Source organism: Triturus cristatus, chromosome 7, assembly GCF_964204655.1.
Source record: "Triturus cristatus chromosome 7, aTriCri1.1, whole genome shotgun sequence".
In the NCBI taxonomy this organism is placed as follows: domain Eukaryota; kingdom Metazoa; phylum Chordata; class Amphibia; order Caudata; family Salamandridae; genus Triturus; species Triturus cristatus.
In genome coordinates, this window is record NC_140590.1 from 1,104,394,591 (window position 1) to 1,104,466,679 (window position 72,089).

A 72,089-nucleotide genomic window follows, 5' to 3' on the forward strand; every position below is an offset into this window, starting at 1 on the left:
AGTTTCCATAGGAAATCTCAAAATTCTATTTTGAATAACTTTGGCGCCAGTTGACGAATCCTCGCGAAACTTTCAAAACTAATGGGGCGCTCCGTTCAGCTCCTACCCTGAAAGTCTCGGGGTGATTCGTCAAGCGGGGGCCGAGAAAAAGGGGGGGTCCCAAAACACATTTCCCCATGCATTTTTCCATAGGACCTTTAGTCGCAGCTACAGCCCGAACGGCTGTACAGAATTACGTGAAATGTGGCAGAGAGGTAGCCATAAGGTCAAGGAAGTGCCTTTTGCAGGTCTGGTGTAAATCTGTTCAGTATTTCCTGAGAAAATAGCATTTAAAAGCATATCAATATCTATACGCGCGCACCGTGCGCGCATTGTGCGTGCACCCTGCCGAGCGCGAGTGCAATTCTGATTGGTTGTTAGATGTCGGTAAACATTCGAATCGGTCAAAATCAGGAAGTGTCGGCCGCCATTTTGTCTCTCGCAGTCTGAGGGTGTTAAAAAAAAAGGTGGAGAACGTGAAAAGGGGGCAGAGTGGACAGTTCCTGACCCCCTAGCCTTGGTCGGGGGGTCACAGAAGGACCCTCAAGGGCGAAAAAAACAATTTTTATTTTTTTAAATCGCGAGGTGCGCGCATGTTGCGCGCACGCCGTACCGTGGGTGCTCGGTGCGCGCAGGGTGAAAAACCTGAAAAAAATTAAATAAAATAAATACATAACTTAGCATTTAAAAAACCGTACAAATTCACTGAAAAAACCATAGGTTTCACACACGTTATAGTTACGAATTAGCATTTAAAAAACCTTGCAAATTCACTTAAAAAACCATAGGTTTCACACATGTTATAGTTAGCTGGACATTTCACTCGTAAAAAACCAATGAAATTCCCCCGTTATGATTAGTGCAGGCAACTATAACTCACGCGATCGCAATCCTCTGCTGATGACGTCAGATATTACATCACTGATGACATATGTGTCTTTATAAAAAATAAATATTTGTAATATATGTATAGCTAAAGATTAATGGAAGAAGACATGGGTAAATAAGTGTCTAAATACAGTGATGTAATATCTGACGTCATCAGCAGAGGACTGTGGTCGCGTGAGTTATAGTTGCCTGCACTAACTATAACGGGGGTATTCCATTGTTTTTTTACGAGTGAAATGTCCAGCTAACTATGACATGTCTGAAACCTATGGTTTTTTAAGTGAATTTGCAAGGTTTTTTAAATACTAATTCGTAACTATAACGTGTGTGAAACCTATGGTTTTTTCAGTGAATATATATATATATATATATATATATATATATATATATTACCTACTGGCAGTCGCCAGTAGGTAGTTATAGTTAGGACCTATTTTCCATAGGAAATCCGCAACATTCTATTTGGAATAACGTTGGTGCCGATTGACAAATCTTTGCGAAAGTATCCAAACTTTTGGCCAGCTCCGGTCTGCTCCTATCCTGAAAATTTCACGGTGAATCATTAAGCGGGGGCCGAGAAAAAAGAGGGGTCCCAAAACGCGTTTTCCCCATGTATTTTCCCATAGGACCTGTTGACGCAGCTACAGCCCGAACAGCTGAACGGAATTACACCAAATTTGGCAAAGAGGTAGTCCTCAGTTCAGACTCGTGCCTTTTGCTTAAATGGTGTAAATCCGTTCAGTAGTTCCTGAGAAAATTAGAGTTAAACAGATAGATTATATCTGGGCGGAGCCTAACCACACATCTTATCGTGAGATCTGATTGGCTGTCAGTACTTCATCCAAGAAGTGTTGGCAGCCATCTTGGGACCAATATACATGATAGCACCTCATTAAAAAGCATTGCAGTTAATAGAAGGTTTTAAGACATTAGTTACATTATAAATCATTTGTTGATGGTACCATACTCATTTTAGTAATTGTGGTGTGTTCTAAGGTGATTTTACCATGTGAAAAAGCCTTCTGCTGTGATATCATGAATCATGTTTGAGAGAAAACAATTTTCTCATGCTTTTCCCACAGAGGTTTGGAAGGTGATCTATGAGCTAAACTGAGAGCATATTTTCTGTAAATTCACATAATCTTTCTCAGTCATGTGAGAATGAAGTCTGACATTCTCAGTAAAACATGTACATCCAACAAGGGCAGAGACTGTCAGTTGATTCCTTTGTGTTCTACTGCAGCTTCCCAGAGTGTTCTAAAGAACAACTAGAGCGCTAACAGTCCTACTTATGACAAACGTATTGCACACCTGAAGCCATCTTGATTGGAATAAAGTGGTAACTCTTAAAACATTTAATTTAAAAAGGAACAAAATGAGGGGGTTAATTTTGCCATAGAAAGTATGGTTAGTGCTGCAGAAAGAAAAATTAGGGCACATTTTGAGTGACTTCTCAAATCCTCTTCTATTTCATTAAAAAATTCTGACATGCAGAGTGAAACATGCACTTTCAATACCAGCAGCAGACTTCCCTGGTGAGCAGTAGCTTTACTACAGTGATCTAATGAGCAACTAGAGTGCTAACATCCTGAATTTCTGGCAAATGTGTGACACATCTGAATGCCTTCTTGATGGAATCAAAGTAAAAAACTGATAAAAGAGCCCAAATGTAGCACAAGTATCACCCAGATGTAGCCAAAGTACAGCCCAATGACAGAATGTCCCAGAGTGTTCTAACGAACAACTAGAGCGCTAACAGTCTTACTTATGACAAAAGTATGGCACACCTGAAGCCATCTTGGTTGGAATAAAGTGGTAATTCTTAAAACATTTAATTTACAAAGGAACAAAATGAGGGGGTTCATTTTGCCATAGAAAATATGATTAGTGCTGCAGAAAGAAAAATTAGGGCACATTTTGACTTCTCAAATCCTTTTCTATTTCATAAAAAAATTCTGACATGCAGACTGAAACACGCACTTTGAATACCAGCAGCAGACTTCCCTGGTGAGCAGTAGCTTTACTACAGTGATCTAATGAGCAACTAGAGTGCTAACATTCTGAATTTATGGAGAATGTGTGACACATCTGAATGCCTTCTTGATGGAACCAAAGTAAAAAACTGATAGGATTTCCTACTGAGGAGACTGCAGTAAATGAGGAAATTAGGAAACTTCATAACAAACAAATCTCCCAAGATGGCCACCAGAGACAAAAGAGCCCAAATGTAGCCCAAATATCACCCAGATGTAGCCCAATTATAGCCCTATGACAGAATGTCCCAGAGTGCTCAAACGAACAACTAGAGCGCTAACAGTCTTACTTATGACAAAAGTATGGCACACCTGAAGCCATCTTGATTGGAATAAAGTGGTAACACTTAAAACATTTAATTTACAAAGGCAGCACAAATGTCACCCAGATGTAGCCCACATGTAGCCCAATGACAGAAGTGTGCAAAACACTTATTTTTGTGTATTTGCAGTTTTATATAGTGCAGACTTGTCAGGTATTGGAGTGCTTTACATGAGCATTGGTTACATCACACAAGATCAAATTCATTTTGGTTGTAGACATGGGGAGATTAAGTGATTTGACCAGAATCACAGAATGTTGAGCTGAAGCAGAAACTCCAACCTGGTTCTCCAGTTGCAAAGTCTGCTGCTCTGGAAGTAACATCACATCCTCTCCCCTAGCTGCAACATTTAATCAAGTGGTCAACTGAATAAAAAAACATAAAGATTACAAATAATTTAAAAGTTCTTTGTCGCTATTTGAAAACTCAGAAAATATGTCCTCATTTTAATTTTTTAGAGCACTAACCATAATTTTGATGCAAATAAGACCCTCTCATATATGTAGTTTCTAAAGGAAATGCTCTAGGTATTACAGTTTTGATTACATCAAGATGATGTCAGGCGTTCCACACTTTGTAATAAATATAGAATGTTAGCAATCTAGTTGTTCATTTATTTATTTATTTATTTATTTATGGGTTTCTATAGCGCTGGAATCGACTCCAACCGGAGTATCTCTGCACTGTGATACCAAATAGAGTCTAAATAAATATGCAGATGAGGGGCAGGGTCTAGATTTTATCAGTAAACAGCAGAGTTTTCAGTTGCTTCCTGAATTTTAAATGGTCTGTGCAGAGCCTGAGGGCCAGAGGCAGTTTGTTCCACAGTGTGGGCCCTGCAACAGATAAAGCTTTCCCTCCATGTCTGGTTTTTTTTGCACGAGGTACTGCCAACAGAAAATTCTCACTAGATCTCAACGATCTGGAGGGAGTGTAGGGGATAAATTTCTGCTCCAGGTATGTAGGGCCATTTCCGTTTAAGCATTTATGGATAATGCAACATATCTTAAACTTGGCTCTTTGTCAAATGCTCAACCAGTGTAGTTTCTGTAATAGAGGTTTTGATGCTGTTCTGGGGGGAGCATTTAGGACAAGGCGAGCTGCCGTATTCTGGACCACCTGGAGCCTATCCAGAACTCCTTCATTAGCAGAAAGGAGCAGTCCGTTACAGTAGTCAATACGACTCAATATAAGGGCTTGCACCAAAGTTTTTCTGAAGGAATCCGGTAGCAGTGGAAATATTCTGCGCATCATGCTGATGGTGTGGAAGCATGAGCCAGCTACCATGTTACTGTGCTGTTTGAGGGAAAGGTCGTGATCAAGGCGTATCCCCAGATTTTTGACAATCTGTTTGGGCTCCGGAACAGTGCCAAGATCAGATGGCCACCAGTCAGGAGTCCACAGTAATTTGGCATCTCCAAACAGCATTACTTCCGTCTTGTTGACATTGCACTGTAGGAAGTTGGTGGACATCCACTGTGCGACGGCTTTCATGCCAGCGGAGAAGGAGTTTCTTATTTCTGTGGTGAGATTTTGAAAGGGAAAGAGGAGCTGCGTGTCATCCGCATATGACACGGGGATGAAACCAAATTTGCGCATCACTCTTGCCAGGGGTGCCACGTAGATGTTAAAGAGTGTTGGGCTCAAACAGGAGCCCTGTGGCACCCCTTTCGTAATCTCTACCTCAGTTGATCTGTATTCACCCATGGTGACAGTCTGGGTCCGATCCGTAAGAAAACTCCTTAGCCAAGCAAGGGCCTTGTTCTTGACCCCTACGTTCGACAACCGGTCAATGAGGATGTTATGTGACACGGTGTCGAACGCGGCTGAAAGGTCTAATAACACCAAAATTACCGAGTAGCCTTTGTCCTGAAACATATGCAGATCGTCAGTGACAGACAGGAGGGTGGACTCTGTACTGTGTTTCGGCCTAAACCCAGATTGAGAGTAGTCTAGGCCGCCAGCTTTCTCAATGTAGCTGGATAACTGACGATTAACATACTTCTCAGTGAGCTTTCCCAAAAATGGCAGCAACGAAATAGGTCTGAGATTTGACAAATCAGTCCATGGAGTTGTGGTGTTCTTCCTGATTGGCCTGACTAAGGCCTGTTTCCACTGCTTGGGGACAGAACCTGTACAGAGGGATAAGTTAACAAGTTTTTCGATGGTGGGAGATAGGATTCCGAGCAAGGTGGGCATGAGTCTTGCCGGGATGATATCATCAGGACTTCCACTTTTAATCTGCGTCATGAGCAAGGACACCTCTTTAGGAGTGATAGGGGGGAAGAGGTCTAAAGTATGAGGGCCACTATCAAGTTCTGAATCCTGAAAGATAGGGACTGTATTTGTAGTCAAATTGTTGTTAGAGTTGACTATTTTAGCATAGATGAGATCGATTTTGTTGCAGAAAAATTGCGATATATTGTCGCAAAGTAGTTGTGACGAAGTGTCTGCACTCTCACATGCTGTAGGATTGGTGAAAGAGTGAAGGACCTGGTATAATACTCTGGGGGAGTTGTCTGCAGCCGTGATAAGAGTGGTAATATGGGTTTTTCGTGCCGTTCTGATAGCTTTATGATATACACTTAGAGCGTCCCAATAATGTTTCCTATCTGTTACCAGATGGGTAGATCTCCAAATCTTTTCTAATTTCCTGGCTGTTTTCTTGAGTTTTCTGAGCTCTTCAGAGAACCAGATCTCTTGTTTTTTGGCTGGTCGGGGTCTAAATTGTTTTAATGGAGCTATCTTATCTATGGCTGTTTTAATGTCTTTGCTAAACATATCAATAGCTTTATTGATATCATCAGGAATCACATGGTAGGGTTGGACAAATTTCTCAGCAAAGGAGGCCTCATTAACTTTATGCCATTGCCGCCGTATTTCAGGGATATTGGTGGTTTTGAGGGTAGTGGTTGCAGGATAGGGAGTATAAAACTCAAGGATAAAATGGTCAGTCCAGCTGACCTGTGTAGGGGGAAGGCATGTGACACTAGGGAAATTGGTTATAATCAGGTCTAGAGTGTGTCCGGCCACGTGAGTTGGGCCCACATTGTGTGGTTGGAGACCTAGCAATGAGAGATCGTTAAGAAAAGCCTGTGCTTCTTTACAATTTATAAGTTCACTGTGAAGGTTGAAGTCACCTATTAGCAAGAATTCTTTGTCTTTTTGAACATATGGCGCAAGATTTTCCAGTAATATGTTGACAAAGTTGGAGCTAGGTCCAGGGGGACGATAAACCAGGGCTCCTAATCTGGTTTGTTTGGTGGAATGAGTTGTTTTAAAAATCAGCAATTCAATGTCCGGAGTGCAGAGTTCTGCCAAAACAGAGCAATTGATGTGATTTTTATGAGCAATAGCAATCCCTCCACCTATTTTCTTAGGTCTGTCTAACCTAATCATTTTGTATCCTGAAGGAATGGCCAATGTAATGGAGGGAGTGGAATGGGGTTTAAGCCACGTTTCAGTCATGAAGCAGTAGTCAGGCTCATTTGTAGAGATTAGGTCCCATACTTCAGAGGTATGCTTAGGTAAAGAGCGTACATTGCAAAGAATGTTTTTATGACCAGCAATTTTAGGTGTTTTATAAGATGGTATATGGCTGTTCACACATCTATCAGGGCTTTCTCCCTTCAGAGTAGTGAACTGGGATTTACAATGTAAGCATGTAAAAGGCCCTTCTACAATAAGTTTAAGGTCTTCATGACAATCAACAATCTGTAGATCCTTAAGTACCTGGGCTGAGTAGGTAATCCTGGCAGGAAGCGGGACAAGCGGGGAGATAGGTGAGACCGCCATGGCCCCTGGCACCGTCCTGGCGCGGACGGGCGCAGACGGGCAGGTCTTTGGCTTGTCTTCGGCGCGTCTAGAGGCGCCTCCCTGCGCGCAATCGCTGCGCGCTTGATCCCGACGAGTGGCTAAATAGCCCCAGTAACAGCAAGGCTAGAGCGCTACCCGCTCAGTGCTGCAGCGGGAAAGCGGAAGTGTGTCACCCAGGCTCGTACCTGTCCCGCCCTCCGCTCAACGGTATTGAATACCGAGTCGGACCAGGGCGGGCAGGCTGTAACACAGAGCGCTGAGTGTACACGTAAGTTTTTAACCCCTGTCAATGCCTAAGATAAGCGTCTAAGCCCTGAATGAGAATATTGTGGCACAGTTTAAAATATACAATTCTGTCAACTTTAAAATCAAGCTTTCTAAAATGTCGCTATAGGGCTTTGCGTTTCAGCAATACAGCATCAGCAGAGAATTCACACTGTACCTGGCATCAAGCGGGGTCGGCCGACACTGCCACTGTCAGCCTTACCGGGCTGACAGTGGCAGTGTCGGCAGTGGCAGGGATACTGTTGAGAGGCAAAGGCCAGGGGCACGGACTCTGAAAATTGAAGGCAGGTAGGAGAAGGAGAATGCAGAGGCAACAATTTGACCACACTGGGCAGGCAGGAAGGGCAGTGGCAGCACAACAGACTATGGAGGGCAGTGGAAAGGGGGGCAGGGGCAACAAACCAAGAATACAGGACAGGCAAGAGAGGCTGTGGCAAAATAATAGACCATTGTGGGCAGAAGGAAGAGGCAGTGGTAGTACAACCATACATGCCAACAGACCCGTTTCAGCCAGGAAACTTCCAATGTTTTTAAGCTCAAATGGGCTTTATTTGATCTGTCTCCTGTCTACAATCTCCTCTTTTTCAATGTAACTCAAAGGGGAAAATCAATACCCCAGTTTGTTTTTCAAAATCTCCCTCTTATCAAGTTCAAAATGTTCAAAAGTATGGTACATTGGATCATGGTAAGCAGGAGGAATTGGTGTAGGGACATGGACTCGGATAACAGAGGACAGGAGGGACATGGAGAGGTGCACCAAACTGACCCTAAAGGGCAGGCATCAGGGTTTGCAGCAGCACAATACACCACACAGGGCATGTGGGACGGGAGTGCAGCACAACAATCCATAGAAAGCAATAGGGAGGGTACAGGACCATGCACATGGACAACAGAGAACAGAGGGGAAAGAGGCAATGGTAGCTAGCTGACCACAATGGACAGCCAGGAGAGAAAGCTGCAGCATAACAGACCATAAAGGGCAGGAGTGACGGATGAGGGGCATTACAATGGAACAGACAAGCCAGGAGGGAGGGAATAGGGGTATGCACATGCAAACCGAGGGCTGGGGGCAAGGGGGCAGGGCAGGAGCAGCAAGATGGCCATGGAGGTCAGGCAGGATGGGCACTAGAAACAAGACACACCATGGGGAGCAACAGTGAGACTATGATGGTATACACACAGACAATGGAGGGAAGGTGGGAGGGGGTCAGGGGCAGCTAGCTGACCACACAGGGAAGGTGGGAGGGGCCATGGAAGCACAGAAGACCATGTATGACATGCAGTAGTGTTAGTGGCAGCACAATGGCTATGATAGGCAAGAAGGAGGGTGCAGGGGCATGCACAAACGACCATGGAGGATAGAAGGGAGGGTCAGGACCTGGGCAGGGACAAGAGTGTTCAGGGGAACGGGCCTCACAAGAGACCGCACGGGGCAGGCAGGAGGAGCAGTTGCAGCACAACAGACCAGGGAGGGCAGAAGGGTGTGGCAGTAAAATGGACCATGGAGGACAGGAGAAAGGGGATAGGGGTATGGCATGTGGACAGGCAGGGTGGAGGTGGCAGGGACAGGTTGCAGTCATCTGAAAATGCTAGGCAGGTGGGAGGGGAGTGGCAGCTCAACAGAACACTCAGAGTAGATAGGAGTGGCAGGTCCATGGAACATGGTGGGCAAAAAAGTTGGAGCAGGGGCATGCACAAATACATCGGAGGGCAGGGGGAAGGAGAATAGGGGCAGCAAGCTAAGCACAGAGGCTAAGCAGGAGGTCAATGATGGGCCATAGAATTGGGCAATGGAGGGCAGGAGGAGTGGACTGGTACATCATGCTAAATGGAGGGCAGTGGCAGCACATCAGACCATGCATGGCAGGAGGGAGGAGGCTAGTCCATGGATTCAGACAACAGAGGAAAGGGAGGAGGTGGATGGGGCAGCAAGCTAACTGTTCAGAGAAGGTGGCTATTAGGAACTTTATTGTTTTTAAAATGTGTGTCTGTGCGAACTACTTAAAATATGAACAAGTGTGCAGCATAATCTCACTTTTATTCAGGAAGAAGAGGACGTTTGTGACTGTGATTCCGGGCTCACTTGGCAGAAACACCTCCTGACCCTCCACCCCCATCGCAAATTGTAATGCCCATAAAATGGGTAGGTGGACGCAGTGTTATATAGAACATAGTCCTGAGAGCACGATTGAAAATGAAAACTAGATATAGTATATGGTATAAACTATGCACCAAAAAGTGTGATATAAGATGAACCGGGGTGTGAAATATAATATGCAATACATTGTGCGCAATGACAGAATCATTGGAGAGCGCAAGATAGCACAGGCACTAGCGCGTGCTAAGCGATATGCGCCTTGGAGTGTGATATGCACAGGGCAGTGTTGTGTAACCTAACTAGTCTCTAAAGTTGTAATATAAAATATGTGCTGGGGAGTGTAACATTGCATATGCACTGTGACAAAGATATGGATCCCAGATTGTAATATGTATGGCATAGCGCTGTGCATTATAACATAGGCATCGAGGAAGGCACGTTAGATGGGGCAATATAACCCGTGCGAAGGCAAGTGTGGCATGACATATTCACGGGGTGGTGTTATAGTGCACATGGGCTAGAGAGTGTCATAGCATACGCACTAGCTGGTGGAATACAACACAGAGGTGTGTGGCACTCGGCGGGCACTGGTGGGTGTAACAAAGCATTGGGCTCAGCCAGGAGCACACAGTGACTCTCAAGTAAGGTTTGTCACCTTTCCATAGAGTAAAATAAAATGTATTACACATCCGGCGGTGGATGTGTGTTTTATTAACCGTGAGGGTTTTTTTTGCATAGTTTGGTCAATTTTCTGTCGAATATCCTTTGAATGGCTTGGTGTGCATGTGTATTAAATGTTCCCGTCAATAGCTACCCATGTTTGTATAAATAAACAACAAGGGTGTCTACTTGGAGAGTACCCACCGGCGGGGTGCCTGGATTAGGCATGGTAGGGCGTCAGACACATCAGAGCTTCACTAGCAGTGTAAATACATTCCATGTGGATTCATTGTATGCATAGTCGCCTTTTAATGAATATCATGCAAATCGTCATGGTGATAGGTACATATGGTTTGTCCAGCATGTCCTAGGTGTTTCTATAAATATATTAAAAATAATAATATTAAAAAACATAGGCCGGCCCCGGGGGATGGGGTCCCAGGGGCCATAAGTGGCCTGAGGAGGAGGGCAACGCAGCCCCCTCCTAAAGAATAAAAAAAAAAGGCCATGACCCAGGGGTTGGGGTCCCCGGGGCCGATTAAGGCCTTGGGAGGGCCAAATTTATTTTTTTCAACCAAAAAAATTAGGGTGCAGGCCCTGGGGGATGGGATCCCCAGGGCCAATAAATTAGAAAAAGAAGGGGGGCCACAAATAAAATAAATAAAAGGCCACGCCCCCTCCTTGCAGCACTCTGCAAACACACCCCCTGGCCAGTTGTACATTGGGGAATTAATTTCCCTTCAATACTGAGGGTCCCTGAGGGCCAACTAGCCTAACAGGTATCTCCAGTATGCGCCAGGTAGCTGCGTTGCAGACAGGTGTTCTGAGGCCACACCCTTTTTACACCTCAATGCAACGCAGCTCTGTGGTGCTCACTGGAGGTACCTAGTGGGCTAGTTTGACCCTAGGGACCCTTAGGATTCATGGGGACTTAATCTCTCAACTTAGAATGGCCACAGGGCGCGTTTACACAGTGGTGAAGGGAGGGGACGGGGCCTGAGGTGACATGTGCAAACACGCCCTGTGGCGTGTTTTAAGTTGAGGAAATAATTTCCTTTCAATCCTGAGGGACCCTGGGGCCAACTAGCCCACCAGGTGCTTCCAGTAAGCGCCACTGCTCTACGTTGCAGAGAGGTGATGCAGGCCGTGCCCCTTTTTACACCTCTCTGCAATGGCGCTTACTGGATGTACCTAGTGGGCTATTTTGCCCCTAGGGACCCTCAGGATTCAAGGGGACTTAATCTCCCAACTTAAAAAACGGCCACAGGGCGTGTTTACACAGTGGGGAAGGGAGGGGACGGGGCCTGAGGTGACGTGTGCAAACACACCCTACGGTGCGTTTTAAGTTGGGGAAATAATTCCCCTTCAATCCTGAGGGCCCCTGGTGGCTAACTAGGCCACCAGGTGCTTACAGTATGCGCCACTGAGCTGCATTGCAGAGAGGTGGTCCAGGCCGTGCCACTTTTTACACCTCTCTGCAACGCAGCTCTGTGGCGCCTACTGGAGGTACCTAGTGGGCTAGTTGGACCCTAGGGACCCTCAGGATTCAAGGGGACTTAATCTCCCATTACCTTACCTTAACCTTACTTATAAATTCTTGGCCTCCGTTGTGTTCTCAAAGCTCTTTACCTCTAAGGCAACTAACAAGATTCACAACTGGATAAATGGTGAGACTAGCCCAGTGCTCTAGCAAGTATTAAGGTGAACAAGGGGATACCTGAGGAGTAAAGGATGTGGAGGGATGAGGGAAGAAGGCTGATTGATAGGAACTAAGGTGAGAACAAGGGGGTAGGATGAGAAGTGATCGGTGAGTAATCAGAAGTGAGAGCTGACAACTAATGAGTGTGGGATAAGAAATGAAGAAAGAAGAATGAGGAGTAAAGAATGAGTAGAGAGAAATTAAAAATGAGGAGTGGGTGCTGTGTAATGCAGAATAAGAAATGAGAGATGAAAAATGAGATATATGACATGATGTAAGAATACTGTGCGATGAGCAAGTAATTCATGGATGATAAATTAGTACATTAGGAGTGGGGGATGATGAGTACATGATTGGAGTGGTGGATGATAAGTGAAGAATGAGGAGTGAGGGACAAGGAATGTTTAGTAAGTCATAAGTAATAAGAGATGAAGCTTGTGGGGTGAACAATGAGAAATGAAGAGCAAATGATGAGGAGAAAAAGATGATGGATGAGAAAGTTAGGCTGAAGGGTAGGAAATGACAAATAAGAGATGTAGAATAAGACATCCAGCCTCACTAGTTCCAAGAAGATAGACCCTGCTACACTCCCAAATCGGTGGCCTGACCTCGATGAGGAGCACTGGTGATGGCGGAGTAGCGACTGTGATATCAGTTGGTGTGACCTGCCCCGGCCTGGCTTCTGGACAGGATTCCATGTAAAAAAGGCAGTTTGGCCCCACTTTGTCACCTGTGTAGTGGTGGCAAGCAACAATCTGTAAAGCAGGCACTGAGGAGAAAATATAACTGGCCCATGGAGACAGGTGAGTGCCCTGGGGTCAGAGAGGGGCCTGTTGAGCTTCCCAGTATTGGGGATATGGTGGGAAGGCAAAGCTCCCTTTGAAAGTTCGGACCACTGGTGACACTGTACTGTAGAGCTCCTGATGGGCATGCCTTATCCAAGCCTGTTGCTGATGCTCACCACAGAGGGCCATACATCCTGTTGAAGTCTGAGTTACCCTTGTGCTATGTACAGGCTATATAGCACAGATGGGCCATACTGCAAATGCTTGGCCTAGGATGGGCTCCTGCATGATATTTGGTCCCCCATGGAACACTATGGCAAATAAATTGGCTACTGTGCTGCCCTATTGGGACTAACCTTGGGGGCAGGCTGCTGGATTTCCAGTGCCAGGAGCAAAAATGGACATGAATACCAATGCCTTCATTGTATACCATTCTGCTGGGTGTCCAGTTCCTCGCCCTAGCTATGTGGTGGTGATATTGGGAGAGGATGTAGCCTTACAGCTAGAGCAGTCGACCCCGAAGCTGGGAAACTGGGTTCAAGTCTCAGCAACAATGACAAGATCTTGTGATTCTGAGCAAATCAATTAATCTCCCGCTTCAAAACTGGTGCTCATGTAAAGTGCTCTTATACCTGATATCTTTGGCTGTAGTTCGTGCTATATAAAACTCTAAAAAAAAAATATGGAGGGGAGTGGACTGAATTGAGAACGTTGATATGTGCAGCATATGTACTGTAGGGCATGCGTCCACTACCCATAGCTGAGATCCCCAGCAGCCACAGCATCCTCCAATGATCATACATCCTAACCCTACGGTCAATCAAGAGGCTACAGGCACTGGCCAACTGCCTACACCCTTGTGTGCATGATAGGAAACTGTGACAACATGTAAGCTAAATTGCACTTTGTAGCCAAGAAGTCAGACATAGGTTACTCATCGATACAATCATTATCTTCTCAGGGAGCCACAGCAGAAACAGATGTCAACAACAGTAATTCACACTTAGTGCTTAGCGATTAAAGCCTGACTTCTATAGATAACAAGATTGAAATGCTTAAATCCAGAGTGGACAAGGTAACCACTGCTCTCAGCAAGCAAGAAAAAAACGGATTACTACAGCTGAAAGTCAAATTCCTACTCTTGAGGACAACACAGCTGGGTATAATGAAAAAATAGCAAACATCAGTAAAGTACTAATTGCCATAAAAGTGAAGAGTGAGTACTTTGAGTCAGATCATTATGCAACAATATGTGAATCATAGGTATGCCTGAGACAAAAAACACAGGCAATATGGCCTCTCAAATTACTTTTTGCAGCTGACAGGTTTTTGCATTTTTTGATGTGGAAAGGGCTTAAAAATCACTGGGCCCTACACTCTCACCTGGGGCCTGATTATCTCTAGAATGCTCAACTATAGGGATTGGAATTTGGCCATGTACCTGTCCTTAGCAATGCAGACAGTGACATTTTGGTGCACAAGACCTCCCCTCTCTTTCACGCTAACAGTCCCAAAGGGCCAGTGTGGTTATTTGACATCAAGTGAAAACTATGCCAAACCGCAATACACAATGCAATGCTGTATCTGGTGCACCTTAGGACAATGCATTGCAACAGGCCATACCTGTTCCTTACTCCTCAAAGTTCTGTGCCTTTTATGCATAAATATATCAAAACCTCAAAGGCTGTCTGTGTCACCACATGGGTTTCTTATCCTAGAGGAGGGTTTGAGTTATGGAGACTCAGCTAACCAATATTTGCCCTATGAGCTTACAAGTTTAAAATACATTCTCTACGTGAAATCCTATGAAATCTCTGATTGAGGCAGCCACTTGACAATTGCACCCGATGGCCTCCAGCCTTGTTTGCTAAGGACTACTGATATTTTGATAGAAGCTCTCCAGCCAGATCCGAGGCTTGAGGGATGGGGAGCCCCACTCTAGGCCATGCAGCATGGGAATTTTTGAGACTGCAGCTCCTTATTTTCCTCCTTTACTACTACTAATGCTCAGTCAACTAAGTTGTAACTTGTGGATGATCTTTTTTCTGGACAGATGCAGTAATCCAGAAAAAATAAATTGTTATTGGTATACTCCTGATACTTACACATAGACAGGAAGATAGAGATCCCCTGATGAAAGCCAAAATACTCATATGGGCAGAATGTTTTGTCTGAGAACATGCCCGCAATATAGGATGTTGAAATCATTGTTTTTTTCACTGAACATTCAAATGTTTGATTTTTAATCATAGTATGGGTGCACAGTAAAAGAAGCAGATATTTTGTCACAAAATGTGATAGTGTCTTTCTATGCTGATGAGATCACTCTATACCTATTCAACCCAAAACAAAACATCAGCCCAGACACCTAAGATTCCTCCCTATTTAAAGCACTATTGAGTATTACAATCAATTGGAATAAATGCATAATTCTCCATTAACACAGGTAACTCATCGACAAGAATACGATTTCCTTTTCTTTTGGAGTACAACCTCTATCAAATAATTGGTGCGTGGATCAACAAAGATGATCATGGATAACTGTAGGACAGCTATAACACACTTTAAAGAGTTGGTATGCCTTTGGATGAAACTCTTGCTGTCGATGTTAGGCAGAATTGCCTTTATTAAGATGGTCATCTTACTCCAAATACTACCTTTTAACAATGTTCCTGTAATATTAAATCAATAGATTTTTTAAAACACTCAAATCACATATGATCAACCTGGCCTGGGCAGGCAAGCACATTCATGTTCGATGGGACACTCTGACTTTATCTTTCAAACAGGGTGTACTGGCATTGCTGGATTTAATTACCATTACCATTACATTCCAGTACATTTAGCACTGAGGTGTGCATTGCTGTGTTGCCTCTGTCATTTTAGAAGCAAGCCCTACCTTGCAGGCTGCTTTTAAATTAAAATTATGCCCAATATCGGCTCTGGGATTAAATGTACTTCCAAAGTTTTAAACTACCTTATCTTATCATACAAGTCACTCCTAAGTTCTATAATAGGTGACCCAGGGGCTGGGTGCCAAGTAATAATAAGAAAGGCCAAGTTAAAAGGTTTTTTATATGCCCTGGTGAGGAAATGACTGCAAATTTTGTTTTTTCCCATTATAGTACATGAGCTCTATAGGCTAACTTTGTAAGATTTTCTTAAACTTTAATAAAGTCGAACTATTGACAGGAGTGAGTTAAAAATATATTTCAAAGCATGATAATGAAAGTATAAAGTCAATACATTGCCATGGTTATATTTAATATTACTTTCCCAAAAAATAAGTTATATTACTTGTTTTTCTGATGTGCCAGAATCCAGCCTTCTAGCAGCCTGTACTGAGTCACCAGCGTTCGACAGGCTGAGCAAAACTGGTCTGATGAGGTGTTAAATGGCCTACATTGAAACAAAGGGACAACTGGTGGGAGGAGATCTGTGGCTGCAGACCAAAAGGCGGTGAGAAGGACAGGCATCCAAACCGGACTTCAAAGAGAAGGACAGTAAATACAGAAACCAGGCTCACCTCTAATTCCTGTACTTCCAGGTGCACAGGAGCCCCAGTAATTGAATTAGCAGAGGGTCTGGAAGGGGCATGTTAGGGAAAGTTAGTAACAATGGTACGCAGGATTATCCAGAGCTGAACAACTAATTTTAGATTTTGGTAATCAGTGCTTAAAGAAACAGAAATATGGCACACTTTTAAGGAATTTGTCATACCTGAGGTTTTCACCCTGTATCGTAATGGTCAGGGTAGCCCAACTACTTGTCATACCAGAAGAATATGGGTGATCTGCCCAGTATCTCAGATCCCTGCCTGAAGAAACAAAAAGAAAAAGGACTGCCCGGCCGGACCCCTGGCCTACACTAAGATGACTACACTCTGAATGACTGCACCTGCTGCACAGTATGGGGCTACACCAATAGAAGGACTTTGCCTTGTATTAAAAGTTTAAGGAGTAGACACCCTGAAAGCAACAGACTAAAAGAGTTCCACCTGCATCATCTCCACCAAGAAGAAGCTAGCAGACCACCTTCAACTGGACTTTAAAGGATTTTACCAGGTGCATTGTGGGTGTCGTAGTCCTAATATCCCAAGGAGCAACTCAGAGTATCTGGAACCTTGGATTATTGATGTGGACACTTTGAACCCCCAAAAGGACCTTCTGGAAGAAGTTCAAGTAGTTTGAGATCATTTAGAGCTTTTTTTTCACAGAGCTCTATAACTTGACCGACCTGTCATTGAGAGCCAAGCTGGTGATGTAGAACTGTGACTAGTACTGAAATCCAGATTTGTTCCGCTGAAAATCCGGAGCTTTGTGCCATCAACAAGACCTCCAGAAGTTCACGAAAGTGTGCTGCTGGACTAAGCCGCTGTCGTCGACTCTAAACCAAGCCTGTTGAAGAGACCGGCTCGATGTTGAGAGAAAACGAACCAAAAAAGTGACTAAGTCCAAAGGTAAAATTTTACTGGCTCAAAACCCCATGTGCATCTAACTAGCTCTACATTGCAGTCAGCCTGAAACTTTGACTTATTCCCAGTCTGGTGCATCCAGATAGCTGTGGTTGGCACTTTTAACTTTTTGGCATTTTTTGGCTCTAGAAGGTACACTTTTATATTTAATCTCTGGTTCCCTACTTTTTTTTTTTTGTCATTTTGCCATCATTTTAATCATAAAAATATTTCCTATTTTTATAAATAGATGTCACATTTTTGTGAGTGTTGTGTCTTACCTATTTAATTTATTTGTGTTTCCAAATGCTTCACACACCTTTCTCCTAAGTTAAACCTGCCTGCTTTAAGGCAGCTACCAAGGGTTAAGCAGGGTAATAACTTATTGATACCTTGCCTTGCCCTTATTTTTTTACTGTGATGTTGATACTAGCTGGAGGTAGCCACCTGCACCTACCTCCAAAAGTTTCTTACCATGATAGCACACCCCAATCCATTGGGGGCCCAGCTGTCCAGGCCTTGCGCTGCAGTCAAGGAATGGAATGAGATCTGTAGATGGCTGTGTTGTCCCCTGAACAATACTTTTTTTTTTTAAACTTTATTTATGAAATTTGAGCGACCATACATCATAAGCAAGTTACTTCAATGGGTTCATATGGCAGTGGGAAGCAGTACAGAGGTGACAAGGAGCATCACAGCAAGCATCAATAACACAAGATATCAATAAATCAAGATCGCATTTGAAATCCATATTAACTGTGCAGTGCGTTTCAAATCAGACTCCCCCTGGTGAAGCCGCAATTCCACTCTCTCACGTCTCAGCACTGGGCAAATGGAAGACACTCTCCACGAGCCTAAGGGCCGCTGCACTTAACGGCCAGCCAGTCGCATCTGCACTGGAGCACACCATTCATCGCAGGCGTTACACATGTCATGAGGGATAGTCCCGTATGTGGCTATGGGATCGCCTCATCCCCCCCAGCAGTCTCCCCCTCCAGCAAGTAGCAAGTCAGTGGTGCCCAAATGTCAGTTGGCCTGGAAGCAGGTGGTAATAGTTCAGAGTACGTGTTAATTTGTTCCTGGCAATAAACAATATCCCGCATCCAATCCTTAAATTTGGGGGCCCTGCCTCTGCCCCACTTGCATGCAACTCGTCTTTTAGCAAGCAGGAAGGCTAATGCAATGAATTTGCGGTGCGCGGCTTGTATGGGCTCCACATACCCCAAGAGGGCGAGGACAGGGGAAGGCTCTATCTCCGAATTGATCATTTTGGATACCGCTGTAAAGATCTGACGCCAGTAACGTTGCACCGCCTCACACGCCCACGCCAAGTGGAGGAAGTCTGCCCCAGGAGCATGACACCGTTCGCACCTATCATCCTCCCGGAGTCGGTATTTGTGCAGCTTTACAGGAGTGTAATACAACCTGTGAATATATTTATAATGTATTATTCTGAATCTGCTACTAGAAGAAATACGCTCCGTTTGTTGAAGGCAGAACTCCCACTGTTTGTCCGTCAGGGGGATCTGCAGTTCCCGATCCCACTTCTCCCGAGCAGCAAGAGGCGGCGCGTCCATCAGCGATCGCACCGACCCGTAGATCTTGGAGACCAACTTGGCAGGGGTCTCGTCCCGAAGGGCACGCTGTAACGGTGTCACCTCTGGCGGTTCCCGTGGGAAATCGGGCGTGAGTGCCTTAAGCCCCTGCCGGAGCCGAATATACAAAAACACCTCAAGGGGAGAAGGCTGGATGCCCCCATAGAGGTGTTCCATAGAGCGAAACGTGCCATCATGATATAAGTCTCCCCATGTCTTAACGTGGATAGCCTGGGCCAATTTCTGAAACCCTGCCTCCTGCAGCAGGGGCATGGCAGGGTGGTAGACAAGCGGCAAGAGCGGCGCGTATACCATATTCAGGCCCAGCTTAGCAGTTATTCGCTTCCAGGCCGTCACCGTACCTGCCACTGTCGTGGGCGGTGCATCTGCCCCCGCTACCGGAGTGTACAATGCGCCCTCTATGGGGATCGGATGCGCCAGCCAGTGTTCGGCCGCAAGCTGGGGCATGTATCGGGGCTGCCGTATCCAGAAATAGGCGTAGTGCGCCTGCGCCGCTTGAAAGTACAGCTCGAAGTCCGGGACGCCAAACCCGCCCTGCACAAATGGCCTAGTGAGGACCTCCCATTTGAGTCGAGGAGACTTCCCGCCCCAAACCAAGCGAATAAGCTCCGAGCGCAGGGTCCGGAAGAAGAAACTGCCCGGGTAAAAGGGGATGTTCAGGAAGAGATACAGCAACTGTGGCAGTATTACCATTTTAACCAGCGACACCCGACCCGCCATAGAAAGGGGGAGTGTAATCCATCGAGTTATGCAGTCTGAAATACGAGTCATCTTCGTGCCATAATTGGCCCTCAGCAGTTCCTCCCTGTTTTTCTCGATGTGTATACCTAGATAGGTGAAATCCCCCTCGCACCAAGCTAGAGGGTACTCCAGCGTAAACCTGCTAGTAGATGACGTAAGCGGGAAAACCCGAGACTTGCTCCAATTGATCTGAATTCCCGAGAGCCTGCCAAACCTGATGAACTCCCTAAGAATCGGGTGAAGGTTATCACAGGGATCACGAATATACAGGGTAATGTCGTCCGCATACATAGAAATCAATATCTGTCTTTGGAAACACCGCATCGCCTTATCTTTATGATGCTGCCTGAGCCGCGCCGCGAGCGGCTCCATGGCGATAGCGAACAACAGGGGCGACAGGGGGCAACCCTGTCTAGTGCCCCTGGTGATATGAAACGCCTCCGACAGTTTCCCGTTCACCAGCACTCGGGCCCTGGGGGATACGTACAAGAGCCTAATCCAAGAAATAAAGATGAGGGGAAACCCCATCAATTCCAGAACTCGAAATACATAATCCCACTCAAGCGAGTCGAAAGCTTTCGAGGCATCAAGGAAGACGGCAGCCATCGGGAGATCGTCATGTACGGCATTCAGAATCGAGAAAAAAGTACGCAGATTATGGGATGTGGCCCTTCCGGGCACGAACCCCGCCTGGTCAGGGAGGACCAGGTTAGGAAAGAGCAAGTTAATGCGGGTAGCTATCAGTTTAGCAAGTATTTTTACATCGCAATTGAGCAGTGAGAGGGGTCGGTATGAATCACATTGGTCAGCAGCTTTACCAGGCTTGAGGAGCGAAGTAATGAGGGCCATACGCATCGAAGGGGGGAGATGGCCCACCTCCAGTGCATCTTCATACACTTCGCGGAGGACCGGCGCCATAAAATCAATGTAAGTCTTATAGAATTCGATTGGGATCCCATCAAGGCCTGTGGCCTTGCCCGATTGCATGTGCATAATAGCCTCCCGCACCTCATCCAATTCAAAAGGGGAGCTTAAAAACGCCTGTTGTGTATCGCTAAGCCATCCCAAGGAGACATCCCCCAAATAGTCCTGCAGGTGCAGATCCCCAGCCCTGGTCGATGTATATAAGTGGTGATAATGCTCAACAAATGCGTTGAGAATGAGCGTGGTGTCTCTGTACACGGCACCGCTACTGCTTTCAATTCCCATTATAGTATTTGGCGGGCGCGTCAGTCGCATCGTCGCTGCCAGGGCTTTCCCTGGCCGTTCGCCTTCGCCATAGCGGCGAGCTATCCAGTGTTTGCCCCTAAATTTCACTTCCCGATCGGCTTCAGTCATATATTCCGCTATCTTTTCACGAATACGAGCGAGCGTGGCATCTTCAGGGTTGTCGGCCAGCGACACCTCAAGCGCCTCAAGTTCACTCTCCAGAGTACGCAGGCGGGCTAATATGGTTTTGAGAATGCCTGACCCCTTAGCGATGCACACTCCCCGTATGGTAACTTTAAAAGCGTCCCATATGGTTCCGACCTCAGTCACGGAATCTTTATTGCGCTCAAAGAACTCCAAACATTCCTCCCGTAATTCCTCCTGAAATACCGGATCTAGCAGCATCATGGGCTGCAGGCGCCAAGAAGTCACAGGGGGGCCCAGGTCCGCCGCTCGCAACGTGACACGGGTCGGCGAATGATCAGAGAACGTGCGTGGGAGATGGTGTGCATGTTCAAGCGCCGCATGAAAATGAGGGGAGATAAAAACATAGTCAAGCCGTGCCCATGATTTTGCTTGCGCCGTGAAGTGTGTACCTTCACGTGCGTCCGCATGTAGGTGCCGCCACGTGTCAATTAAGTTATGATTAGCCAATGCGTCCAACAGGTTCGCACGCGCCTTAGTGTAATGGTGCGGGGCCGGGTGGGATCTATCCCTAGACGGGTCCAGTGAAGTGTTGAAGTCCCCCCCCCAAATAAGCTGTCTCGGGCCCACGCCCACAATTGCTGCATTGAGGTCTGTAAAGAAATGCGGATCATCTATGTTGGGGCCATAACAACAGACCAGGGTAACCGCCACATGTCCCAGCCTACCCCACATTAGACAGTACCGCCCCTGAGCATCACTTTTAGTGCCCTCCATACTGAAGGGCGTTCCCTTCTTTATCAATATCGCCACACCCCTAGAGTACGAAGAGTAGGAGGAGAAGGCAGCAAATGCAGCCCACCTGCCAGCAAAGGGGTGGCTGGCTTGCTCTCTGAAGTGGGTCTCTTGGAGAAAGGCAATATGTATAACATGGCGGTCTAGATAGGAGAGTATCTGTCTCCGCTTTCGCGGGTCTCCCAGACCCCTAACATTCCACGTCAGGATATTTAAGGCCGAATCTACTCGTGTCATGGGGACAGTAAAAGAATATGATAGTGCTGCGACAGGGGAGGGCCCCCCACGCAACCATAAATACACATGTTTAACCGCAGTGTCACCCCAGCATCAGAGCCGCGCCACCACCTGTGTCCCCTATGCCTGCAGTTACCTCCGCCAGACCCCACGTGAATAAATGTGGGAGGAGTCGGCGCCAAGAGGGGACCCCCCAGCATGCCACCCGCAGGAGCACTGATAATCTTCAAAAAAAACCTCACATTGATGTTGGTCGCGTACAATAGTGCAATAACATATTCAAACATTCCCATCCCCCCACCCCACATCTTGAACATTTCCAACAGAATTCCCGTAACCATCTGAAGAACATGGTCTACCGGCAACGTATCTAAGACAATCTCATACTGCACCGGAAAGCGCATCTCCCCGCCCCACCCAGTGTCAGCTGCCTTGCATAGCCACCATTCCCAAGCAGTTTGATCTAAAGGTTGGGCCAGGGTCGTCACACACAATCGTTCTGTCCCAGTCGTCCAGCAGCTATCTACAAGAAATTCCTCAGTATTCCGAGCATGCCAACTCCTACCACATTCCCCAGGCGCGGGCATAGCAGGGCGGCCCGGGCTAGTAAGCTCCAGGGCCCTCGCTCCAATCCCCCCCCTTCACCCCCCGAATGTAGGACAGATAGCCCCGTACACCCCATGCTCCATGACCCATCAATGAGCGTCCCTACCTGATCGTTGCCGCAGGCCATAGTCACAAACAATGTGTGCAGCAGGGGTCTCCGCCAGCGCCAATCCCTCCGCCCGGGCAAAGTTGCTCCGGTAGAATCGAGGGCAGCGGGAGAGACCAGGGCCGTCACGCGCATCCCTACCCCACCCCCAACCCACTGAAGCAACCCCAACTTGCCAGAATCCCCTCCCCTCCCCCCACCCATAATTCCCCGCCGAAAGCTCAACAGGAGCAACACAGTCAGTGTTAGCAATGGGGTACACCCCATGGGGTCCGTCCAGAGTGCGCCCATATCCACCCCCAGCGGCCCGTCCCCTCTCACAACAGGGGAAGGCACGGGGAGGTGGCGCCTGGAATACGTTACCAACCGCTGTCCCACATCCGACCAAAGAAGTTCCAAACAGTCACAGCGTCTTCATGCTTGCATGTCCCTTGGGCTCGCATCTGTATTAAGCATATGACAATAGTTCCTGAGTTCGCAGATCCATCTAGCACAAAAACACACCCTCATAGCTAGTGTTCATCTTCACGATCTTCCTCGCCACCAGCAGACCTCTCTGTACGCCCATTCTTCAGAGCCTTAAGAAATTCCTCTACCTGCTGCGGGTTTGTAAAGAAGTGCTGCCGTTCTTGGTGGGTAATTCTCAATTTAGCCGGGTAGAGTAGTGCATAATCAATTTGTTGGGCCCTCAGTTTCTTTTTAACATCGAGAAATTTACGCCGCTGTTCTTGCACGATAGGCGTGAAGTCTGGGTAAACGGTAAAGTTGACCCCATCACACGAAAGTGTCTGAGCCGTGCGAGCCGCTCGCAACGCCGTGTCCCGGTCTCTATAGTTTAGTAGCCGTGCAATGATGGGTCTAGGAGGAGCTCCCGGTTTCGGCCGCGGCCCAAGAGAGCGGTGTGCCCTCTCAACGATAAATTGCTTAGAAAAGGCGTCGGAACCAACGGCGGCCAGGAGGATCTTTTCCACGTAGTCTTCCATGCGCCCTGTATTGGTGGATTCTGGAATCCCTACCACGCGGATGTTATTGCGGCGGCTACGGGCTTCCAACTCCTCATTCTTTGCAGCTATAAGTCTCAAGACATTATCCATTCTGGAAAGCTGCGTGGTGTGGGTGGCTGTGGTATTGTCGTTATCGGATATCCTCCGCTCAGTTTCCGCAATCCTCTCTTCATGGATATCTATTTTCTGCGCGATGGCGTCCATTCTGGACGATAGCCGGTCCACTTTGTCCACAATTGTAGCAAAACCTTGCTTCATCTCTTGCATTAGGTGTTGTAGGTCTGTGGCCGGGGAGGAGGAACTCGCCTCGGGCGCGGGCGAGCTCTGGGCGCCTCCTGGGTCCTGCGCACCTCGCACCCCTTTCTTGGTCGCCGGGGGGTCAAACGTGAGCTTAGGCTGCCGGCTGTCCTGCTTGCCCATCGTGGGTGCTGAACCAGGTCTCAGTATGCCGGCTTCTGTTATCCTCAAGGGCACAGGCGGGCCCAGAAGTCCCGGACCGCACACAGCGCGACCTCAGTGGTGAGTACCAGGTCACCGGCGGGTCCGAACCAGCCTCCCCCGATCAGGGAGAAAAAGGCAGGTAAGAGGCGTCCACCACTACAGCCCCCAGAGGAAGAACCGGCCGCCGGGACCCCAATATCCAACGATGCCGTGCCAGGCAAATGGAGCGAAATGCCCCGCAGTTCGCAGGGTGCAGGGTCGCAGCGTCCGTAGCGTGTCGCCTCCCTCGAACCTCTAAACAGCAGGCCGGCACATGGGAGAGAGGCCAGCCAGGCACCGGCACATAAGAGATGAGCCCAGCACTCGTCGAGTCCCAGCAGATGGCCACGAGGCGGTGAGTCTCCGAGTCTCCCTCACCGGCCCAGGCACCTCACAGCCGCCCACCCCGGCGGGTGGGCGCAGTCTCGGACACCTTCTCGTCCTCCTCTGGCAGCAGGGGGAGGGGGGGGGAGCGCCCCACCCACACGGGCTCTCAGCGCTGGCCTTCGCGTGAGCGGGTCGGCCAGACCAGGGCAGGGTACACCGCCGTCCACCCTGCCCGCTACCCGTCGAGCAGGTCGTATCTCGTCGTCATTGCTCCAGAGCCCCCACCGCACCGTTTTAGATATGCTTCTCCCTCGGATGGCGCCGGGTGCACAGATAATGCTCACGCAGCAACGTGACTCATAGCAGGGGGGTAGTGTCCGGCTGTGCCTCCCCCTCTCTCAGCGACCTCTCCGCCATCCGCACAGTCGTCAAGGTGCCGCCAACGCGGGTCCCCAGCACGGCCCACTTGCCTCGTGGTGAGCCTCGGACTTGCGTGGATCACACGCCGGGCGGCTCGCTCCGCCCCACGTCTGCTGAGCTCCCCTTCCGGCTACCGCCGCCGCTAACTCCGCCGCAGCTGGACGCACAGGGCTCCAACTTTCACCAAAGCAGCAGCAAAACACCTTCAACAGCCACGGGTAGTTTCGGTCGCGGGAGCAGCGGTTTAGACAGGATAAATTACGGATTTGAGTTCCAGGCTGCAGGAGCCTCACAGCAGTGCGGCCATTCTGCGTGCGCGCTCTCTAGCGCCCCCCGTCCCCTGAACAATACTTGCATCAATTCCATTTAATACTGCTGACTAAAGGTAATGTTATCTTGCAGGGGTTGACTAAATGGGGGATACACTTACTGAGGAAGCTACTCCCTACCAGCTAATTTTAGGTTGCCCAACAGCTGATTGTTCCCTCATGGGCATATTCACCTACTTTGCCTTCGGGCATTGAGCAGGGAGCACTACCCTCTGTTTCCTGAGGAAGTGATGAAGTAAAAATATTAGCCATGTTCTTAAAAGGACAGTCGGATAGACAACTGGTAACAAACGTATACTCCTCCATACAGGCCGAGGCCTCAACACTAAGGCCTAGTATCAATGTGCTTTGGGATGTCGACCTGGGATATATAATTATGGATAAAGAGTGGTCTTACTGTTGTAGCTAAATTGAGGACCTATCGGTATTTTTTCACCAGACAAACAATATTGTCCTCAACCTTTTTTCTCACAAATTACACCCCACGTCTGGTGTGTAAGATGTAACATGCTAGAAGTGGGCTTCCTGCTCCTGTTCTGAGCATGCCCACTGATCGCTAGGTACTGGGGCAAAGTAATTCATGTTTTAAGGGCTATACTAAGGGTACTCCATTCACTGTGTGATGGTTCACATCGATGGCACTACTGTTGGCAAAGAGGCGTGTGTCATTTGTGATTGATAGGAATCGCAAACCTACTGTGAGGACCTTGTTCTATGATATGATATACTACAAGGACCAACTGGAACTCTACTATTCCACTATTATCTCAGATGTGTGGTCTAAGAACATATTGGGCCCATTGAAAGCATACTTATTAACTCATTATATCAATGGCAACCTTTGAACATGACAACCCTTGACTCTTCAGGGATCGTGGAAACAGTTCAGTACTTTTTGCTCAGTCAATTGTGCTCACTTAGCGGTAAATTGCGATGGACGAAGGACCGCCACCGCCAGCCATGCGGTGGCGTTCCTTCCATACGCCCACCGTGAGTTTCCCCAGCCAAATTAGGATGGCGCGGGAAATCTCACAGCGACCTTGGCTGTCGCAAAGACCGTCCACCACGGAACCACCACAGGCAATCCTAGCAGTCACCGTCCGCCAAATTTCGATGATGGCTGGAGACAGCCTTTCCATGACAGTGGAACCGCCATGGAAAGGCTGGTGGGTATTGGGTTTGGTGGCCTGTTGCAGGCCCCCCTTGTTTTGGGGGAGGCAAGGGTCCACTTGGGGGGTACCCATGGCACCCACCTACATTTCACAGCACTAGGTGGTGAGTAGTGCTGAGATATGCACAACATTGCATTTTAGCATTGCGGCGGGTGCTGCTGTCAGCATCAACCGCCTTAATGTTAATATGCAGGATCTAACCGCCACGGTGGCAGTCGCATCCTGATCCAGTGTGCGGGACCCCCGCATGCATGGTAGATGGTCCCAGTTTACACCAGGATGGCGGACGGACTCCAGTCTGTCTGCCATCCTAATGAGCCCCTTAGTCTCAGAGTAAACGTTGGGGACATTTTTAATTAAGCATTTATTGAACCTGCACCATTCTATTATAAAACATATATGATGCAACAATCAGTAGAAAGAAGCAAACGTAAGACATTACAAGTACCAAAAAAGTGAAAAGCGGATACATTTCCCCCCTGGTGCTAAAGCCATGAATATATGCTGGCATTTATAAAAACAGTAATCTCTTTGTACTCCTGCGATGCAGACCCTACCATAGAGTACCTAGCATATGGATGGGTGGGAAGCCAAGTATCCCCTAGAAAAGAGCCAACCCAGAGAATGAAGGACCCCATCTTGGTCAGGAGTTGGACACCCCGCAAGGGATGTCAAACCACTGCGTGTTGAAGCTTCATCATGCAGGGACCTCCATGTTAGTGTCAGCGTAGGAGTGTCTCCTCTCTCTACCTAGTGAAGGTGCTGTTTATAGTAAAAATGTAGCCTTGGGGGTTCAACTACAATTGATATGTCACGAGAACGATTATGTAGATAAGCCTAAATGAAAAATTGTAAATGTGCAAAGTAGCCCTGTCACCCGAGGATGAAGATAATGATGACTTTTGTACAGAGTATGGTAATCCTTTTATGTCTGTCATGTACAGGGGATTTAAGATATGATGGTAAGAATCCTCTTGCATAATAAATTAGGATAGTTTCAAGGAAAGCAATTGATATTTATTCAGCACATAACTGGGTGATGGGTCATTGCTAGAACTGTTATGCAGAGCAAGTTAGGACAAATGTAGGTATAAGGTCACTTTGCTACTTAGGCCTAGGTTAGGAAACATATCAATCTGACCCAGACGGATGACCAGATAGTTAGGCACAGATCTCCTTGCCAGACACTCTAGGCACTGGGATATCAAGTTGGCCTATTTTGTACAGCTAGGCAGAAAGGTTTGATGCAAGGCAGTGTCGCTATAAGGTGAGAGCATGCCCAGCTCAAAACAGCCTGGATTTAGAGCAGGAGTTTCAGATTCCCATATTGCCAGCTTTTCTCTCTCCAGCTCTGGTCTTGAGCAGCACTCTCTCACCTCCGGTATTCAGTCAAAATATTGAGTTGGAAATGTCGATTTACACTAATACAGAGTTTTAAATATTGTGTCTCAGAAATATCGACAGCAAAAATATTGTGCTCAAGAAAATCAACTTTAAGGTAAGAAATATTAATTTAAAAAAACTATAGAAGTCATTGAAATTGTTTCCAAATATATAGTTGTTTAACATTTATTTTTTCATTAGTATATATTTTATATGAATGTGATGTATGTTTTGTAGAGGTATTGCTTATGTTTTTTAATATATGTGTTACATTTCTAGTAGTTATAAATTTTACCTTAATTACAATTTGTGTTTTTTAGTTCTGTAGTGGGTTGTGGTTTATAGGGGAATAGGGTGGGAAGTAATTTAAATATAATAAATTAATGAATATATTTACTGATTTTTTTAATTGAGAATTTATAATGTTAATTGTGTTTTTAGTTTTTTCTGGTAAGTTTTAGGTGGGCGTTGTGGGGTTTATAGGGGTAAAGGGTGGGAAGTAATTTATTTTTAATTAATTAAAAATGAGTTGTTAATTAATATTAAATATTTAATTGACACATAATTATGGTAATTGTGTAATTAATTTTAGGTGTGGGTTGTGTGGTTTTTAGGGCTAAAAGGTAGAAAGTAATTTTAATTAATGATTAGTTGATATTTAATATAAATTAATTAATTGATAATTAGAGTAATTGTTTAATTATTTTTTTTGTGTGGGTTTGTGTTTATGGGGATGAAGGGAGGAGAGTAAATTAATTTTATTTATTTTATCATTAATTATTAAATACTATTAGTTATTTAATTGAAAAAAAAATTTAATTGTGTAATTGATTTATTTTCAGTTTAATTTTAGGTGTGGGTTGTGGGGATTATAGGTGCAAAAGGTGAGAAGTTAATTACAATTTATGTGTTTTAATTTGTTTTTAATTATTAAAATTTTTTAATTGATTGTTAATTATGCAAATACATTTTTTCGATGTGGGCTGTGGGTATTGTAGTGTTTTAGGGTTCGAAGTAAATAGACAAAATTTATGTAATAATTCATATTGTTCTTAATAAATAATTTCTAAATAGAAATATATTATTTGTTCAAAAACAATTTTTTTATTTTATTTAATATAATATTTGTAGGTATTTATGATACGTATTTAACATTATGTTATGCTTTTATTTTAATATTTTTTTTAATATTAAATAGAGTTTTATTTTTAACATATTTATATTTTTGCATTTACTTTTTATAAAATATATTTTTATTTTGTTGATATTTTGTTTGTTTTTAATTGTGAACTGACTGGAGTGAGAATAGTAACTTTTACCTCTCCGCTATCCAACACTTTCCCTGTTTATGCACTCATTGGAGTGGGGATAGTAGTCTTTACCCCTCTGCTATCCTACACTTTCCCTACTGTTGCACTCACTGAAGTGTGAATAATACATTTTATCCCTCTACTATCGAACACTTGCCCTACTGTTGCACTCACTGGAGTTAGAAAAGTAATTTTTACACCTTCACTATTCAACCCTTTCCCTACAGTTACACTTATTGGAGTGAAAATAGTAATTTTTACCCCTCCACAACTAAACACTTTCCCTACTAATTTACTGACTGGAGTGAGAATAGTAAGTTTTATAGAGCGCGAACAGCTACCTCACAAGCAGGTGTCCCGGTGCTAAACGCAGGCAGAGAAACATATACCGAAATTCAAGTCAATTAGCGAGGTTGGGTGAAGAGCCAGGTTTTCAACATTGTTTTAAAACGAGATTCAGTGGGGGCCTGTTGGAGCTCAGGGGGGAGTGAGTTCCAAAGCATCGCTACATTGGCCGAAAATGTTCTACCACCCAGACGAGCCTTTTTTATTCGAGGGACTGCTAGCTGGATCCGGCAGTTGGAGCGAAGAGAGCGAGACTGCGTGTATCTTGGCAGCCGATCCCTCAAATATATTGGACATGAGCCAAACAAGGATCTGAAGGCTAGCGTAAGTGCCTTGAATTTGATCCTGTGGGCTACTGGTAACCAATGAAGTGATCGAAGATGCGGAGAGACAGAGTGCTTGAATGGAATATGCATTAACAGTCTCGCAGCCGCATTCTGGACCACTTGCAGACGTTGAGTTAAGTATTTGGGCAAGCCCAGGAGCAGGCCGTTCGCGTAATCCAATCTGGATGTGACTGTCGCATGGATTACCGTTTTCCTGCAGTTCACCGGAAGAAGTCGCAAGATTTTGCGAAGATTCCTAAGTTTACCCAAACAGCAACCCATCAGCTGTTGTGTGTTTGAGACAAAGGACAGATTGTTGTCCCAACGCACTCCCAGATTTTTTGCCGAGGGACTGGAGGAAGGGGGGGGGCCCATTGCCATCGGCCACCAGAGCTCAGAGGGGGGCGGGGTGCCTTTGCCAAAGAAAAGCACTTCCGTTTTATCGGCATTGAGCTTTAATTTATTAGTATTCATCCAGCGCGCCACATCATAAAGACAGCCTTTAAAACTTGAGAGGGCTGCCTCTGACACCTCTGCATATGGAAACACAAGCTGGGTGTCATCGGCATAGGATACTGCCTTGACCCCCCAGTTAGCAATAAGCGTAAAGAGTGGGGCCATATAGATATTGAATAATAGTGGACTGAGCGCCGAGCCCTGAGGTACACCACAGCATAACGGCTTGGGTGTAGAGGAAGCGGTCCCCAGGGCCACCTTCTGGGTTCTCTGGGACAAGTATGAGTGTAGCCAGTCCAGCGCTTGATCCTGTATGCCCACTTCTGACAATCGCATCATCAACCTTGCGTGGTCGACGGTGTCAAAAGCTGCCGACAGATCCAGGAGCACCAGCAAAGCTGAGTCTTCCGAATCCAACGACCATCTTATTGACTCTGCCACCTCGATCAGAGCTGTCTCGGTGGTAAAGCCGGGTCTAAAGCCTGACTGTGTCTCGTGCAGAATCTTGTTGTCCTCTATATATTTGCTAAGCTGCCGCTGGATAACTTTCTCCAGCATCTTGCCCGGGGCAGCCAGTAGGGAGATAGGGCGAAGGTTGCTGAGATCCTTAGGATATCCATTAGGCTTTTTCTTTAGTGGGAGGAGGGTAGCATGTTTCCATAAATCTAGGAAGACCCCCGAGAAAATGGACGTATTCCAAACGTGTTGTAGAAAAGGGGCCACAAAATCCGCCATTGTGCACCACAATTTTGGGGGTCAGGGGTCGTCCGGCGAGCCCGACTTGCAGCACCTTAATTCCTGCATGACCGCGGACAGAGTTACTGGTTGGAAGCAGGTTAACGGACCGCTTGTCAACACTTTGACAAACTGATCTGTTTTCTCCGTTGTTACCTCTGGGCTGAATGAGTCGTAAACACGCATAATCTTTTGGTCGAAGAAGTCCGAGATTTTATTACAGAGAGTGACCGAAGGCGGTATCTCCCTTTCAATACATCTGGGTTTAAAAAAGGACTGAACCACCTTGAAGACTTCCTTGCTGGAATGTTCTGCCTGTTCAATCGAAACTGCAAAAAACTGTTTTTTTGCCTTTCTAACCGCCTTCTGAAATTTATGGGAAGCCACCTTATATTGTGTTCTTTCCTGGGTCCCATAGTTTACCCTCCACAGCCTCTCTAACCGTTTACATTTTGCCTTCTCAATTCTAAGGTCCTGTGAGAATCATGGAGCAGAAGGCGAGTCACTCTTAGACACAGCGCGTTTAGCTGGAGCAATGGACGAAATCATATTCCCAATCCAGTGATGAAACCGCAGAGCGTCAGTGTTGGCATTCAGAGTTAACGTGGGTTTGTTCTGCGCCAGCACTGGGCCCATAGCGGTAGGGACTAGCTTCGTCCATTGTCTTCTCATAAAAACTCGCTTGCTTGGCATTGGTCTGTCAGCTGCCAGATTTATTAAAAAAGGCTTAAGCAGGTGGTCTGACCAGAGTAATGGCAGGGTCTCTTCCATCGTCACCTTTTCAATATTAGAGAGGATGAGATCGAGTGTGTGACCCGCTCTGTGTGTGGGGCCCTCATTGATTAAACTCAGATTAGCAGCATTCAGAGTGGCCCTTAGTATCTCTGCTTGGGCACAGTCCGTTCTGTCCATATGGATGTTAAAATCCCCCACTACAAGAAAGTAAGGAGGGAGCACTGCACTATCACGTCCAACAGGGCAATAAGATTAGAATCATTCCCACCAGGAGGGCGGTAGATAACTAGCCCTGCTAAGGAGGTCTGAGAGCCCACCTGAATGCAGAAATGTAATCCCTCCATACCCGCGATCAACATAGGGGCAGAGGATGTTAATGTGAACTGTTCTTTGAATATAGCAGCTACCCCTCCACCTCTTTTTCCACCCACTTGGTTAGCGAGACACATTGTGTAGCCCAGGGGTACTGCCAAAGCTATTGCAGTCACATTATCCTCACTAAGCCAAGTTTCAGTCAAAAATAAAACATCCCAGTCATGACCTTCCAATAGCAGCCAGATATCATTGGCATGCTTTGAAAGGGATCTGCAGTTCAACAGCCCCGCTCTTAGACTTCTATTACTGAGCGGTCTGGACTTACAGAGCCCCTTCTCCTCTCCATTATCCCACACACCAAAGGATTTCCCACACGTCCCGCAGATGTGAGCGAGGGGGAAAGATCTTGGGTCAAACCTGTGAGTGCAGCACACGGCGTCTGTATTAAGCCTCCACAGATCATCTCGAGACCACACGATCCTTTCCCTATCTGTACCACCACGAGCAGCATGCCTGGCCCCGGCCGCAGACTGGTCGCGGACGGGCGCAGACGGGCTTGCCTTTTGCGCGCCTTCGCCGCGCCGTGCCGCCAGCGCGCCCGCTGCGCGCGTCCGCTGCGCGCGTCCGCTGCGCGCGTCCGCTGCGCGTTAGCCAGGGCATCCGTTTTAAGCGTGTAGAAATGCAACAACTAGAGCGCTGACTGCCGTGCACCGGAAGTAGCAAACTCCCTCCACATCAATCGGGACGACACCCGCGGTGGAACGGGGAGGAGCAACCGGTCACGGCAAGTACTCAGGACCGAATTGAGGTAAATCTTAGTGCAAATGGCAATGTTTTAAAATACATAAATGTGCAAATGACGCGTTTTAAAAAACATATATGTGCAAATAACGCTGAGGGAGAATCACAATTTTAAAAATGCCGGTGGTAAGGTGTAGGTTATTTTAAAGTATGGGCTGCACACAACACATTAGAATGACTGACTGAAAGTACTGGCTCAATCAACACAGGTCATCTAACAGGACATTGCAGTATTGTCTCTCTGCGCACGTCCGCTGGGCGTTAGCCAGGGCATCCGTTTTAAGGGTGTAGAAATGCAACAACTAGAGCGCTGACTGCCGTGCACCGGAAGTAGCAAACTCCCTCCACATCAATCGGGACGACACCCGCGGTGGAACGGGGAGGAGCAACCGGTCACGGCAAGTACTCAGGACCGAATTCAGGTAAATCTTTGTGCAAATGGCAATGTTTTAAAATACATAAATGTGCAAATGACGCGTTTTAAAAAACATATATGTGCAAATAACGCTGAGGGAGAATCACAATTTTAAAAATGCCGGTGGTAAGGTGTAGGTTATTTTAAAGTATGGGCTGCACACAACACATTAAAATGACTGACTAAAAGTACTGGCTCAATCAACACAGGTCATCTAACAGGACATTGCAGTATTGTCTCTCTGCGTGCGTCCCTCCACTATCTAACACTTTCCCTACTGTTGCACACACTGGAGTGGGAAATTTAAGTTTAAAGATTTTTAAATAATTTCATGTTTATATATGTATATATATATATTCAATGAAAAAACCAAAGGTTTCACACATGTTATAGTTAGCTGGACATTTCACTCGTAAAAAACCATTGAAATTCCCCCGTTATATTTAGTTCAGCTAACTATAACTCGCGCGCCCGCAATGCACTACTGATGACGTCACATATTACATCACTCATGACATGGTCACTGACATCACTCATGACATCACTGATGACATCTCAAATGACATAACTGATGACATCACTGATGACATCATCCAGTGATTGTGTGTTTTTCTGAAAATTAAATATTTTTTATATTTATGTATATCTCAAGGTCAATGGAAGAATAAATGGGTATATAAGTGTCTAAATGGATGCTTTTTTAAAAAAAAAATTTTTGTGTAACTGACTGATTAAGTGTATCATAGTGAATACATGGCTTACTGAGTAATCTTTAAATATTTAAATATCTGTATCAGTTTCTTACTTTGTGTATAAGTGGCTGCATGGGTTGGTGAGTAGCTACATGAGTGTCTATATAGGTTATTAGTTGGTTTTTTATCAGTATGAGTGTCTGAGTTTCTGTATGGTTCGGTGGGGGGTATTACTTAGTGCATAGGTGCATGAATGAGTGACTCACTGTTTGTATGTGTTGAATACAGCATGTGTGCAGGACTGTATGGTTGGATGAGTGTGTGCATGGGTGTGTTAGTGAGTGAATGACTGTCTCTATAGTGTCTTTATGAGTAACTACATATGTTTTAAACTAGTATATGTGACTATTGGTGTATATAAGTGAGTATATGTGAGAGTGAGAGTTTGGAAGAGTTCCTGTATGAATAAGTATGTGTTTCTATAAGTGATTGTTTAAAAGACTAAGTATGTGTAAGTTTCTGTAGAAGTAAGTGTGGTGGTGTGTGTATAACTGTATATGCAAGTAAATGGATGTTTGATTCTTTATTAGCATGAGTGACTATGTGTGTGAGTAACTCTATGGATGAGTGGCGTTGTGTAACAGGATGTATAGGTGTGTGAGTACATATGATGAGTGAGTACATGTATGAGTGACTGTAGAGGACCGTTGGTGAATGACTGTATGTGTATGTGGTTCTTAGAATTACTGAATAGGTTGTTGTAACTAATATTGATTTGTTCATTATTTTGAACATTTTAGTTTCTATTTTTGAATGTGTGTTTCAATGGTTATATTAGGGGAAGAGGAGGTCTGCCACTCTATCACAAGGATGATGTCATCAGTGATGTCATCAGTGATGTCATTTGAGATGTCATCAGTGATGTCATGAGTGATGTCAGTGACCATGTCATGAGTGATGTAATATGTGACGTCATCAGTAGTGCATTGCGGGCGCGCGAGTTATAGTTAGCTGAACTAACTATAACAGGGGAATTTCAATGTTTTTTTACGAGTGAAATGTCCAGCTAACTATAACATGTGTGAAACCTTTGGTTTTTTCATTGAATTTCTAAGGTTTTTTAAATGCTAATTCCTAACTATAACGTGTGTGAAACCCATGGTTTTTTCAGTGAATTTGCAAGGTTTTTTAAATGCTAATTCCTAACTATAACGTGAGTGAAACCCATGGTTTTTTCAGTGAATTTGCAAGGTTTTTAAAATGCAATTTTTTTTTTTTCTTTTTTTTTTCACATATTTTTATTTTAATTTTCTATCCTTTTTTAAAGACTATGGTTAAATTTTAAAAATTCTACAATATGTTTTTTTTTACCATTTTTATAAAATAAACAGGTAAGATTTATTAGTATAACTTTTTTTTTGTTTTTCCATTTTTTTTTATTTTTTATTTTTTTTTAAACGTACGCGTACGGTAAGCGCACGTGTTGCTTTAATTACGTTAGATTTCTACGCTGTTTGCGTTTATTTACGCAATTTGCGTATACGCCCGTCACGCGCGCACAGCGCGTAACGCGTACGCTGCACGCGCACGTTATGCGGAAGTGAAGGGGCGTGCCTGTTGTGCGCATGCGCGCGTGCGCGTGTCTTTTTTACGCGCATGCGTACTTTTGCCGTAAGCGCACCGTAAGCGCTCCGTAAGCGTACGGTAGGTCATGTGATCAAGAAACAAGACTTTTGATTGGTTTTTACAAATTTCAGTTCTAGAACTCTCCTACACCACACCCATTCCCCTCATTTCTGCTTGTGATCCCTTAGGAGAAGGAGCTGGGTTGTCTTTGTGATACGATGGCAGAACAGCAGAGCCCTTCTGAGAGTGAGGCTAGCAGCACTACCTTGAGGCAGAGAACGAGGAAACAAAAGACCTGTTTCATATGGGAGTATTTTATTTTTCCAGAGGGCAAGAAAAAGGTAAATGCACCCTTAGTGACTTGTAAGCTGTGTAAGCGTGTACTTTCAAGAGGGAATCCCAACAAGAAGTATTCCTTCGGGAATCACACCATGTTGAGACACCTTAAGGATGTACACAGAATAACACATGCTCGACATACTGAAGGTAACCCTTCAGTAAGTCAACCAAGCACATCCACAGCAGCTCAGCCTGGACCATCATCTGCAGGGCCGAGTCCATCTTCGGCAGGTCAGGTGAGCCCTTCATCTGTGGGGGGAGCATCTCCTTTTTCTCGTCATCTGGAAATTAACCCTCGGTTTCTGAGGGTTGAAATACGGTGCGCCACTTGTCATGATCTAATTTGTTATAGGGAGACCAGTATTTCCCTAGTGAACAATAAAATAGATCAGCACATTTGTCGTACCGTCTAATATTCCCATTCTTTCTTTCCTCTGTCCCTGCATGAACACAACGGCTCTTTTAAGAGCCAACCTTACCTTTCAACTTTTTTTTATATATTTTTTAAAACTTTTTTTTGATTTTTTTTTACCGTACGCGTACGGTACGCGTAATAATTTTTTTTTTTTAAAAAAAAACACTAAAAATCAATTATCACATTACAAGGTCCTTGAGAGACTACAATGAAAAACTGAAAATGTGATTGTGGAGAAGTGGAAAAAAATGGACCATGAAATTTTTAACTTACCATACCCACTCAAAAAAATATTATTTTTTTTAATTTTTTTTTTAATTGCTTTACAAATGGTTCTAGTTTTCGAAAATTTTCTATCTCAATCTGAAAAAAAAGAAAAAAGTATTAATATTTAATAAAACATTTTATAATACAGTACACATATTTACATATTTTTCAAAAAAAATATTTGCCTTTTTTTTGCTGTTTTCAGAATATATTGCATTTCACTATAAATTGTGAAAGCAATTTCATTCATCATTTAACAGCGGGCAAAAAAAAAAATTTACAATCTCAAAGATTGTTTTAAAAAAGCCCACAATCTCTTTTTGCATAAACATAACTTTATAGAAATGCATAATATTCTTAAAAAATATCATCTAATATCAATACTTATTTCTTTAAAATACCGTCTGATATTTTTGTTTCAGAAGTATAATCAAAAAAATATATCTCAAATAACTCCCCAATACATCTGGTTCCATTTCCTTTAGGCCAAATAGTAATTTTAAAATTCTTTTCTGATTAAATTTCCAATGGTAATCCAATAAAAATCTAAAGTTTAAATTGTACAGATCTCACCGATTCTCTGTAACATTTTGGTTTCCGAAAGATTTATTAATGATTAAATAAGTCCACAATAGAATTGTTTACCTTTCCGCATGGCCAAATAGTAATTTTAAAAATCTTTTTTGAATAAATTTCCAATGGCAATCCAATAACATTCCAAAATTTAAATTGTGCAGATGTTACCGATTTTTTCTAAAGTTTTGGATATCCAAAGTTTCATTAAAAAATTGAAAAATTCCACATTACAATTGGTTACCTTTCCATTAGGCCAAATGATAATTTGTAAAATCTTTTTATTTGTAAATTCCAATGGTAATCCAATAAAATGGTAAAAATGTTTTGTCCAGATGTTGCCAAATCTCTCTAAAATTTAGGTTTCAGGAAGATTAGATAGGAATTTGCTAAATTAAAAGGCAAACGTTGCTTAAAAAACAATTGGGAATCATTACACAGTGTCCAGCCTTTTTCACATTTAAGATACACTGTGTAATGACCAGAAGTTACAGTAGGTCCATCATGGAAAATTATTGCAACTGTTACAAAAGTTTTTCCTGAAATTGATAATTGCTGTCCTGTAAACTTCTTTATTAAAGTATCTAATTTTGAACCATCAGCTTTACAGCGTTGCATCATTAAAATTACATACTGTCCGTATTCCTTTAAAATTAACGTTGAAAACATGTCAGATTGACACTCACTGCATTCCATGCTATGATTAACATCTTTAACTAATTTAGCAAAAGTGACTGTTTTACTTTCTGGCAATGTTAAATAAATAAGCCTTTCAGAATCAACATTAGAGCCACATATATTATAACAGTTTTCACAACTATGTTCCCATTTATAAGAGAGACCAAATAAATTTTCAATGGGAACCCCTTCTTCTTCCAGTACCTGAAGAAAAAACATCAAGAATTCCTGTGCGTCTTGCTGTACATTTTGAGAAAACTGTGTTCGTCCTGAACATACATCTAAAAGTTTTCTAATTTCAGTAGCACTTTCTATTTGAGTTTTATCATTACTCAGCTTTTGAAAAAGGAGACTCAACTCAGAACAGAATCTTTTTCCCTGATTTACTATTATCTGCTCTTGCACACTTTCCAGATAAAATGCAACATTCAGCACTACATTTGCGTAGCAGTTGACACCAGAGCTATTTTCAAAATGACATCCTACAACCTGTTCTTCATTTTCCTTTTTCTTTTTGCTTGCAATTACATCACTCCTCTTTTTTTTCCTCCTCTCTACATCTTCATTACAGATATTCTCATTTCTCCTTTTACGAGAAACTACACGTTTCTCCAACACAGGATACTGACGTAAATGAGGAGCATAGCTTCTTCTTAATCTATTATACTCCTTTACACAATTTGCATCAGCACTAACTTTTGAGTCATCAAAGTCTATCATGAATAATCCTGATAATGTTTTCACTCGTGACAAAGCAACATATGCCAAACCTTCTTTGAACACAGTTGAACCAATGTTCACAAATGCACAATCTACAGTCAATCCTTGAGACTTGTGAATAGTTACAGCATATGCTAGAGAAAATGGAAACTGCTTCCTACGTACATATAAGTCTTTCACAAGCATGAAACGAACTGAACAACGACAAATGTCTTTTACTTCTTCTATCTGATCAAATTTTATTTTTAAACATTCAATTCCATCTTTTTTCTGATAATTAATAAAACCCACAACTCTTCCCATAGCTCCATTAACTAAACCTTTTTCAACATCCAAATTTCTCCTTAAAAATACTCTACAGTTCATGCAAACATATAGATTTTTTTCTAATCCAGCTGTTTTGGAAATGTTCTTCTCTAGTGAATCCAATTTATTTTTCAGTGTGCCTGTTAATGTGACAGTAATTCTTCCATCCTCAATTTTGTCCACTGCTTCCAATTTCCTGATATCTTCCATTTCCAATTTCAAAAGCTCCTCATTGAATATTGAGCATTCACGTAGAGTTGGCATTAAGCAAATGACACTTTTCTTTTCTGCAATGTTCTTGTATATGTTCTCTGCAACTATTTCTTCCTTTGGAAATAAATTATGTAGCAGTCGACTCTGTAATGCTTTCGTGCCAGCTTCAGTGAGTAGTCCAATTCTGATATCTTTCAGAATACTTCCATATTCTTCATCGTTTGCTTGCCTCATATTAGTAGTAAGTTCCTTGTACTCAAAGAAGGACCAAATATTTGTATTACCGATGCTTCCCAATGACTTCTTCGTGTCTTCATGTGTCACAGTATTAAACACTGGTTGTCCTTTAACTGGAGTAAGTTGCAAAAGATCTCCAAAAACTATGACGTGTTTTCCTCCAAATAACACGTCATAGTCTGTCTTCAGAATTTGCTGCATTCTTAAATGCACAAAGGCAAGCATTAAGTTTGATACCATGCTCACCTCATCAATAATGAGAACTTGCATCTTCTTCAATACTCTTGAAACTTCCAAGCATGCTTCTCCAGTTAGCTTGTTGTATTGTATTTTGTTCTCATGCTCCACTGGTAACATTAGCAAACGATGTAAAGTTATTCCTTTTATGTTATATGCTGCTAACCCAGTTGGAGCAGTAACCACACAAGACAAAGTAGAATCCGTTTTTTGCAGTAGGTAGCTTCTGATGACTTTTATAAGGAAACTTTTTCCAGTTCCAGCTTGTCCGCTTACATACATCCTGATTGGATGAAATGATGTGCATGAGCACTCTTTATTTTCATGTAGAAATCCGTGATCAATTTTGTTTCTGATCTCTTCATAAATTTGTTGCTGCTCTTTGTTCAGTTGTCTTTCCAAATTTTGTAAGTCTATAAATTCTTCTTGAGCTTGATTCATAGCCGTTTCCACTTCATTCATGGCTATTGATGCTTCATTTTCAACGATTGGTTGTCCTAGGGGATCTTGAGTGAGTGTTCCTGAACTTTGGCTGTCCTGAGAACTGTCTCTAGCTATTTCTGCTGCAATTGTAGTTTCCTGTTCAATTTCTTCATTTAACATTTGCAGATAAGCTGAGAATGTACTGCATTGTATGCTGTCTTTGCAAGCATTAAAAGAATCTTCATAGCTTTGAAATTCTCCCAGTAGTTCATCCTCTGTACGCCATGGTTTAAACAGCTGTAAAAGAGCCAAGTAGTAAAATTCCTTTTTGTCAGTAGTGTCGCAACTCAGCTTCCTGTGATTTATCAAACTTCCTTTTGTTTGCTTCACCAAACATCCTTCCTCACCAATGACTTTATATTTTCCATTGTTGATGTTTTCTGTGGCTTTCCGTGAATAAATGTAGTTCTGCAGCACTTCATAGAGACACATGTTCTCCAGATGATGACTTCTCTTGGGATAATATATGTCCAACATGTTTGATTTCAAAATATCTGTACTTTCTGGGTCTTTCTCGGCCAAATATTCAATTTCTCCAACAGATTTCAGTACCCGATTTCTCATTGCTGCAAGGCCTAAACTTGCCCAAATTATTCTTCTTGATTTCGAGTAGAGACTTGCAGAAGATAACGTATCTGAACATTCGTAGGATCCAATTTCTCGATGCGATAACATCTTCAAACTGAAACTGTACAGCTTCTTACTGACAGTTTTCTCGTGAGAAATCTCTTCCCACATTTCCTTCAATTCTGTTTTTTCTGATTTCGTAATGTAAGACGTTACATATCGAGCAACAGCAATGGAATTGTCAGCTACATACTGTATATCCATGTTAGCATTCCACATGGATAACATGACTGGGTTGTAGTCATTTATATTTTTTGATTCTTCTTTTCTTTTAAGGTTGTAGGTATTCTTAGGTGATTTTCTTGTGATAGTATGTTTCACAGATGACATAAAACTGTTTACTCTTCCATTTGAAAGAACAGGTCTAGGAAATCCAAATCGACATTTAGTGTAGTATTTATCTTTGCTCTTGTATTTCCGTCGACAGTATTTTCCACACCGATGACATTGGAAACGTAAAACTTGCTCCTTTAACTTTTTCTCTTCTGTGTTTTTTGGTATAGCACATGTTGCATATTCTTCAATGTAAGATAACACTGCTTCATCAGCATCTGTTCCAAACTTTGGGGCTTCTTTGATCCACAACAGCATATCAATATGAGGAGCACCTCTTCCCTGGTACTCTTTTCTCCAAAAGAAATCCACTACTTCTCCTAGAGGTGGATTTTTTTTATTGCAGATGAACGACATCATAGCCTCAAATCTATGATTGAAATATCTGCAAACATTAACCGGATCCAATGAGCACAGTTCTCCTCCTGTCTTGTATTCGATGTTTTTAATGTTTGAATTTGCCTCTCGTAGAAAATCCAGTAAATCATCCCAAGCGTACTCAGCACAGCTTAGGGTAACGAACCATGTTGGTGTTCCTAAATTCCGTAACATGCATTTTAATTCACCATGGCGTCTGTACCAATATTCATTTGTCCCACGCTGACAAGCCATCAGATTGATCAGTTGTGTTTCCAAATGATCATCTCGGTGCTGCACTTTCTCCATAAAATCCTTAGCAGACACACTTTGTAAATGTACTCCACTTTTTAAAATGTGATTTACTGCATAAGACAGTGCAGACAAGTCGCTTTCAAATAAAAGATGGAACAAATAAGGAATACTTTGTCGAAATCTGGGATCTTCAGCATATAGTCTTGTAGTCCGATACTCAGAAGCTGGAATCTGTTCCGGACGTTCATCGTATCGTCCTCCTTTTCCTTTAGGAAACAGCTGGGGAAAACATCGAGCTTCCAAGCTCTCCTCCCATACACTCACGGGAGTTCCTTTTGCTTTCTTCATCTGAAACAGATCAATATTGTCTCCCATAACTTCTTTTGAATGAAGAGGATGTATGCTAAAATGTTCATAAATTTCTTCTTCCTTTGACTTGTCCACTTTTTCAATTTGTCCAGTTGGTGTTTCTGTGTCTTCTTGTAAATCTTCTTCTTCTTCTTCTTCTTCTATATAAATTGATTCATACCATTTGTTATTCCTTTTCAAATACAAATTTGCTCTTTGTACTTTCCGTACATCTACCAGCTCCTGCCAAATCTTCTTATTCTTTGTAGGTACACCATTAACCAGAATAATTAATGGTTCAGTTTCCAAAGTATCCGCATCAATAGTTTCCATATTTTTTTTCAAATTCAAGGGCAAATACACCACTCTACCTTTTAAACCTCTCAGTAAATCTGAAGGAGGTAATTTACCAGTTTTGGGCTCCATACGTACTATGGTCTGGAACAAATGAACACATTGAATGAGTATAGACTCATATGTATTTAATTCAGAAAGTTCAGCAGGAATAGCATCCAATTCTAAATTATTATGTACAGCTCTGGTCGGCATTCTATTTTCCTCTAACTTGTTGTAACAGTATTTACAAATACGCTGATCTTCACCCAATTGAAAACAATTTTCAAGAAATATATATGTGGCAAAATCCTTCCACTTATAATTATCTTCATTTTCACTCTTTCTGTAGAGATCAACATTCCTAGTTTGTTTTCTATAATAAGTTCTGCGGCAACAAATACAAGTAATATTTGGTGTTTCTGTGTCTTCTTGTAAATCTTCTTCTTCTTCTTCTTCTTCTATATAAATTGATTCATACCATTTGTTATTCCTTTTCAAATACAAATTTGCTCTTTGTACTTTCCGTACATCTACCAGCTCCTGCCAAATCTTCTTATTCTTGTAGGTACGCCATTAACCAGAATAATTAATGGTTCAGTTTCCAAAGTATCCGCATCAATAGTTTCCATATTTTTTTTCAAATTCAAGGGCAAATACACCACTCTACCTTTTAAACCTCTCAGTAAATCTGAAGGAGGTAATTTACCAGTTTTGGGCTCCATACGTACTATGGTCTGGAACAAATGAACACATTGAATGAGTATAGACTCATATGTATTTAATTCAGAAAGTTCAGCAGGAATAGCATCCAATTCTAAATTATTATGTACAGCTCTGGTCGGCATTCTATTTTCCTCTAACTTGTTGTAACAGTATTTACAAATACGCTGATCTTCACCCAATTGAAAACAATTTTCAAGAAATATATATGTGGCAAAATCCTTCCACTTATAATTATCTTCATTTTCACTCTTTCTGTAGAGATCAACATTCCTAGTTTGTTTTCTATAATAAGTTCTGCGGCAACAAATACAAGTAATATTTGGTCTTTCATTAGAGATTATTGCAAAATTTGTTATGTGATCATTAAATGTCTTACTTACAGAGGGTTCTACATTCTCTTCCACTTCTTCCTCATTTACTGTGTCCTTTTCTGCACTGTTTTGTTCAGGACCAAAGTAACAAAACTGAATTTCATCAACAACCTTCTCTACATCTGATACCGATCCACGGAACAGAGCCCTATTCAATTCATCTAACTTTATTGCTGGACTTTTAGCAAAATACAACCGTCTCACAAACTTTCTCATTTCAGTATGATGAACAGCCAGCATCCTAAAATGATGGAAACCACTATTACACACTTTTCTAGATAGACAAGCCAGAGAATGACCCTGCAAACCAGTATTCTCTCTCACTCTGCATGGATCTAGACTTTGAAGCACCTTAATCTTCTGTTTTACACTTTTTTTACTATATTCTCTTAGAAACTCACGAAATTTATCAATAGATTCCTGACGCACAGTGCAAATACTACTACAATTCCAAGTGTACACTGGGGCTTTAGGACGTCTCCCCATAGCCTCATCCGCCATCACTTGTACCTCATCTCTTGGAACCATTATCTCCTTCTCCATTATGCAACCATTTTTCACTTCGTAAGCACGACCTCTGGTGTCAACTGCATGCAGCAAACTATTACTTTGAAAATAGCTCTCTTCATTAAAAAAAGGTTCACTACTTGAACTATGCATCCATTTTCCTAAAAACACTTTACAAAAGTTTGTTCTGTTCACTACTCTTTTCCTTTTGCTTTGTGATTTCAGTACATTAAACATTTTATCTAATGTACGCATCCTATTCAAAATTAAAATGAATAGTTTCCTTTTTAATTCTAATGCCTTTGCTGCAATGGCTTCAATTTCTTTTTTTCTCTTATAAAACTTAGCCTTTTGCTTATATTTCTTCACATCCTTTATCAAATTGGACATAATTCTTCTCTGAAACATTTTTCTACGTATCTCTTTAAACGCTGTTTTTCTGTTTAAGTTAATCTTTTTAGTTGCAGAAGGTATATTTGCATTAACTAAATTCTCAATTTTTTCCTGTCCTTTTTTATTGAAAACATTCTTTCCAGTACAGACATTTTGTACATTTTTCCTTTTTTTGAATATGTTCTTTAAAAAAAATTTTGTCTACTTACCAGAAGATTTTTTCTTTTTCCCAACATGAGCATCTCCCACTAACTTAGGTCCTCCAGTTGTCTTCAAATATAGGTTTTTTTTGTGGTCTTTCTTTACTCTGGATTTTGTAGGCATCTTAAATTTTGTTCACTGCTCTTCAGCAATACCTGAAAAAAACTAAAAAAAAATTCCTTTATTTTATTTAAATATATTACTACATTTTTTATGTTCTTTAGAAATCTTAAAATACTATAAACCCCTTTCGTATACTTGGAAATCACAATAACACCTTCACCAATTAAATATCTAAAAACAATTCCTGTGTGCACACAGAGTCATGCTTTCACATTAGTCACAAAATGAAATTTCTTTGCCATTTTGAAAGCACACTTACTACTCTTTTTTTTGGCAAGTGATAATCACTTTTACAGACTGACACATTATGAATCCACTTTTCAGATTCTTAAAAAAGCACATGTCCAAACTGCTTTTTCAGACCACCACCATGTGTAACCTGGGTGACTGCCTACACTCCAGCAAGGGCAAGCAGCCTTAGTGATGCTGTATGTATTTGCATTACTGACTGAAACCTCATACCCCACTCGCTTGTGAATACTATGCATGATTCCACAGGGTAAGCAGCTGGGTGTGTGCTAAGAGTCTGCTTCTGCACCAAAAAATGGCTCCCCCTTTCCATCTAATGCAACTGTGAAATCACCAGAGCAATACGCAATAAATCTCTGCCTGTAATTCCTATTTGCACACAGAGTCATGTTTTCACATTAGTCACAAAACGAAATTTCTTTGCCATTTTGAAAGCACACTTACTACTCTTTTTTTTGGCAAGTGGTAATCACTTTTACAGACTGACACATTATGAATCCACTTTTCAGATTCTTAAAAAAGCACATGTCCAAACTGCTTTTTCAGACCACCACCATGTGTAACCTGGGTGACTGCCTACACTCCAGCAAGGGCAAGCAGCCTTAGTGATGCTGTATGTATTTGCATTACTGACTGAAACCTCAAACCCCACTCGCTTGTGAATACTCTGCATGATTCCACAGGGTAAGCAGCTGGGTGTGTGCTAAGAGTCTGCTTCTGCACCAAAAAAGGGCTCCCGCTTTGCATCTAATGCAACTGTGAAATCACCAGAGTAATACGCAATAAATCTCTGCCTGTAATTCCTATTTGCACACAGAGTCATGTTTTCACATTAGTCACAAAACGAAATTTCTTTGCCAATTTGAAAGCACACTTACTACTCTTTTTTTTTGGCAAGTGATAAACACTTTTACAGACTGACACATTATGAATCCACTTTTCAGATTCTTAAAAAAGCACATGTCCAAACTGCTTTTTCAGACCACCACCATGTGTAACCTGGGTGACTGCCTACACTCCAGCAAGGGCAACCAGCCTTAGTGATGCTGTATGTATTTGCATTACTGACTGAAACCTCAAACCCCACTCGCTTGTGAATACTGTGCATGATTCCACAGGGTAAGCAGCTGGGTGTGTGCTAAGAGTCTGCTTCTGCACTAAAAAATGGCTCCCCCTTTCCATCTAATGCAACTGTGAAATCACCAGAGCAATACGCAATAAATCTCTGCCTGTAATTCCTATTTGCACACAGAGTCATGTTTTCACATTTGTCACAAAACGAAATTTCTTTGCCAATTTGAAAGCACACTTACTACTCTTTTTTTGGCAAGTGATAAACACTTTTACAGACTGACACATTATGAATCCACTGTTCAGATTCTTAAAAAAGCACATGTCCAAACTGCTTTTTCAGACCACCACCATGTGTAACCTGGGTGACTGCCTACACTCCAGCAAGGGCAACCAGCCTTAGTGATGCTGAATGTATTTGCATTACTGAGTCCAACCTCAAACCCTTAAAGTATTCTTTATTTTTACCAGTACACCTTAATTTATGGTGAAAACATAGCCCATATTATTTTACATGGTCCTCACATTTAAATTTCTCCCAAAACAGAAAATAATAAACACAACTTCAACAAAAGGAATTCCATTTCTATTATTCATTTCTTAATTTACCATATACATCCCCTCTCAAACTCTAAACTCACCTTTAAAATTAGTTAGCTGTGAAAGAAATGTGGCACTCAAACAGCAGATTATCAGAGCCAGGATCTCTGTTCTTTACACTTCTCTCCTCTCAGCAGAACCAGATAATGGCAAACTTTCCCTCTCTTTTTCCACACATATACATGTTAATTTCAAATCTCAGTGCTTCCCCCTTTTTTTCAAATGTAATCACACATTTCTATTGGTTGAAAACCAACCCTTTTCCAAAAGTACCCTTCCCCCAACTTGACTTCTGCCTAGTACCCTTCCCCCAACTTGACTTCTGCCTGCTACCATAGCAACAGCTCATGGAACACTGCTGTGTGGAGTTAGGTCAGAAGTTCACCAAACAATGTTTCAATTCCACAGAGCAAGAGTGCTTGACTTTTCAAACCTAACAGCAAATCCATAGTACTGTTCTTTGGTAACACATTTTTCTGTACCAATACAAAACATGCTTCTATTAATTTACACATACAGCCTAGTTTTTATTCTAGAATGGTATGAAACAGCCAATCAGTTCTTTTGTTTATGAAAAAAATATGTATGCCTCCATTTCCAAACTGTCTTTCATTTCTTTTTACCATTCTACTGAATTACACCTCCTGAGTGCATCCAGTTCTCCTTTGAAGATGTTCACAGTGTGGATTGTAGGGCACAGCTATGTCTTCTGGAGTGAAAAGTATGCAGAGAAAACAGATATGGTGAGAGACCTTGCTTTGCCAAATGTAGACATTAAATGGATTGGTCAGAGAGGGTTAAAGTGGCACCAATTGATGCCATTGGTGAAATCCTTCATGCAAATCCAACACCCTGACCTCATAATAGTGCACTGTGGTGGCAATGACCTAGGCACTTTGACTGGGGTAGGTCTGGAAATGCTTATGAAGGACACCTTTGCACAATTGTTTTCACTTTTCCCTAAAACTGCCTTTGTGTTCTCTAACATATGCCAAAGGCAAAAATGGAACTGGTCCAATCATTTCTGTCCGCAGATTGACAAAGCAAGAAAGCACGTCAACAAATCTGTTTCTGCTTTCCTCCGTGACTATGGTATGGGTTCCATTTACCACAACAACTTGCGTTATGACATGCAAGACATTTATAGAGGAGATGGTGTGCACTTCAATGATGAAGGGAACAGAGTCTTCCTCTTGAACCTTAGACTCTGCATCGGTACTTACTAGTAGGTACCACTAAAAAATCACTTCATAAACACAACAGCTCTTTTTAGAGCCCCCTAATATCTAAACTCTTAAATCTGCATTTCATTTCTTTTCTTTTTTTTTTTTTTTACCTGTACGCGTACGTTGATGCTTACCGTACGCGTACCCCGCGATTTTTTTTAAAATCAATCAATGTTTTCTTTGTACTTTTCTGTCCTTCTTTGACCCCCTTACAAATGTTAGGGGGTCTGTAACTCCCCTCCTTGCCCCCTTTTCAAGATATCACTCTTTTTTTTCTGAGTGAAACACACCAAATGGCGGCCGCAGCTTCCTGGTTTTGAATTCGAATGTTTACTAGGATCTAAGAGCCAATCAGAATCGCGCTTGCGCACGCCACCGTACGCGTACGGTAAGCGTACCGTAAGCGCACCGTAAGCTGGCTCAGATATATATATTGATTTATAGGCTATTTTCTCATATTCTACTGAACAGATTTACACCAAACCTACAAAAGGCACTTCCTTAACCTGGGGACTACCTCTCTGCCAAATTTCATTAAATTCTGTTCAGCCGTTCGGGCTGTAGCCCTGTCTAAAGGTCCTATGGAAAAATGCATGGGAAAAACGTGTTTTGGGACCCCCCTTTTATCTCAGCCCCCGCTTGATTAATCCCCCCGAGACTTTCAGGGTAGGAGCGGAGCGTAGCGCCCCACCTATTTTGAAAAATTCGCGAGAATTCGTCGACCGGCGCCAAAGTTATTCAAAATAGAATGTTGCGGATTTCCTATGGAAACGTGGTCCTAACTATAACTACCTACTGGCGACCGCCAGTAGGTAATATATATATATATATATATATATATATATATATATATATAAATTCACTGAAAAAACCATAGGTTTCACACATGTTATAGTTAGCGGAAATTTTACTGATAAAAAACCAGTGAAATTCCCCCGTTATAGTTAGTGCAGGCAACTATAACTCACGCGACCGCAATCCTCTGCTGATGCTAATACTGTATTTAGACACTTATATGCCCATGTCTTCTTCCATACATTTTTAGCTATACATATATTACAAATATTTTTTTTTCATAAAGACACATATGTCATCAGCAGAAGATTGCGGTCGCGTGAGTTATAGTTGCCTGCACTAACTATAACGGGGGAATTTCACTGGTTTTTTATCAGTAAAATTTCCGCTAACTATAACATGTGTGAAACCTATGGTTTTTTCAGTGAATTTGCAAGGTTTTTTAAATGCTAATTCCTAACTATAACGTGTGTGAAACCTATGGTTTTTTCAGTGAATATGTACGGTTTTTTAAATGCTAAGTTACTTTACGCCATTCGAGGCGTGCGCGCCCACTTAACGCAGTTCGTTCCGTGCACGGTTTTTATCAACTTTAATAAGCCCTGTACATTTGGTGGCCTTCGGCCACCAAAAGCACAGGGGGTGGGGTCAATATGGATAGTGTTTTTTTTATTTCAATTTTATAATTTCATGTTGCCAAAATTTAGTTTTTTTTACCTATTAATAAGCCCTGTACATTTGGTGGCCTTCGGCCACCAAAAGCACAGGGGGTGGGGTAAGTGTGGATAGTGGTTTTTTTATTTTTATTTTTTTACCGTACGCTTACGGTAAGCGTACGGTAAGCGTACCCCGCGAAATTGCCGAAAAAAAAATAAAACCGTTTTTGCTCTTGGGGGATGTTTGTGGACTCCCTCAACATGACTATGTGGGAGGGAGTTGTCAAAACAGCCCCGTAACATGTTTTTGGCCATCATGTTTGATAAACAACACTCAGTGCGAGAGACAAAATGGCGGCCGCCGCTTCCTGGTTTCGGCCGATTCGAATGTTTACTAAGATCTAAGAGCCAATCAGAATCGCGCTCGCGCACGCCACCGTATGCTTACCGTAAGCGTACGGTAAGCGTACCGTAAGCGGGCTCAGATATATATATTGATTTAAAGGCTATTTTCTCAGAATCTACTGAACAGATTTACACCAAACCTACAAAAGGCACTTCCTTGACCTAGGGACTACCTCTCTGCCAAATTTTGAGTAATTCTGTTCAGCCGTTCGGGCTGTAGCTCGTTCTAAAGGTCCTATGGAAAAATGCATGGGAAAAACGCGTTTTGGGACCCCCCTTTTATCTCAGCCCCCGCTTGACGGATCCCCCCGAGACTTTCAGGGTAGGAGCGGAGCGTAGCGCCCCACCTATTTTGAGAAATTTGCGAGGATTCGTCGACCGGCGCCAAAGTTATTCAAAATAGAATGTTGAGGTTTTCCTATGGAAACGTGGTCCTAACTATAACTACCTACTGGCGACCGCCAGTAGGTAATATATATATATATATATATATATATATATATATATATATATATAGATATATATATATATATATATATAGATAGATATATATGTCCCAAAGTTGTTCTGCTAGCAGGATGCACTCCCAGCATTTCAATTTCAAAAGAAATATTTATTTCATGTTTTAATTTATATTAGACTGTTTGTTTAAATAGATTTTATGTTGTTGCTTTTCCTTCGTAGAAATAAACGAGTGTGAACCCAAGGAGGTGCATTGTATTCTTTATTGCCACCAAGTCAGTCCGCCATGACGTGTTTCGGCCACCCCACAGCCTTGATCACATGAAATGGCTCAAACTGTGAGGATCCTATTTAAAGTGCAAGTGCTAAATTTGCCTGAATCGAAATAGACAACATACTATGTTCAATGTAAACTTATTACTCAAATATTATACATTGTAAAAACATATGGATTATTTTATATATATTTACAATACAATACATAATTTGACATTTTCTGCATACAGATCCCCGTATTGCTCAAATATGTAAAGTTATGACGTTTGGCGAAAATATGTCATGAATGATGTAATATGTGATGTCATCAGCAGTGCATTGCGGGGGAGCGAGTTATAGTTAGCTGAACTAACTATAACGGCTGAATTTCTCTGGTTTTGTACGTGTGATATGTCCAATTAACTTTAACGTCCCTGAAACCTGTGGTTTTTTTCAGTGCGTTTCTAAGGTTTTTTAAATGCTAATTTCTAACTATAATGTCACTAAAACCTATGTTTTTTTAGAGAATTTCAAAGGTTTTTTAAATTATAGTTTCTAATTATGCCTACAGAGGTAGGATATGTGCAGAAAGAGGAAGAAAGGTGCAGAAAGAACCAAGAGAAATTGGAGCACTTTATATGAGCAAACGTTGCAAATACATAAGGTCTCAATAATCTTTTAGGCACCGGGAGGTTGAGCGGCGTGCCCAGAATCACAGGATGTGGAGCCGACGCCAAGACTGGAACCTTGTTCTGCAGATTTTTAGATTTTCCATTGTTTTGTGTATGTGTGTGTGTGCGTGTCACACACATTCGTAATTGTGTGTTGAAAGCTTATTTCAGTTTCTGTGAGCAACTTTTAAAAGAGCATGCTCCACATAACTTAGGCATTTTTTGGTCATAGTAAAGCAAATTTCTAATGCATTCTGCAAATAATTCATCTGTGCCAGACGTTTGGCGAAAATTGACCAAGATTTAAAATAGGTTGTTTAACTGATTTTTAGCATATTTAAAACAAATATATAAAAAATGAGAAATTTGTAACATGCCTAGAAAAAACTGGAACCAGGCAGAACTTTAAAAATCATACAAAATAATCACCTGATTGAAGAAAAAAGAAAGAGTGACGACCATAACCACAGTGAACAATAACACCTCCACCGAAAAGATAACGGATACAATACTCACAAACGTATTCCCTCTGTGTATCCAGATGTTATGTCGACATAATGGCATGTGCGACAGTATCGAATGCACAGAGATGCACCCATGTTCACTCGCATAAATGCGCATTCAGACACATGAATGTTAATTCTACTAAATCTGCATTACAGGGTGTTAAATGTGATCACTCGTGCTGAGAGTACCTTCATACTGCTCACTAGAACAATGTGCATATTCAGCCACTGTTGCTCACAAATAAAATAAAATCATTAGAAGTAGAACTTCACAACTAGAATTAAGGAAACATTGGGCTCAGGCTACAATAGTGCAAAAAACTGACTTCTTAAAAGTACCATAATAGTTGACTCACGGTACTTTAAAACAAATCACATCACAGATCGATACTAAAATGCTAACAAGTTAGTGTAAAAGTGCAGGAACTCATGGTATGACACTGAATTGTTCTGTGTAGATGTAAGTTACTGATTCAATGAATTGTTCGAGGTGCACAAACATTTTTGTAAAGCCTTCAAACGTTTTTTTCTTTTTTTTGCGGAAATGCTTTTATTGATGTGCTTCAGTCTTTAATGAGACAGTGCATTTTTTCATTGGGTTTATTTTCAAATACAATTACAGTTTATGTTTTGTAAGAGAAACTTGTGTTGAAAACTCCCTCTGCCTACACGTGTGCACTCAAATAAACACACATATAAATTCTACTTCTAATATACAGGTTGCCTCTCTTAATACACTACAAGTTTCAAAGTGCGCAGTGTACGTCCCTTCGTCTGCTCATAGACAGACACACAGCTCGCAACTGGTGATGACTTCTGAAGCTGGAAGGCGCCTTCATTGGTGTAAATGCTTTCTGTACAATATACCAAGCTCCCCTGTCCCTACACCTTTCCTAGATCCGAGTAAAGGGATTGAAGGCCCCTGACTACAGACCTCCATGAGGTTCCATGTGGTCATGAGCAGTTGTTTTGGTTGTTGTTGCCAACCTACGACTTTCCATAGAGTCTTGGTTCAATTATTTTTGCAAAGAGCTCCCTTGCGACCGACTGCCGCCTCGTAGCACTTGTTAAAATATCCCCACGGTTAAGTGAGTGGTAAATTGCAAGGCAATTGTGTGTATGTGGGAGGTGAATGTACCCCAAAAATGAAAAATGTTTGCTCTTAAGGAGAGAGGGTGCTTACCCTGTAAACATATCACATGCATATATATAAAAGGCCCCTTTCTTCACCACTGCTTTACACAAGCATCTGCACGCTGAATCCTGTACCCCTCCCTTTAGGGAGGCAACGCCTTTCACTGCCCACTGACAACTTATTGGGTGAGGAATGATGACATTCTGAGAGGATCCCTGACCAGAGGGTAGCCCGTAAACACATCCCTTGCATGTATTTACAAGGTTCTTTCATTCAGTCCTGCCTAACACAACAACTGAGGGCAGCAAGCCCCCAACCTCACTCTGAAGGATGGCCTGACCACTCGGCTCTATTTTGTAAGGGGGTCTGCCCTTTAGGAGATAACCTCCTTCTTCAAATGGTACCCTCTAAACATGTACCATGCATGCATCTAATTTACACAGTTTGTTTCTTCTACGCTGCCTTACACAACTGAGTGCAACCAATTATAATTTAATTTAATTTAATCTCAGCGCTTCTTCACATGTGCCCTACAAGAGGAAAGTGGCATAGTCTGGGCTTTGGAAACATCTGCCTCTTGTCCCCATGTCTCCCCTGACCAGGCGGGCAACTAGAGCCAAATTTTGGGGGGCTGACAAATATTTTGGGGGGGGCTAGTTCTTCCAGCCATAGGCAGAGTGGCTCTAAGAAGGGGTGAAACACAACAAAAGCCTCATTAATAAGTAAATGGTCATTTAAGGACCTGTGAAGTACTCGGGTGCGGCCTCAATTAGAAGGTCGCCAGCCAGCGAATCTGTCTCAGCAGGGCTGATACACACAACAGGGGGGGGCGGGGGCTGAAGCCCGGTGAGCCCAAAGGGTGTTGCACGCCTGCCCCTGACTCATTTAATGTATAACCCAGTGCATGCGCAGCCCGGGCTTGATGGAGAACATGCCTTTGAAGCGAAAGTGTGTGGGCAGGAGCTGCTTTTCCGATGGGTGCTGTGGTGCAGGGGACACGGGTCCATTTATGAAGGGTTGTATTCAGCAGACTCCTTGCAGGGAGGCCTGGCTGGATAGGCATGTTGCGCAATGGCCCATCTTGCGGAGAGTGTGGGTGCATGAGCCCTCCTCCTTGCTGAGGGTCAGTGGTCAGGGGCCTTCCTCCTTCTGGGGGACAGTAAGGGGACAGGAGGGATGGGGGCTGGATTGGGGCAGAATCAATCCTTGTGGAAGGGGATGTGGGTAGTCGTTGTGCTGGAGGCAAGAGCCCTCCTTGTTGTGGCAGGTGGTGGTGGGGGGCGAGGGGGCAGAGTGCTGAAGGCCTCATTGTTGAATGGTCGGATGGGAAAAGACTCCTCTTGCAGAAGGACCTGTGCGCAGGAGATTGGGTGCGAGATAACCTGGTGAAGGGGACTGAGGGCAGAGAAGTTCTGAGCACTCTAGGACCATGTTGTCTCAGATGGCCAATGGCCTTGCACTTGCCACGCTGCACACACATTCCACCCACTTCCCTCTCTCTGGCTGGAGGTTATTGTTTATAACCTCACCAAGATGACCTAACCTGCTTCAGGGAATGCCTGACTCTGCCATGCCTGGCCGGATATGGAGGAGAGTGCCTTGTGCAGGCCCGTAAGAGGGACATGAAGGGCTCCGAGCGGAGTGCACCTCTTCCAATGACCAGGCCCAGAGCTTCCTTGCCTCCCTAATGTCTTCAGGCTCACCGCTGGCAGAGCAACATCTGGCTTCACCTTCTTGGGACCGGAGAGATCATCCACTGGTGCGCCCTCAGACTCTGGCAAGGATGGCTCCACGGGGGCAGCGCGCCCTCTCTTGGCTATGGCTACCACTTTGGGAATGGCTACTACAGCTGCTGCATGTCCACAGGGTGGGTGTCCAGCAAATCGCCCTGAAGCCATTCCCTTATGGCGCCTTCCCAGTGGAGAAGTACATGGATGTGCTCGCCTTGGTCAGCGGGGGTAGCACACAGGGCAGCGAGGGGCCCTCGTGGTCCAAGGAAGTCTCCTACTTTCAGGGGTACCCCGGGCCCTATTAGCACATGCCAGGGTACATCGACATGGTGTCTGGCTTTGAACCGGGCAAACCCAGGCATAAAGCATACATCTCCATGGACAGCTACCCGTCATGGACTCTGGCGAATGGCTGGAGCGGCGGGATGTACTGTGCCAAGGAGCAGCCTCAGGCTGCACACTTCTGGAAGTCATCCTTCACAGTTGAGGGCTTTTATCCTTCTCATTGGTGAGGCTGGGACAGCTGTATCTGTCTAAAAGACAACCTGGGGCACTTTTGCCAAACCCCACTGCCTTTTCTTGGTCAGATCTGAAATGGTAGATTTTGCAAATACTTTGCGGATTTCAGTATTTACAACCATATACACTTAAATTTACTCACTTAATTCGACTGTTAAAAATGTGCCCTAGAGTCAGGAATGTTTTGTGAATTTTATTGAAAAATCACCAGTGCATTTCCAGGATGTTTGCTAAAACAGTGCCAGCAATGCTCATTACAGAACACTCATGTTAAGAAACTGAACGACCAAGGCAGATGCGTGGCTTCACAGAGAGACAGAATACACGGTGCATGTGCATGATGTGGGGTGTGTGTGTGTGTATACATGGTATGTGTGTGTGGTGTGTGCGTGCATGGTGCGTGTGTGCGTGGTCTGTGCATGGTGTGTGTGTGTACATGGCATATGTGTGTATGTGCGTTTGTGCATCATATGTGTGTGGGGGTTTGTGTTTATATTATGTCTGTGCTGTCGTCTAAGAAAGCGATGTCAGTCTGACATGTTCTAGAAATGTACGTGAACGTGATTTTCTTGGAAAAGCCACAGTTCTTTGGCATCTGTTGAATGGTAATGAATAAATATATTATGTACATTTTCTTGCGTAACCACAGTTATTCTTTGGACACCGGATATTAGTAAAAGAATAAAGTGTGCATTTTATTAGAATAAGCAGAGTTTATTGTTCTTAGTAAAGACTGAAACAGCAGGCCCCCGCTAAATAATTTGGGATTGCCCCCGGGACCTGCCCACCCCGGGGCTTTTCAATATTGAAGAGTGGGAGCCTGTGCTTCCTTTTTTTAAATAATTTCGGTGGTATTCGCGACCCCAGCACAAATTCCGCACAAAGTTTTGTATTTTATCTTTGTTTAACTGTTTTCTTGTGACTTCTACCGAGTCAAAAGATGGCTGCCAACACTTCCAGGTTTGGAGTGTTGGCAGCCAATCAAAGTGAAGCTTGTGGTCGGGAGGGTTCGCGAATCCACCGCTGCCCTGGATATCAAAACTTTTATTTTTGAATTTCTCAGCAACTACTCAACAGATTTACACCATTTACAAAAAAGGTCACTTTCTGAACCAAGCACTACCTTTTTGCCAAATGTGGTGTAATTCCATTCTGCAGTTCGGGCAGTAGCCTTGGCTAAAGGTTCCTATGGGAAATTGATTTTACGACCTCTATTTTTTGAATTTCTCAGGAACAACTGAACGTATTTACACCATTTAACAAAAAGGACTATTTCTGAACCAAGGGCTACATTTTTGCCAAATTTGGTGTAATTCCGTTCAGCAGTTCGGGCTGTAGCTGTGTCTAAAGTTTCCGATGGAAAATAACATGAAAAAAACCAGAGGTGGGCGGAATTTGCGAAATCGACTTCCGCAAATTATCGGGAAAATGTTTAAAATTATCGCAAACAAGCGGAAATATCGCGAAGATGCGGAAGTTTTTTTCCAGCATGGTCGTGAGATTTTCTGCATGGTTGCGGGTCGCCAACTTACCCAAGTGGTTTCTCACGGGCGCGGCCATCTTGTTTTGAGTTGTCTCGTGGTGCATGATCGCGAGAGGAAAGACGTGATCGCGTGACGCATGACGTCACTGCGGGCGCGAACTGTCGTGAGACAGCACAAATGGCTAAAAACAATACAACATCTCATGGAGAACGCGACCGGATCAAGAAAACTTGTCGGCGAACGCAGGGATTCAGGTAAGGCGATCGCGCGTGCGCGAGAATGTATTATTTTACAGCGCGAGCAAGAAACAAATTATCGCCAAGCTGCGGAAAGTGGAAATTTAGACATTTTCGCGCTGTCCGCGGAACGCGAAAATGTCAAATTATCGCAATTTCCGCGAACGGAATGAAATTTTCGCCCAGGCCTAAAAAAAACACGTTTTGGTACCCCCTTTTTTCTCTGCCCCTGCTTGGCAAATCACCTCAAAACTTTCACTACCCTAAAATCTAAAACACTACAACCAGAATGCCCCCTACACTACACAAACACCACTGCACTACCCTAAATCCTAAAACACTACCCCCTACACTACACAAACACCACTGCACTACATTAAACCCTAAAACACTACCCCCAGCACGAACCCCTACACTACACAAACACCACTGCACTACGATAAACCCTAAAACACTACACCCAGCTTGACCCCCTACAATACACAAACACCACTGCACTACCCTAAACCCTAAATCTACCCCAGCACGAACCCCTACACTACCCAAACACCACTGCACTAAGCTAAACACTAAAACACTACCCCCAGAATGACACCCTACACTACACAAACCCCACTGTGCTACCCTAAAGCCTAAAACACTACCCCCAGCACTACCCCCAACACTACCCAAACACCACTGCACTACCCTAAACCCTAAATCTACCCCCACATAAGCCCCTACATTACCCAAACACCACTGCGCTACCCTAAACCCGAAAACACCACCCCAACAAGACCCCCTATGCTAACCAAACACCACTGCGCTACCCTAAATCTTAAAACACTACCACCAGTACGACCCCCTATGCTATACCCAAACACCACTGGCCTACCCTAAACCCTAAAACCCTACCCCCAGCACGACCACCTACACTACAGAAGCACCACTGCGCTACCCTAAACCCTAAAACACTACCCCCAGCACGACTACCTACACTACAGAAACACCACTGCGCTACCCTAAACCCTAAAACACTACCCCCAGCACAAGTCCCTATACTACCCAAACACCACTGCACTACCCTAAACCCTAAAACACTACACCCATCATGACCCCCTATACTACACAAACACCACTGCACTACCCTAAACCCTAAAGCACTACCCCAGCATGACCCCCTACACTACCAAAACACCACTGCACTACCCTAAACCCTAAAACACTACCCCCAGCATGACCTCCTACACTACCAAAACACCACTTCACTACCCGAAACCCTAGAAAAGTGACCCCCACTCCATGCCCAATCCCCCTAACCTATCACTCCCCGTGGTTCCTGCTTGACGTCGTCTCTGAGGGGTGGTGCATGTCGTTGTGAGGAAACGGAGCAGCCTATGTATCCTTACAACGACGTGGATCGTCTACATTTTTTTAGACCGCATGGTAATTTACCATGCATACCTTTACACCGAAATTCGTTGTAAAGGCATCCGTGGTAAATGACCATGTGTTCTAAAAAAATGTGTATGATTGACTTTGCGATGTACAAATGTAATTGTAATGGTATTGTGAAGTAAAAAAGTCGCTGTAACAGCTGTTTGCCGATCAGGGCTGTCCCCAGTTCTTCAGAGAGTCTTTTATTTGTTTAGGAGGAAAGACTGTGGTTTTTTACCGAAAAGTGCGTTCCCGGCTGTTGTATTGTGAACGTGTCCAAGTGGCCTGGTTTCACTTCCGGTGAGAGAGTGGAAGAGTCAGTTTCGATTTAAAGGAGTTCTGTTTTGGACAGGGCCGGTGTGACACGTCATCAGAAAACACAGCTAATGGAAAGCGTCCTCCCCGGAGTGTGGAGCAGTGCCATGAGTGGTCAACGAGTGTGCGTCCCTCCGCAGTTTGACCATACTGTTCCGTTCTAGGTTACAGGAGGCAGAAGCAGCATCTATCGCAGGCCCTCTTGTACACTGAAAAATGACCAAAAAATGCTTTCCTTTCTTTTCTTCTTCTGCCGCTCCATCTGTTCTTCCTCCTCTACTGCAAGTGGATCAACATCAGCAAAAAAAGAAGCCATAGATGTATTAAAAATAAACAAACACACAAAAAAGGTTTATCAATATAAAGAGAAACAAGAAACAGGTCTTCTCTCTATCAAGGACAAAACATAAGGGAAATATCAGAAGGATGGATCCTCCCTCTTTCACGATGAAATTTATTTCAACCAAACAGATTCCTTTTTTCTTTTGCTGACATGAAGTCGCGTAGTGTGCACGCACTCATCACGCACCCTTTGCGCACCCGCAAAAATCATATATATCATTATACACTATAAATAAAAATGTCTATAAACTTTTAATAAGTATATTAGCAAAACTGTTCAGTCTAATATCATATTCAAACTTTCTATATTCTTTTATTCAACTTTAAAAGTAGGCCGAAGTCTCGACTTCGGCTCGATCTCAGAGCGATCATGGCACAACCCTAGAAAAACGCATGGGGAGATGTTACGCGCATTAAGCGGCTACACCGCGCATTTCGTAACTTTACTTTCGTCAAAATTATATTGAAAATAATCAATAATCAGTGATGTCATCAGGGATGTCACTGACCATGTCATGAATGATGGAATATTTGATGTCATCAGCAGTGCATTGCGGGGGCGCAAGTTATAGTTAGCTGAACTAACTATAACACCGGAATTTCTATTGTTTTGAATGAGTGAAATGTCCAACTAACTATAACGTTCCTGAAACCTATGGTTTTTTTCAGTGAATTTCTATGGTTTTTTAAACGCTCATTTTTAACTATAACGTGCCTGAAACCTATGGTTTTTTGGGGGGAATTTCTATGGTTTTTTAAATGTTAATTTCTAACTATAACATGCCTGAAACCTATGGTTTTTTCAGTGGAAAAAAAATATATAAATATACATATTACCTACTGGCAGTCGCCAGTAGGTAGTTATAGTTAGGACCTATTTTCCATATGAAATACGCAACATTCTATTCCCATTAAGTCTGGCGCCGGTTGACGAATCTTCACGAAATTTTTGAAACTTTTGGCCAGCTCCGGTCCGCTCCAATCCTGAAAGATTTGTGGTGATTTGTCAAGCGGGGGCCGAGAAAAAAGGGGGGTCCCAAAATGCATTCTCCCCATGCTATTTCCCATAGGACCAGTTGACGCAGCTACAGCCCGAACTGCTGAACAGAATTACACCAAATTTGGCAAAGATGTAGTCCTCAGTTCAGACTTGTGCCTTTTGCATAAATGGTGTAAATCCGTTCAGTAGTTCCTGAGAAAATTAGAGTTAAAAATAAAGATACATCTATGGCCTCGGAGGATCCGCGCACCCTATGCGCACCCTGAACACACCCTCTGCGAACCGAGCGTGCACCCTCCCGATCATGCGCTGGATGCTAATTGGCGGTCAAGTGTCTGTCTACATTCAAAACCAGGAACTGTTGGCAGCCATTTTGTGCCTGGGTAGAAGCGAGGCTGATTAAGTAAGGGAAATAAGTGTGTGAAAGATGTAAAGGGGGCAGGGCAAAAATACTCTGACCCTCTAGTGTTGCTTAGGGGTCCCAAAAGGAACCCCCGGGCCCCCTTTTTAAAAAAAAAAAACGGCAAAATGCGTGCAGGGTGTGCGGATCCGGCCAAAAAAAAACCCGAAGCGCGGGCTTCCGCGCTTCCTTAATGATTAGCCCCCGGGGCAAAATCTGTAAAAATTAATGGGGGGCCCCCCAGCCCCGGCACCGCTACCCCCGGGGCTAGAAAATAGACATGGTGGGGGGGCTGAACGGCCCCCCCAAGCCCCGGGGACCACCACCCCCCAGGGCTTTATTGTTTGAGGGAGGGGGGCTGCATGGCCTCCCTCCTGGAGCCCTTGAGGGCCCTGGAGACCGCCACCCCCAGGGCCATCTCCTACAGTGTCCTGGGGTGCCCACCCCAGGTCAATGTTGTTTACTAAGAGAGGGCGGGAGTCTCCCACCCTCCCATAGCAATCTTCATTTGGATTTTGAAAGAGAGAAACCTGCTCTCTCTTTCAAAATCCAAGCGATATTGCTTTTCCACATGGGAAGCTGCATGTCAGCAGCTCCCCATGTGGAAAAGCAATGCCAGCTGGGACCGTGGGGGCGTTGGGGCTCCCCCCACAGTCCCCAACAGTTTTTAACAAACCCCGGGGGATGAGGTCCCCGGGGATAATAAAAATTAGTGATAGGGGCAATTTTTTTGTTTTACAGTAAAATTAGGGTGCGCGGTTCCTAACACGTTGGGTGTGCAGATCCAAGGAAAAAAAACTGAAATTTTTGGGAGATAAACATCAATCTTAAGTGGTTTTGTTCTTGAGTGGCTCTAAAAAGAGCCGTTGTGTTCATTGAGAGTTTTTGGTACTTATAAGTAAGTACCTATACAGAGTCTAAAGTTGTTGAGGAAGACTCCTGTTTCCTTCATCAGTAAAGTGTACTCCATCTCTCCTATACATCTCTTGCATATGAAAGCGCAGATTGTTATTGTAAATGGACCCCATTCTATAGTCTCGGAGAAAAGCAGAAACAGATTTATTCACATGTTTTCTAGCTTTCTCAATCTGTGGACAAAAATGATTGGACCAGTTTCATTTCTGCCTTTGGCATATTTTAGAATACACAAAGGCAGTTTTGGGAAAAAGTGAAATCAATTCTGCAAAGGTGTCCTTCATAAGCATTTCCAGACCTACCCCAGTCAAAGTGCTTAGGTCATTGTAACTCACAGTGCACTATTATGAGGGCAGGGTGTTGAAGATGCATAATGGATTTTACCAATGGCATAGTGCAGAGTTTCTGTACAATAAAATATGGTGTGTGACTGACATACTTCTTAATCTACAAAACAACTTGAAAGGTGAGTTATTTAATTGTGAGGGGATATATGTGGTCTATTTTGATCTTAATCAGACTAATGCATTTCTCCTGCTAAAGTGCAGGGAGTACTTTTTTTGGTCTAGAATCTTATGGACAGTGTGTGTGCATGTATAAACCATTCTGTGATAAGCATTTGTGTTTTTCATGTGTTTGCAGACAGATAACGGTGCTGTTTTCATGTTTTGGTAGAATTAGAAACCAGTCATTGTTTATGTATTTACAAAATGAGTCACGTTTCTACACTAAAATGTAGTACTCCTTCTAGATTAAGAAATGTGTTTTGGTACAGTGCAAGGGATAGTGTTGTTTGTCTAGAATCACAGAGTGAGTCTGTGTGCATTTAGGAATAATTTTGAGAGAAACATTTTGGTACTAATGTGTAGTAGAAAATTGTCTGCAATGTGTGCAGTCACCTTACATCTTGTAGACTAGTAATTCTACAAGGGATAGTTGGTTGTCTACAATTACACTGTGTGTCTATGTGCATTTGGGCAACTATTGTGAGAAAAGCATTTGGTAACATCATGTATTTGCTGGCAGATAACTGCTTTAAAACCTGTTTTGTTGTCAAGTTTTAGTAGCATTAAAGGCCAGTCATTGCTTATGCAATTGCAAAATGAGTCAGGCTTTCACAGTAGTGTGCAGTATTGAAATATGTAGAATGTGTGTAGTCACCTTACCCCTTCTAGACTAGTGATTGTGTTTTGGTAAAGTACAAGGAAGAGTGTTGCTTGTCTAGAATCACACTGTGAGTCCGTGTGCATTTGGGAACCACTGTGAGAGAAGCATTTGGGTACTTAATATCGTTGCATACACGTAACTGCTTGAAAACCTTTCCTGTTCTCAAGTTTTGGTAGAATTAGAAGCCAGTCATTGCTTATGTATTCGTAAAATGAGTCAAGCTTTGACACTAAAGTGCAGTACTAAAATATGTAGAATGTGTGCAGTTACTTTACTTCTTCCTGAGTAGTGAATGTGTTTTGCTAAAGTACAGGGGATAGTGTTGCTTGTCTAGAATCACACTGTGAGTCTGTGTGCATTTGGGAACCACTGTGAGAGAAGTATTTGGTAGCATCATGTATTTGCTGACAAATAACTGTTTAAAAACCTGTAATGTTGTCAAGTTTTAGTAGCATTAGAAGCCAGTCATTGCTTATGCATTCATAAAATGAGTCAGGCTTTGACACTAAAGTGCAGTACTGAAATATGTAGATTGTATGCAGTCCCCTTACCCCTTCCAGAGTAGTTAATGAGTTTTGGTAAACTCCTAGGGATAGTGTTGCTTGTGTAGAATCACACTGTGAGACTGTGTGCATTTGGGTAAGGATTCTGAGAGAAGCATTTGGTAGCATTGTGTATTTGCTGACAAATAACTGTTTTAAAACCTGTCATGTTGTCAAGTTTTAGTAGCATTAGACGCCAGTCTTTGCTTATGCATTGATAAAATGAGTCAGGCTTTGACACTAAAGTGCAGTACTGAAATATGTAGATTGTGTGCAGTACCCTTACCCCTTCCACAGTAGTGAATGAGTTTTGGTAAACTCCTAGGGATAATGTTGCTTGTCTATAATCACATTGTGAGTCTGTGTGCATTTGGGAACCACTGTGAGAGAAGCATTTGGTAACATCATGTATTTGCTGGCAGATAACTGTTTTAAAACCTGTCATGTTGTCAAGCTTTAGTAGCATTAGAAGCCAGTCATTGCTTATGCATTCATAAAATGAGTCAGGCTTTGACAGTAAAGTGCAGTACTGAAATATGTAGATTGTGTGCAAACCTCTTACTCCTTCCAGAGTAGTGAATGAGTTTTGCTAAAGTATAAGGGATAGTGTTGCTTGTCTAGAATCACACTGTCAGTCTGTGTGCATTTGGGTAACCATTGTGAGAGAAGCAATTGGTAACATCGTGTATTTGCTGACAGATAACTGTTTTAAAACCTGTCATGTTGTCAAGTTTTAGTAGCATTAGAAGCCAGTCATTGCTTATGCATTCATAAAATGAGTTAGGCTTTGACACTAAAGTGCAGTACTGAAATATGTAGATTGTGTGTAGTCCCCTTACCCCTTTCAGAATAGTGAATGAGTTTTGGTAAACTTCTAGGGATAGTGTTGCTTGTCTAGAATCACACTGTGAGTCTGTGTGCATTTGGGAACCACTGTGAGAGAAGCATTTGGGTACTTCATATCTTTGCATACACATAACTGCTTAAAAACCTTTCCTGTTCTCAGGTTTTGATAGAATTAGAAGGCAGTCATTGCTTATGTATTCACCCAGGAACTGTCCTTGCAATACTGTAAACATTCAGTTAATATCCAAGTAGTAACGGAGTGAGGCAGGCCTTAGCACATGCATTGATTCAAACGCCTATCCACTATGCATTCAGTCCTCTAACCATCTACACAGTTCTCTTTCACACCTTCAATTCCCCAGTCAGTATCCATACACTTCCAGCAAACACCCTGTCACGCCCCTTGCATTCCTCTAGTGACCCATTCAGCACCGTGTACTAATTCATTCACTGCGCCAAAACCCAACCACTTATAAATTCACCCATGCACTCTCCTTGCAGTACTTTAATCATTTAGTCAGTACCCAAGTACTCATGCAGTGAGCCAGGCCATAGCACATGGACTGTTTTAAACCCCTATCCACCATGCATGCAGCCCTACTTGTTTTTGTTAAAGTTATGTTATGTTATGTTAAAAACACTTTTATAGCACACAGCTGCCCCAGCTAAGGGGCGTCCCGGCGCTTGGAGAAAAGGTCCCAACACAACAAGGCTAAAAAAGGGCAGACAGGCGCAGAACAGAATACTAACATGAGGGAGGAAACAGATGCGTCTTAATGGTCCTCCTAAACATCAGAAGCTCATCCATTTCACGCATGTGGGGTAGAAGAGAATTCCACAACTTTTATGCCAAAACCAAAAAGGACCGGCCTCCGGCCCTGCATAGCCTGAACTGAGGAACCACCACCAGGTTTTGACCTAGAGATCTAAGAGGACGCGAAGGCACATAGGGCACCAGAAAAGTGGAGAGGATCTGAGGGGAGGCCTTCCGGAGGATCTTGAACGAGAGGCACAAAGTCTTAAAATGGATCCTCTGTACCATAGGCAGCCAGTGCAAAGCACGGATGGTACTTTCCGCAGAACAGAACCTCGGTAATCCTACCAGATTCTCGCTGCGGCATTTATGACACGTTGCATCCGTGCAATTTCAGCCTGATTAGCCCCTAGCAAGAGCGAACTGGCATAGTCAAGCCGCGATAGTATGGTTGCCTGAATAACTAGCTGTCTGGTAGGGGCATCAAAGAATCTCAGGATGGTTCGCAACCCTCACAGAATGCCAAAGCAGGTGGCCGCCACTTTTTTTGTGTGGACACTGAAGCTCAAAACAGAGTCTATCCATACTCCCAAATTCTTTACCTCTGACACTGGCACAGGAGTCACACCCAATTCTGGAGGCCACCACCTATCGCCCCAAAGGTCCGTCCGCTTGCCCACAATCAGGACCTCAGTTTTTGGAGCATTTAATTGGAGGCAATTGGCATTCATCCAACTAGCCACTGCCGAGAGCCCATCCCGGAATCTGGGGGCATCAAGGTTGGAGTCACCACTCAGGGCAACCGCCAGCTGCGTGTCATCCGCATAGGAGACCATAGTCAGGCCCCAGTGCTTGACGACATCTGCTAGCGGTCTCACATATAGATCAAACAAAGTGGGACTTAATGACGAGCCCTGAGGCACACCCATCTCCAGCGAGTAGAACTTGGACTCAAAAGGCGGCGTTGCAACCTTAAAGGTCCGACCAGTTAGAAAAGAACGGAACCATTCGAGAGCAATGCCCATAACACCCGCCTCCCTAAGCCGTTGAAGTAGAATCCCATGCGACACCGTGTCAAATGCGGCACTGAGATCCAGTAATATCAGTGCCGTAGTCTGACCAGAGTCGAGCATAGTGCGCAGATGTTCTGTCATAAAGAGCAAGGCAGTCTCGGTGCTGTGACCAGCCCGGAAGCCATTCTGGGAAGAATCGAGAATATTTGCCTTTACAAAATGTTCGGTCAGCACCTTGTTCACATGGGACTCAACAACTTTAGAAGCCCAAGGGAGGAGAGAGATCGGGCGGTAGCTCTCGAGTTTCGAGGGGTCCATTGTGGGCTTTTTCAGAATAGGTGTCACGACAGCCTGTTTCCATTTAAGAGGGACAACACCAGGGGCAAGAGAGAGGTTTAAAAGATGATATAGTGTAGGGAGGCAGATAGTAGCGGAATCTCTGAACTGAGCTGGCCTCATAGGATCTGTCGGCGAACCCGATTTAGTCTTCCAGGCTAGTTCTAGAAATATTTCCATTGAGAGACTAGGGAATACCGCCAATGTCTCACCTGTAGTTGGTATGGGGCTGATGTGCTCAACGGCTGGCTCAGTATTGGAAAAGGCACGGTAGATGGCTTGAACTTTTCCAAGAAAGAAAGAGGCCAGATCTTCACAGTGGGCCACAGAACAGATTTCAGCCACAAGAACTCTTTTAGCCAACAGGTCCTTTAGGACCTTAAAAATTAGTTTAGATGGATTAAGACATGTTCTGAATTCTTGTGAGTAGTAGGCCGCCCGGGCTCTGCACACAGCTCTATGATATTTTTTTAACTTTAGAGAGATGCCTAGATTTTTTCCCGGCCTCATAAGATTTTCGCCAATCCCATTCTGCCTGTTTACAGGCTTTTTTTAACAGCCTCAGGGAACTATCGTACCATGGGCTGTATTCTCTGGGACGGCATTTCGACCAAGCCGCAGGGATCAGTACGTCCAAGGCCCAGGAGACCCAATCACAAAAAAGGTCATACCCAGATTCGACATTGGGATAAGGGCCTAGCGGGTTCGTTTCCAGCAAATGGTGAAAGTCCTCCAACTTGAGTTTTTTCCAGTGGCGTTTGTACACCACTTTATCCAGGGGCTTAAAAGGGTGTTCAGCAAATGCAAGAGAAATTTTAACCAAAAAGTGGTCAGACCAGGCAACCGGGCTAGGCGTAGCCACTATGGCCCCTACCAGGTTTGTAAACAGCGGGCAAGTATGTGCCCCCCCACATGCGTGGGGGAAGTAACCAGCTGATGAATCTGAAAAGCCCCCAGGTCCGCCAAAGTGCTGCTAATGGCCAGGATGTGAGGGCAATCGAAATGAAGATTGAGGTCTCCCAGGATGCTAAAATTAGCGCACCCCAATGCCAGCGAGCTGCCACATTCCGGGAGAGCCTTTCGAAAGGCAGTATCGCATCCAGGAGGACGATAGATGAGAAGGCCCGATAGAGCAAAATGATGGTTAATAGCGATCTTAAAGAACGCACTTTCGCATCATACCAAATTGACTACCCTCCAGTCGCAAGGTTAGCAAGACTTGACAACCATAGCAATTCCACCACCCCTAGAAGCCCGATTATGAGTAAAAATGGAATAATCTGGGGGAAGAGCCAAGTTCACCACTGCCATATCAGCTTCCTGAAGCCAGGTCTCCGTCATACAAAACACGTCAGGTGTCCCTTCACGTAGAAGATCAAATACTTCTAAAAAATGCTTAGATAGGGCCCTAATATTAAGATTCCAGATAGTGGTATTTCGGGGGGCAGAAGGACTACTACACAAAGGCTTACATGGAGGAGACTCCGTCAGAGCAGAAATTAAGGAAGGAGCATTGAGCGACCATTTGCCACAGGCACACGTATACCGACCATAGAGGGGACTGACAGGCTCAAATGCACAACGTGGGACCGCCTGTCCAAAAAACACCAACTCTTCCCTGGAATATCCCCTTACTGTGGCCATCACCTCATCAGATGGAAAGCACCTACGGGCGGCGAGTCCCGCACCTCGCACCTCCTTAGCGCTGACGGGCGCAGACGGGCAGGTCTCAGGCGCGATCAGGGCGCGCCCGCTGCGCGTTACCGCTGCGCGCTTGAGGACTGGTTTAAATAGCGTGTCCGCGTGTGGACAACACCACTAGACCTCTCGGAATGGCGGCCCAAAGCGTCCCCACCACCATTCCAAGATGGCGGCCGATTCCCCCCAGTAGCGTGACCCACCAGGACCGGACCCACTAAAGCAGCGGTGACTCAACAAATTTAAATGCAGGTAAGAGGGAAGAAGCGCAATTTTAAAAACAGGGGAAAACAGCTAAATAACAACATAGATACAAAAGATTCACACCTTAAATTCCTCAGTCAGTATCCATACACTTCCAGCAAACACCCTGTCACTCCCCTTGCACTCCTCTGGTGACCCATTCAGCACCATGTTCTAATCCATTCAGTATGCATGCAGGCCTCTAGTCACCTACACACTTGTCTTTCACTTTTTCAATTAACTAGTCAGTATCTATAAACTCCAGTAAACACTCTTTCAGTCCACTTCCACACCTCTACTGACTCATCTGGCAGAATGTAGTAATCTATTCACTGCACCAAAACACAATAAGCTTAAAAAGATTAACCAAGGCACTCTCCTTGCAGTAGTGTAATTATTCAGTCAGTACCCAGGTAATCATGCAGTGTCTGAGGTCTTAGCTCATGGACTGTTTAAACGTCTATCCACTTTGCATGCAGGCCTCTAGTCACCTACACACTTGTCTTTGACTTCTTTAATTAACTAGTCAGTATCTATATACTTCAATAACCACTCTGTCACTCATCTTGCACTCCTCCAGTGACTGATCCAGTACCATGTACTAATCTATTCACTGCACCAAAACCAAAAAACTTAAAAGTTTCATCCTGGCAGTCTCCTAGCAGTAGTTTAATGATTCAGTCAGTACACAGGTACTCATGCAGTGAACTGTGCATTACCACATGGACTGCTTCAAAGGTCTATCCAGTATACCTGCAGGTTTCTAACCTACTATACACTTGTCTTTAACAGCTTGAATTTCCCAGTCAGTATGCGTGTACAGCAAACATCCTGTCACTCCTCTTGCACTCTTCCAGTGACGTATTCAGCACCATGCAGTAATGCATTCACTGCGCCCAAACTGAAACACTTATAAATTCACCCAGGCACTCTTCTTGCAATAGTCTAATCATTCAGTCAGTACCTAAGTACTAATGGAGTGAGGCAGGCCTTAGCACATGGATTGATTCAAACATCTGTCCAGTATGCATGCAGGCCTCTAGTCACCTACACACTTGTCTTTCACTTGTTCAATTAACTAGTCAGTATCTATAAAGTTCAGTAAACACTCTTTCAGTCCACTTGCAAACCTCTACTGACTCATATGGCACTATGTAATAATCTATTCTCTGCACCAAAACACAAAAACTTAAAAAGATTAACCCAGACACTCTCCTTGCAGTAGTGTAATGATTCAGTCAGTACCCAAGTAATCATGCAGTGTCTGAGGTCTTAGCTCATGGACTGTTTAAATGCCTATCCAGTATTCATGCAGGCCTCTAGTCACCTACACACTTGTCTTTTACTTCTTTAATTAACTAGTCATTATCTATATACTTCAATAAAATCACCATGTCACTCATCTTGCACTCATCCAGTGACTTATCCAGTACCATGTACTAATCTATTCACTGCGCCAAAACAGAAAAACTTAAAAGTTTTACCCAGGCACTCTCCTAGCAGTAGTCTAATGATTTAGTCAGTTCCCAGGTACTCATGTAGTGAACCATGCATTACCACATGGACTGCTTCAAATGTCTATGCTGTATGCATGCAGTCTTCTAACCTGCTATACACTTGTCTTTAACAGCTTGAATTCCCCAGTCAGTATCCATGTATTTCCAGTAAACATTCCTGTCACTCCCCTTGCACTCTTCCAGTGACTTATTCAGCACCATGTAGTAATGCATTCACTGTGCCAAAACTGAAACACTTATAAATTCACCCAGGCACGCTTCTTGCAATAGTCTAATCCTTAGTACTAATGGAGTGAGTCAGGCCTTAGCACATGGATTGATTCAAACGTGTTTCCACTATGCATGGAGGTCTCTAAGTACCAACACAATTGTCTTTCAGACCTTCAATTTCCCTCTGTCACTTCAATTGCACACCTCCACTGACTCATTTGTCACTAAGTACTAATCTATTCACTGCACCAAAACCCAAAAACTTAAAAAGATTCACCCAGTCACTCTGTTTGTAGTACTCTAATGATTCAGTCAGTACTCAGGTAGTTTTGCAGTGATCCAAGTGCTACCCTATGGACTGTTTCAAACATCTATCCACTATGCATGTAGGTCTGTAGCCACCTACACACTTGTCTTTCACACCTTCAATATCCCAGACAGTATTCATACAGTTCCCGCAAATACTCTGTCACTCCCCTTATACTTCTCCAGTGACTTATTCAGAACCATGTACTAATGTATTTACTGCACCAAAATACAAATACTTATAAACTCATCCTGGCACTCTCCTTGCAATACTCAAAACATTCAGTCAGTATCCAAGTACTATTGGACTGAGACAGGCCTTAACATATGGATGGATTCAGACATGTATCCACTATGCATGTAGGTCTCTAATCACCTACACACTTGTCTTTCACACCATCAATATCCATGTCAGTATTCATACACTTCTAGAAAACACCCTGTCACTCACCCAGTGTCTCTCCTTATAGTACAGTAATCATTCAGTCAGTTAGCATGTAGTCTTTTAGTGAAGCAGGCTTTAGGGCATGAACTGCTTCAAAGTAGTATGCACTATGCATGTAGTGTTTTAACCATCGTCACACTTGTGCTTCAGGGCTATAGTTTCTTAGTCAGTATTTATATAAAATGTGATTGTACAGTGATAGAATAGTATACATTTGAAAGTTAATAATATACATTTATTTGTGATTATTTTTTACAGATACTGTTTTTCACCGTTAAAATAGAGAAACCATGCCAGAAAAAAAAGAAAAAGAAAAGAACAGAGACAGGAGAATTACTTGAAGAAACATCAACCACAAGTATTGAATGAACAACATAATGTGGTTAAAAAGAAAAAATCTTCTGGTAAGATCACAAAGCAATTTATAAAAATTGTTTGTAGGACCAAACAGAATGTACAGAATCCTGGAACCTCTGAGAAGGCTTCAACTAGAAAAAAAATTCAAAATAATAGGAAAAGCAAAAAAGGAAATGGACAGTCAAAGGAGACAAAGTATGGTAAAAGAAGGAAAAATCAGTATAAGGAAATACGCAAAAAATATTTTACAAGAGAGTAGTACATAATTTGCTGAAAGATGTGAAGAAATATAAAAAGAGAGCTCGATTTTATAAAAAGAAGAAGCATATTGAAACCATTGTTGAAAAGGCTTTTGAAGTAAAAAGGAAACTATTTATTTTAGTATTAAACAGAATCTGATCACTAGATAAACCAATCCATTTAATGAAGGCCAAAATTAGGAGGAAAAGAGTAATTAATAGAAAAAAAAATTGTGATTTTTTTTGGGAGAATGGAAACACAGTTCCAGTTCAGAGCCTAACTTATTGTATGCAGTTGACACCAGTGGCAGAGGTTATGAGGCTAGAGATGGTTGTCCAATTGACAGAGAGAAAAGTGTTGAAAGAAATGCAGAAGAAGTGATAGCTGATGAAGTTCTAGGGAGACGTCCTAAACACCCTGTGTACACTTGGGATTGCAGTAGTATTTGTAGTGTACGACAAGAATCTATTGATAAATTATGTAGTTTTTTACGAGCATATAGTAAAAAAAGTGTTAAACAAAAGATTAAGGTGTTGCAAGGACTAGACCCTTGCAGAGTGAGAAAAAATACTGGTTTGCAAGGTCATTCTCTGGCTTGTCTTTCTAGGAAAGTTTGTCAAAGTGTTTTTCACCATTTCAGGATGTTGGCAGTAAATCATACTCAAATGCGGAAGTTAGTGAGAAGATTGTATTATGCAAAAAGTCCAGCACTAAAGTTAAATGAGTTGATAAGTGCTCTTTTGCGTGGGTCAGTATCAGATGTGAAGAAGGTTTGTGATGATATTGAGTTTTGTTGCTTTGGTTCTCAGCAAGACAGTGCAGAAGCTGACACATTAGTAGAACAAAATGTTGAAGACAATGCAGAACCCGTGATTACAAAAAATGTTGGGGATGAAATTACAAAGTTTAAGGAAATTTCAGGTGAAAGACCAAATGTTTCTTGTATTTGTTGTCGGCGAAGTCACTATAAAATCAGACTGGGGTGTCAATCTCTATTTAAAAAGTGAAATAGAAGATAATGATAAGTGGAAGAAATTTGCAACTTATCTGTTGGTAGAGGATTGTTTTGATTTGGGATCTGAGCAGCGTATTTGCAAATATTGTTATAACAAATTAGATGAGAATAAAATGCCTGCTAGAGCTGTTCATAATAATCTAGAGTTGGTTGCTATTCCTCCAGAGCTGAGTAGGTAGTTATAGTTAGGACCTATTTTCCATAGGAAATCCGCAACATTCTATTGACGAATCTTCGCAAAATTTCAAAACTTTTGGCCAGCTCTGGTCCGCTCCTTTCCTGGAAGTCTCGGGATGATTCGTGTAGCGGGGGCTGAGAAAAAAGGGGGTCCCAAAACGTGCTTTTCCCATGCAATTTCCCATAGGACCTTTAGCCGCAGCTACAGCCTGAACTGCTGAACGGAATTACACCAAATTTGGCATAAAGGTAGTCCTCGGTTCAGACTTGTGCCTTTTGCTTAAATGGTGTAAATCTGTTCAGTACTTCCTGAGAAAATCAAAAGTAAAATCACATATATATCTGGGCGGAGCCTAACCACACATCTCATCGTGAGATCAGATTGGCTG

At 43.2% G+C, this 72,089-nt stretch overlaps 1 pseudogene; it reads left to right on the top strand.

Moving 5' to 3' along the window:
- Positions 1 to 23,730: 23,730 nt before the first annotated feature.
- LOC146811160 (homeobox protein Hox-D13 pseudogene) lies at positions 23,731 to 54,719 on the top strand (annotated as a pseudogene).
- Positions 54,720 to 72,089: the final 17,370 nt, after the last annotated feature.